The sequence below is a fragment of the Sapajus apella genome, unplaced genomic scaffold (assembly GCF_009761245.1).
Source record: "Sapajus apella isolate SASKATOON/1434 unplaced genomic scaffold, GSC_monkey_1.0 scaffold69, whole genome shotgun sequence".
Taxonomy (NCBI): Eukaryota; Metazoa; Chordata; class Mammalia; order Primates; family Cebidae; genus Sapajus; species Sapajus apella.
This window is the reverse complement of record NW_022437009.1, coordinates 11187327-11253865: the sequence shown is the minus strand read 5'-3', so window position 1 is coordinate 11253865 and position 66539 is coordinate 11187327. Positions and strand designations below refer to the sequence as shown.

Genomic DNA, 66539 nt, shown 5'->3' with positions numbered 1-66539 from the left:
CGGAGGAAGGAAAATCACCGGACCCCGGGGGGGGGGGGGTGGGGGGAGCCGAAACCGCCCCATTCCCCCCCACCCGGGGAAAAAAAAGAAAAACCCCTCCCCAAAAAAAAAAAAAAAAAAAAAAAGCAAAACCCCATCTCTACAAAAAATAAATAAGAATTTCAGTCAAAGCCAATGATAGGTAAACCCTCCTGACCCATGGAGGTGCTAGATTTGTGTGTTAAGCCTTGACCTGCAGCACTGCTTAGTAAGTCTCTGTTATTGAACAATAACTGTTACAGTGCTGAGGATAGGGTAATCTCCAGTTTTGCTCTTCCATGTACCAATGTATAGCACAAAGTAGACAAAGCACTAGGAATGGCCAGTTTCTGAAAAGTTACTGAGCATGCTCAGTGGTGAGGAAGGTTTGAAACACTGTAGCATAGGCAGATTTCAGGTAGATCTTACAGAAATTTTGTTAAATTGCCCCAGGCTACTGTACTTTGCATATTTGAAGGACAACACATTATTTTAAGTGAAGGAAAACTGATTTAACCGCTGGCCTCTGAAAAGTTCTCTTTCCTCTTACCAGGTTCTACGCATATCTTAACACCCAAAAAGCTGTTGGATGATATAAAGATGCTGAATAAACCCAAGGATAAAGTCTCCTTTATTAAGGATGAATAGCTTTTCTTTTTGGAGGGTTTAGAGATTCTTACTAATATGTTGAACTAAAATAGAAAGAAAATGTTGCTGTCATGTAATTTAAACAATGTAAATATTATATGGAATAATTGTTTTTCAAATACATTTCTTAAGGAACTTTATGATTATATATTACTGGATTTGCCATTTTTGATAATTTAAATATTGCTGCTGCCTTGTAGGTGTTGAGAAGAAATGTTAAAATGTTTTCTAAAAGAAAATTTTTTCACCTTTGGAGCAGAATATATTAGAGTTGTGGGTGATTTTTCACAGCCATCTTTGTACATACTAATTACCCACTGGATACTTACATCTGTCTCATGCTGAAGTATAGTTTTTTGGGAAAGAAAGATTTTAAGTAAAGAGCTTGTAAAAGTAAAAACTGTAAATGTGTATGTATGATAGAATTGTTTCCTATAAGTGCAGTTTTTCTTTTAACTAAAATTCAGTTTGTTTTTCGTGTAAAATAATTCAGTCAGTAGAAATGGAGTGATTTCACAGTGTGTACTATCTTGCCACATACTTCTAAAGAACACAGTTTTATGTAATTTTGAAATCATGTATGTTTAAATTAGAAAACCAAAAATAATCATGAACATTCTAAGAGAAAATAAATATAGAATTTTAAAAATTATCCTGGTTTGTTTTTTCTGTAGGGGAGAGGGTAAAGTTTGAAATTTTAAAAGTTCTAAATTAGAGTAACAAAGAAGAAAAAGAATGTACCATAATATTCCCACCAAGATAACTCCTAATGACTTTTTCCAAAATAATGTAATCTCTATATTTTAGATAATATATGTCTGCAGGTGTGTTTTGTTAAACAAAGGGAATGTCTCTGTTTCAGATCCCATCTTTTACTTGACCTCGCAGTGTTCTGTCATACAGCAGACCATAGTTTTATTGATTCAGAGTTTTGCTCTTATAAATAATGCTGCATTGTTTGGGTACTTACCTTTGCAGACTTACACAAACATTTCCATAATGTAAATTCATAGCAGTGGTCAAGAGATTTGTGCATTTAAATATTGATGGATATCCATTTTTAATTTTAATATAGATAAATCCATCACTTTTCCATTTTGCCTTCTGAATTTTATGTACTACTTAGAAATACCTTCCACACTCCAGGATTATAAATTCACACATGGTTTCTTCTAGAACATTTTGACAGATTCACTGTATTTTTTTACAGGTAACTCACCCATCTGGAATTGATTTTAGTGTACGAATGTGTGCTAGATGTTGTCTCTTAGCACTTGGCATGGCATCCCATGCCTCCTTACCCCATACCACAGTGGATGAAAGGCTAAACATGAAGTTTTTCAGACTCTAAGATAAGTAAGGTGTGAACAGTGTACATTCTACCAGTGATGTGCACTTGGTCAAGATTTGAAGGCAGAGGCTATCTACTGTGCCAGTAGACAAGTTCCTGCAGACAGGAATTATTTGTAGCAACCACACTCCACATTTTAGTGTCTCGTCACCTGCTTCATGGGTGTGAGTTAATGCTGTGGCGGCAGCACTAGCTTCCTGTCCTTTGGGTCACAGATGGTAAAATGATCGTGGGTCTCCACTTTCTGCTCCTACTCCTTTTTCAATGATTTTTGTAAGGACCTAATTCTCTGTATTAAATCCCTTTCTGCTTGAAATATCTAGAGAAGTTTATTCCCTGCATGGAACCCTGACTTTAGATAGAGTATTTCATAGTGGTCCAGCTTCACTCCTTTCTAAACAGCCAGATGTTATACCAGATCCTATTGGGTAATCTCTCCTTCCCCAACTAATATGAAATACCACCATTATCATAGACTAAATTTCCATTTGTATTGTGGTCTATTTCTGGATTCTCTTTTAATGACCTACAGTTTGTTTTGCATTTCTTTTTCCCTATTTCAATTCATGGTATGTTTTAATATGTAGTGGGAGAAGTTCCCGTTTCATCCACCTAAATTACTATTATTTTTCAGAAATTTTCTATCAGATTTTTCTAGATGAATTGTAGTATCATTTTGTTGAGTTCTCAAAAAAGTTATTTTGATCTTTACATTGTTTATAGGTTAATTTAGGAAAAATCAATATCTTTATAATGTTGAAACTTGATATTCAGGAATGTGGAATGGCTTTTCGTTTATCTAAATCTTTATAACCTTCAGAATCTTCATTTTCTTTATATAGTTACTGCACATTGTCAAAATACCTTATTTTTGTATCTTCATTGTGGGTTGAATCTTCTATTATTTTCAAATGGGTTTTTTCTATATAGAAAATATACCTACTTTTGATTTTTTTTAATTTATTTAATTTTTTTTTTTTTAAATAGAGACAGGGTTTTGCTATATCACCTAGGCTGGAGTGCAGTTGTGTGATCATAGCTCACTGGAATCTTGAACTCCTGGGCCATAGTGATCCTCTTGCTTCAGCTGCTCAAGTAGCCAGGACTACAGGTGTGTTCTACCATATCTGGCCAATTTTGGGGGGTTTGTCTTTTTGCTTGTTTGTTTTCATATAGACAGAGTCTCACTGTGTTGCCCTGGCTGGTCTCAAACTCCTGGCCTTAAGCAGTCCTGCTGTCTCAGCCTCCCAAAGTGCAGGGATTACAGGTGTGAGCCCCTGTGCCTGGCCAACTTTTGATACGTTATCTTATAACTTCACTAAGTATTGATTTACTAAGTATTGATAATAAAGTAATAATATACAAATGCTTAATTCTTTCTATTATTAACTCATTCAGTCTTCTCATGTATTCCTGTGAGCATAGGTACTGTGATTATCATGTCTATTTTAAAGCTGAGGAAACTGAGACACAAAGAGATACATGTAACTTGGTGTGGATGAGTGCGTGAAAAGGAAGAGCTTGGCACAATAAACAGCCCTCTTTGCAAATTAGGCATGAAAACAATACATCTCCAGTAAGAGGATTAGTTTTTGTTGTCTGCATTTTATCTGAGATCTTTGTATGCCTCAGTGACTCCCTCTCCAGGGTGAGGACATGTACTGGATAAATATTTAGATTAATCCAATAGCCTGGAACAAATGGAACTAAGAGTGTGATGACAGCAAACACTGAACTGTTTATTCATCCCTTAACGTCTTGGTGACCACTTTACCCTGATCACACTGAGATTGGATGCTTTGGGTCCTATATTTCACATATATGTTAAACTTTGAATTGCAGAGACCCTTCGTTTACTAAATCTCTTATGAATTTGAAGGCGTTAAGAGGTCATCTCACATGAATTCCTCGTATAAGCTGATTTTTTTCCCCATAGAATTAGCAATTACAGTCCAAAGCAGAAGGATCACTTGAGCCCAGGAGTTTGAGACCATCCTGTACAACATAGTGAGACCATATCTTTTTTCTTTTTCTTTTTCTCTGTGAAGATTCCAAAAGTAGTGAGACCACATCTCTATAAAAAAAAAAAAAAAAAAAAAAGTTGGCTTTGGTGACACACACCTGTGATCCCAGCTACTACTTAAGAGGCTAAGGCAGGAGGATTGCTTGAACTAAGGAGGTGGAGGCTGCAGTGAACTGTGATCACACGACTGTACTTTAGCCTGGGCAAGAGTGAGTCCCTGTCTCAAAAAAAAAAAAAAAAAAAACTACAGGTTCTGATTTCAAGACCCAGAAAAAGATCTTTTTGTTGTTGCAACCAGCAGAAGCCATTTGTTCACTGTCTCTGAAGCACAGTTTTGCTTCCTGTTGAAATGTGCTTTGTTTATAAAGTACAGTGGATTCACATTCTTCAACCATATTAGTAAAAAATAAGTAAGGATATCTTTATTAATCCTGTTATCTGGTTCCTAGACCCTTAGCCTCGACTGCTCCAGGGTCACAACAGGAGTTTACAAGGTCTCAAAATTCTTGGATTTGAGCCCCAAAGGGCCTGACCCCACATTGTTGTGTAAGATACGGCACCTCCATAACTCAGTTCTTCCCTTGGTATTTTATACCCTTGCTAAGTCCTATTGGGATGCAAACAGATTTCTTCTAAAATCAAAGCAGCAAGGAATGTCTTCCTCCTATAGGAAAATTTTTACTACCAAAACAATGTTTTGTCTATTAAATATATATACATATTCATTTTTAGTACAAATTAGGCCTATTTTATATAATTCATTAACAAGATTACAATAGAAAGGATAAAAAGATGAGATTTCTTTTGCAAAATCTAATAGTTAACTAAAGGGAATGGCTAGAACTTTCTCTTAAAGACAATAAAAGCCCTCTACAGACAGTCCCACTGCATCCTACTGGCGGCTTCAAGCAGCCAGCGCACAGCTAGACCTTGGAGTAAATACTAAGAGGCCTCTGCACCCTGGAGACTCCCAAGTGTTGTGTACAGCACCACTGCTGTCAGGCAATGCTGAGTCCCTTGACCCCCAGTATTAGGGGTACCATTATTTTTACTTCATAAGCTTGTTTTTCTGGTTTATTACTGGCACAGAATTAGAAGAGAAGTCATAAGAACTGACACAAAAGAATTGCATGAGGGAGGAGATGGCCAAGACTACAGAATCAGTAAGTATAAAGTCATCCTTGTAAATCAGAATCTAGTGCCTTCCTAGAACTCCTTAAGGGCATTGCCTGCCCTTTTTTTCTGTTTATTAGATTAGTCATGTTGCAGTGATTGCTCACAATGACTCCTAATCTTCAAGGAAATGGAAAATTACATTTAGAATATGGTTTGATAAAGCAGAAATGGGCCATATTTTTAAATCAAAATTATAATTGCCAATTTCTATAAATGTTAATTTGAGGGATTTAGAAATATTCATTAATGGTAGATGTTTCTAACCAAGGTTTCGTGGATTTGTTTCAGGGTGTCCATGAACTTTTACAAATCTATTTTTTTCTATGAGAGGGCAGAGCAGGGGGAAGGGAGACTCCATAGCTTTCACCAGATTCTCAAAAAAGGATGAGCCCAAAAAAGGTTAAGAACAAATGAATCATATAAGAACACTTCAAGCCAGAGATTATGTGATTTTTAAACTTGGAGATGAGATAGTGACACTTGGCATATAAAACAGGTTAGCAAGTTGTGATTAAATTGAGATACGTGATGAAGCTGGAAGCCTCTTAGAACTGCCAAAAAAACAAAATGTCAGCAAATTGAGTCCAATGACCTAATTGGCCTTTTTTAGCAATTCATGAATTGGGCAGCATTCCATCTATGAAATAGAAAGGCTGAGTGCAGGGAGTAGGTTTTATAGGCAGAAAAAAGGAACAATAGGTATCTTTGTATGGGTTGCAGCAGAGGGGAGCTCCTTATGCCAGCTCAGGTTGATGGGGCCCCTTCTAATGGGATACTGTGAATGTTCTGGGTTCTTGTAAAAAAAAAAAAAAAAAAAACTGGCCTATTTTAAAGTTCAGTTTGATTACATGTCACCTAACATGAGTGACTCCATTCTAGTTTGGTCTGGTCTGTTGGGATCTCATGCAGGAGCTTAGTCCAAAAAAAAAAAATGACCTCCCATAAGTTTTGTTTAATAGAGCATGCACAGTTTAAGCTCTGTTTTTTCTCTTACAACACTACCCATAGTTCCTTGCTATCTTCTTTACAGTGCCACAGCCTAAAGTAAATTTGACCATAAAGTCAGAGGTGTTTTCAGACTGACCCCTGCTTTATCTCTTCCAGGGTACCCTAAACCAATTTATAAGCCCCAAAGTTAAAAACAGCCCACTCTTCAGCCAGCTAGACAAATAGCAACTGCCCACATTGGCACAAAAATCTAAAGTGGGAACAGATTCAGCTCCCTCCTGACCACTGAGCCAAACTTGGGAGTTGAGAAACCATTCATTGAATGTCTGGGGTGAATCAAGATCAGAAGTTTCAGGAAAGGGAAAGAGCCAAACCCTGCTCTGCTGTCACTAAAGAGGTAGTAAATCAGTCTTAAAGAAGCAAATCAAAAGCTTGCGCTGAAAAAATAAAACGCCTGCTCTGGTCTACATGAAACATTACAAATTTACTTAATCTCTGGTATACAGTTTTAATGAATTGTCTTTTCCAAAATATTATTAATCTAAGGCTATTATTTTTGTAAATTTTTTATTTTAAGATATCTCTAAACAAATAATTTTGATTTATAACATAAGTATATTGTAAGAATGTCATATAGTACAGAAAATAAGGTAAAAACCCCTTCTCCCCCAAAACTCCCAGTTTCATTTACTAGAGGTTCACTTAAGATTTTTTAGGTATCTTTCCCAAAAATATGTATACCCTTGAAAAAAAAATACACAAATGAAGAGCCAGGCACAGTGCTTACCTGTAGTCCCAGCCACTCAGGAGGCTAAGGCAGGAGGATTGCTTGAACCCAGGGGTTCAAGTCCAGCCCAGGCAACATAGTAAGACCCCTGTCTCTTTAAAAATATATACAAATGAGGTTAGAAGTACATATATATATGCTTAGGCATCTTGCTTCTTTCACTGACTATTTTGCAAATAATCCAACCTCATTCTTTTTGGTGGCTACAAAGTATTGCCATTTATGAATCATCACAGGAGGTATTTAGATTAGTTCCCCCTTGGGGTTATTACCATCAGTGCTCCAGTGGCCTTCCCTCTACATATATCATGCGACATTGTATGACTTGTATATAAAGGAAATTCCTAGTGGTGGAATTGCTGCTCTGAAGGTACATGATTTAGAATTTGTGGAACTTGGTAGATATTATCAAATAATCTCCCAAAAAGGTTGCATTTCTGCCAACAGCCTGTGAGACTACCAGTTTCCCTCCATCCTCACACAGGGTTCCTTCAAACTTCAATTAAGGAAACTCATTGTTTTGTTTTGATTTCTTTTATTATGAGTTAGGAAGAACATAGATTTATTTTAAAATAAATACCTGTTGGTTAGTTTTGATTTTAAGAATCAGAAGTCCTTTCTTTTTTTCTAGATTTATTAAAAATAAGTACTTGTTTACTGCTTTTGGTTTTAAGAATCAGAAATCCCTTCTTTTTTTTTTCCTTGTAAGTACTTTGTGTTACACATTTCTTATACTTTTTGTGTTTTCTCTAGAAAGTTATTTCCCTAAATTGTGTAGCAAGCAAAATGCATTTTGGGGGAAGATCAAGTTTTCTTTGCATTTTTTTCTTTTGCCTGGCATTGAACTAGTATTTCAGCCGATTCCTCCACCTCTGTGCTTTAGCAAGGTCTTCTGCAATCATTTTAATCATTTGATCTGTAGTTTCTTTCAAAATGGTTGCTGTCCTTAGGGCATGATCCAAAGCCGAGTTTAAATTCTACAGAGAAAAAGTCCACACATTTTAATTACGTAAACTAACTGCTGTTTCTGCTCATTGGGTTCTCTCATTAAACATTACAAGGTGGAATTTTTGGAGTATTCCTATTTTCCACTTGGTCTATTTCTGTTTTTGAGGGTTGGTTTCCTAGGAGACCAGTCTGAGATGGAATATATTTGTTAGGGAAAGGGATTGAAAAAAAGACCAGCACGTGACTGATGGGCATGAATCAGAGGGTGAGGTCAGCCGCCAGCTGGGCTTTTTCCCTGCCGCAGAGAAAGAATAAAAGAACAGCTCTTAGGGGCCATTGATGGGGATTTGGGAGCCATAACCACTGAGAGTGTACTCAGGGATACAGCGCATGCGTGTGTAAACATTTGAAAGTGGCCTGGGGATTCGAGTTAGTGACTTGAAATAGGAAACCACTGGCAGCCCTGATCACAGTGTCACTGGAACAGACCCAGTGCCTTCAACCCTGGGCCAGGGATATCCTGTAGGTGAGGCACCAGCCACAAATCACTTTCTCCAGGAAATTACCCTTGGAACCAATTTAGGAATAATACAGACCATGCAGCTGCTGAGGCTGTATGTCTTTAGCTTAGTACTGAGTACATGTCTTTAGGCAGAGCATTTTCTGAAGCTCTGATACTGTAATAACTTAAGAGCTGTCAGTTCTTCGGTCATCAAGATCAAACTTAAGAGCTGCAAGGATTCTTGAATTATTTTCTAAGTCCTCACCTTAGATTTTGTTTCTTCAGTGCTATCAAAGTCATCTAAGGATTTGCTTCCAGAAATCCTGCAGGAGTATAAATGGGGTGAGGGTGTGGCAAGGTCTGAGCTGTAGGTCCTGAAAGTGTGAAGATTTTTTCTGGAAGACAAAAACACATTGATACTTGTGTAAAGCACTACCCTCTACCACACACTTGTTCACGTCAGCTCCATGGTCGGTAATAGCTCTATGTGTGTGGTTTGGGTGTGGGTGGGTTTGTGCACCCGCTGCCTTAGTAGCTCTCATGCTCCCAAGTGGCTGACCACAGCTGAGCTTCAGAAAAAGGTTGTTGCCATGACCATGAGAGTTTTTCCTCCCAGAATTTATCTGATTTTCCTCTGGTACAGGAAGAGGCAAGACTCCAAAGACATTTTTTATTCTGTTTTTATTCTTTTGGGGCCAACTTTCTACGTTGCGTTTTTATAAAACAAATACACAAAACTACCAATTACAGGTACCTTGGGTTGAGTTCATTCTGGCACCAGTGAGCTTTCACCCCAACGAGGCAGAAGCAGTCAAAAAATAAAAGCCGCTCCTTTTGAAGTAAACAGGCTGCACTTGCCTGCAACACTTCGATAGGTTCTGTGTCTTAGGGATGGGCTGAAGTCTGCTCTAGGTGAATTAGGGGTGCAGGGCCACTGAGCTGTTCAGGTCGTGCAGAGCATGGCTCTGGGGGGTTATTTGCATAGTCTGTGAAGGGCACTGCCTGAAGTTACGCTTTTCTCCAGCATGAGCAGTGGCCCTGAAGGATGCCATGAGAACTTGCCTGTTGACAGGGCTGTCGTAGAGCCACCCTCACATCTTCCCCTAGCTTCAGGTTTCCACTGTTAAGCATTACTTCTTTGGTACCTAAAACACTTGTGAGCAATATCATCTTCAGAAAACATCCCTTCTTCCCTCTCCCCTGCCATATGAACATCATTCAGTTCTGCAAGTTATTTTAACACATTGGATTGATCCTCCAGGCAATAGTAGTCCAGCATCAGGGGCCCGCAACTAATGAAATACTCTGGGTAGGGGATGGCAGAGTGGTGCAGACTCCTCTCTCTCCCCATATCCCATCCGTCTCCACTGACAACAATATAGTAACAGCCATCACTTGCTAAGTACTTATTATGAGCTGGGTACCATTCTAAGTGCTTTGTATGTATGGACTCAGTCCTCAATGAGTTTGGCACTATTATGATTCCCATTTCACATTTGGGGAAATGGAGGCACAGAGATGTCAAGGAAACTCCCCAAGGACACAGAACCAAGACAAACCCAAAAAGTTGGCCTGGTGCGGTGGCTCACACCTGTAACCCTAGCACTTTGGGAGGCCAAGGAAGGTGATCACCTGAGGTCAAGAGTTGGAGACCAGCCTGGCCAACATGGCAAAAGCCCATCTCTACTAAAAATACAAAAATTAGCTGGGTGTGGTGGCCAGTCCCTATAATCACAGCTACTTGGGAGGCTGAGGCAGGAGAATCACTTGAACCCGGGAGGCAGAGGTTGCAGTGAGCCAAGATCTTGCCATTTCACTCTAACCTGGGCAAAAGAGCAAAACTTCATCTCAAAAAAACAAAAAAACAAGAAGTCTCCAAAGGCCACATTCTTAAATTCTTAAACATTCTTAAAATACTGGGCTAGACTATGATAGAAGGTAGCAGGTTCAGACTCAGTGGCTCTCAGTCAGAGCCTGAACTGTTAGCCACTCTGCTGCACTATTGGTTCTGTCTTTTAAATAGCTCTTAAATGAATATACAGACTTTTCTCTTTCCATCTCCACCCTTAGCCAAGCTGCAGCATTCTCACCTGAATTATTGCACTAGCCTCTTATTTGGCCTTTGTCCTCCAATCTTAACTCCTCTAATTCATTTCCACTCCCTCAGTAGCTAGACTGATCCTTTAAAACACTAAAAAACTTTTTAAATTCTCTGATTAAAAAACTTAATTGTGGAGGGGAGGGCCTGCCACAGTGGCTCATGCTTATAATCCCAGTGCTTTGGGTGACTGAGGCAGGAGGATCGCTTGAGAGTAGGAGTTTAAGATCAGCCTGGGAAACATAGTAGGACCCCATCTCTACCAAAAAAAAAAAAAAAAGTAGCTGGCTGTGGTATCACATGCCTCTACTCCCGGCTACTCAAGAAACTGAGGCAGGAAGATCACTTGAGCCTAGGAGGTCAAGTCTGCAGTGAGCCAAGATTGCACTCTAGCCAGGGCAACAGAGCAAGACCCTGCCTCAAAAAACTTTTTTTAAACTTCACTGGGGGAGCCAGATACCTGTAATCCCAGTGCTTTGGGTGACCAAGGTGGGAGGATCACTTGAGGTCAGTCCAAGACTAGCCTGGACAACACAGCAAGACTCTGTCTCTACAATTTTTTTTTTTAATTTGCACTGATAGTCCTAGCTATTCAGGAGGTGAGGTGGGAGGATGCCTTGAGCCCAGGAGTTCAAGGCTGCAGCAAGATATGATCACCACAGCACTCCAGCCTGGGTGACAAAGGGAGACCCTGTCTCTCAAAATAAAAACAAATTAACAACAAAAAAAATAACCACCCTAATTGGCTTCCCCTTGCTCCTAAGATTCTGAAATACTTCCTGGAACTGACAAGCCCCTGTACAGTCTGGCCCTGGCAATTCCATCAGCCTTCGCTCATCAGCCTCATCTTGCCCCACTGCCACTCCCTCTTGTGGGTTCCAGCCACACCATTCCTCAACTTGCCAAGCTCCTCCTCACACCAGGAAGCTTTCTGAGACTGGAATGTTCTTCACTGCCCCCAGATCCCCTTGCTAGCTCATTCATACTTATCCTTTGAAGCACAGCTTCCCTTAACTACCAAATTAGATCAGTAGGACTTTGTGCATCCCTTTCTTGGCACTTACAAAGACTATGTGGCTTCTCTGCCAAAACAGCAAGCTCTGTGACAGCAGGGACCGTGGCTGGCTTTGTCCTGTGTCCTCAGTACCTAGCACAATGACTTGGTTTATTGAATAAACAAACATTTACTCAAACATTTGTTGAATAAACAGATGAAGGATTGAAGTATTAGATAGGTTTAGGTTTGAATCCTGGCTCTACTAATAATCATCTAGGTTATCTTGGGGTAGGTAGTTAATGCACTATCAAGTACACTTTATGTACCCAACCAATGAGAGATGTTTTGTTAGTAATAATGAAATAATACTTACTTTCCTGGTGTAGACTCATGTTCACCTTTAAAGGATTTTGAATTCACTCTCTGAGAACAGATCTGTTTTTGTTTTAAAAAAGCTGAAAAATGTTAGCTATGATTAAATTCAGAGTATCAAAAATGAGCCCCAAATGGTACATATGTATCATTTCTTGAACTTTTTATATGAATGAAATACTTAATTTTAATTTTAATAAATCAGAAAACTGGGAAACATAGACAACAAAGAAGTTTTGCTGGGTATGGTAGCTCATGCCTGTAATCCCAGTGCTTTGGGAGGCTGAGGCGGGAGGATTGTTTGAGGCCAGGAGTTCAAGACCAGTCTTGGCAACATTGTAAGACCCTGTCTCTACCAAAAAAAAAAAAAAATTCATAAACCCCTTCCATACTAACTACAAATTTTTTGTTAAATTAGCTGGGCACGGCGGCATGTACCTAAAGTTTTTCAGCTACTCAGGAGGCTGAGGCAGGAGGTTCGCTAGAGCCCAGAAGTTCATGGAAGCATTGAGCTATGATCATATCACTGCACTCCAGCTTGGGTGACAAGAGTTAGACCCTGTCCCTAAAAATAAAATTTTTTAAAAAGAAATTTCTATGAAGTATTCTGAACTTAGGAAAGGAAATTCAATTTTAAAAGGAGTTTTAGGCTGGGTGCAGTGGCTCACACTTTTAAGTACAGCACTTTGGGAGGCCAAGGTGGGCAGATCACCTGCGGTCAGGAGTTCAAGACCAGCCTTGTTAACATGGTGAAACTCCATCTCTGCTAAAAAATACCAAAATTAGCCAGGCGTGATGGTGGGTGCCTGTAATCCCAGCTACTTGGGAGGCTGAGGCATGAGAATCATTTGAACTTGGGAGGTAGAGGTTGCAGTGAGCTGAGATAGTGCCTCTGCACTCTAGCCTGAGTGAAGACTGTCTCAAAATAATAATAATAATAATAATAATAAGGAGAGTTTTATTAGCAGACAGAAACCAGGAGTTTGGGTTCCCTGGGTGCTTGCTATGTGACCTGTGCATGATATCTGACTTCTCTGGCTTTAACTACCGCATCTGATAAATGGAGGGATAATATCTTCTAAGAGGTTGGACCAAATGGATTCCTGAAATCCTCTTCAATTTTAGGAGTTAAGATTCTAGGAGTAGAAACTAATGATTATGTTACAAAGACAATTCCAGAAAATAGAGACTAAACAGAGAAGAAGAAAAATGTGGAAAAGTCACTATGGAAGACAAGAAGAAAGCCAGGGAAAAGAAAAGAGGTGAGTCAGCGGCCAACAAATCTGCCTTCTCTATCACCGAGACTCCCTTCTTCCCCTCCCTTTCCCTCTTTTTCTGCTTCTCTTCTGTCTTCCCTCGTTCTCCCTCCAGGTCTCCTGTCTTATTCATTGGTGTCAAGTAGCCAGGCTACCCTCACCCTCAGGAGGGTCCCATTGGACAAGGGAAACTGGGAGAGATTGTCCCTCAGAAACGCAAGGCAGGGCAGAAACCAGAAACCCAGATTCAGTCATGTGACCACCAAGACTTGGGGCATGATGAAGAGGCACTGATGAGCTCAATCTTGATTCTTTGGTGGTCTCCAAATGTAATTTTGGATTTTCCTGGAAACTCAGAGTTAGAAAGGACCACAGTGTCACCTGGTCCAGTTCTAGTCCAGTGTACACATCTACAACACCCGGACAAAGTACCTTGCCTCCCAGTCCACCGATGGGCTCACAACCTCCTGCCACAGCCTACTCCATTTTCTGTCAGCTCCAGGTGCTGTAAGGGTCTTTGTACCCTGGAGGAAAAGCTGCCTCCCTGTAACTTCTACCCGCTTAGTCAGCTAATGGAGTTCCAGATCACATTGAGGATGACTCCGTAGCAGTCCTCGTTCGTACACTGGCATGACAAGTGTCACAGGCTGTAGACTGCAAGACCAAGGAGATAGCCAAGAAGCCTGCCCTGTGGCTTCTGCAGTCTTAGTAACTGTCACTTCAAGAGAATACATGCAGTTGGAGGATGGCAGCTGGAGGTGGGGAGGGGAGACACACCTCAGGTCAATCAGGTAAATGACATTCCTAAGTCTTGGGCACTGGCTGTCATGAAAGATAAGAAACATTCTCCCTGGTGCCCTTTCCCGGAGAAGGAGAGAAGAGCTCTGAAGGTATGAGGGCAAAGGATGTGGCGCCTATCAGAGAACCAGGTATAGCTGTTGTTCAGCAGTAAAACAAGGAGTATCGGCCGGGCGCGGTGGCACACGCCTGTAATCCCAGCACTTTGGGAGACTGAGGTGGGCAGATCACCTGAGGTCAGGAGTTTAAGACCAGCCTGACCAACATGGAGACACCCTGTCTCTACTAAAGATACAAAAAAATATTAGCCAGGCATGGTGGTGCATGCCTGTAACCCCAGCAACTCAGGAGGCTGAGGCAGGAGAATCGCTTGAACCCAGGAGGCAGAGGTTGCAGTGAGCCGAGATCGTGCCATTTTACTCCTGGGCAACAAGAGCAAAACTCCATTTCAAAAAAAATGAAACAAAACAAAAAACCTAGGAGTATTTCCTTCCCTCTTTCCTGTTCCCTTGGCACACTTTGCCCTGCTTTTAGAACTTAACCCATATTGCTTTGAACTTTCCTTACTTGGGTGTGAGCAGACATGGGAAGGAGCTTGGGAAGGAGCAGACATGTCATTCATCTTTTTAAATACATGTTTGTGGGATTTTAATTTTTTTTCAAAGACAGCAAATTTTTGCATTGGAATTTAGCAACATGATGTCTATGGAGTATAAAAATAGTCTATTTCTCTACATTCTGACTCTTAGGAGGGATATATCTAAAGCATTAGCCACCTCTGAATAGTAACAATAATAGCGGTGATTATCCACTAAGTCATTTATTTGTTCAGCAGACATTTATGCGTTGTTACCAACTTGCACTGGTATAGCACTTAATAACTTTCAAAGTCCTTGGTCACTGTGATTTCATATTTTCCAGCCCAAGCTCAGCCTCTTGCCGTCCAGGTGTAGGGCTGGATTTGGACTTGTCAGGCGAGTGCATGAGACCTGGGCAGCAGAACGGAGAGGCCAGGGCTTCCCAGATGGAAGCAGTGGCCAATGTCATGTGGGTGTTCTATACCTGGGACATTAGGTTGTTGACATGGATGGGATCATGCAGGAAATGTACTTACAGGGAGAAGAGTTCTTACTTTCATCTAAAGAATGGGGCTGGACAAAGGCACTTCTTTTGCTATGATTTGAGTAATTCTGTCCTAGAGCATTATATCTATAATGAAATTCTGGAAATAAAAAATTAAAAATACAGTTCATTGCCTGGGAACAGTGGCTGTCTCCCTTCTCACCTTTCTGAGGCCCCAGGTGAGTCTTACCTTTAGGTGGTTCTTTCCTGCAGCCTCTTCGGGAGGTAGGAATCCTGCTGCCACAGTCCTGACATTTGTTACTCTGCATTTCAGTGCCAGAATCAGAACAGAAGCTGTGTCCTGTATCAGGATCTGAAAAAGCCCAAGTTGCATGAAAGAAGTATAAGCTTCTTGATTACAGTCATATAATACAGTGTGGAGAGTGGAGCTCTAACAGTGCAGGGTATGCATTCAGCACCAAAGTGCTTAATGTCCCAGCTGTGTCACCAAGGGGAGTTGCCAGCCTGAGGTAACATTTGGGATTCCCTTCTGACAACTGAGAAATGTTTTGATAATTAACATTTCTTGTATGAAAATCTCAAGATGTAGCATACATATTTAGGCTTAGTAAAGGTCTGCTGAATGAACCGATCAGCGACAATTTGGTCCACTGGACTATCAGACAATCTTGCATTTGTATTTGTTTTTCCATAGTTGCCCTGATACATCCACATTCTTTCTCTCAGATCATGCTGTGGCCAAGAGCTTATATTTTGTTATCCAGGCAACTGGATAGACGGTATTCTTCTATGTGACATTCATAAGCCTATAAGGGAACCTGAATCATAACTTTGCTCTCTTAGCCTCAGAGAGGCTAGTAGCAGAGAGCATGTGTATCTTGTACAGGTCTAGAACCTGTCTGGCAGGCTGTGGACAGAGGAGCACTCTAGGTAAGGCCAGAGTGTGAAAGCCTGGGGCCAGGCAGTGAGCATGTCCGCCCTGGATGGCCAAGCAACATCTCGCTGCAGGACAGACGCCACAGCAACAAAGCCTCTTCCAACGCTTCTTGCCTTGCTGAACTCATGGTTACACTCATCTTTAACTTTATCTTTTAAAGCTTGTTAAAGTGAAGTCAAGTGAAGTCATCCCTGGCTGACATCTTGACTTTTAACATATTATACAATAGACAATAACTTCATTGTATAATAATAAATCTATTTCATATTAGCAAATGGAATGAGTTTGAAGGCCCAAAGTTGAAGCCTGGCTCTGCTATCTATTAGTTGTGATGGTCGAAAATATATTCACAAATTCTTTAACATTCTATTTTTATTTGTTTATTTTTGAGCCAAGGTCTCACTCTGTTGCCCAAGCTGAAGTACAGTGGCTCAATCACAAGCCTCGACCTTCTGGGGTTTTTTGTTTTGTTTTGTTTTTGTTTTTAGATATTAGGTCCCTATGTTGTCCAACCTGGTCTGGAACTCCTGAGCTCAGGCAGTCCTGCTTCAGCCTCCCAAAGTGCTGGGATTACAGACATAAGCCACCACACCCAACTGACACTCTCTTTAAAAGGTGCTGCCTAATTTCTCTCTCTTTGAGTATGGGCTAGGTTTCGTGACTCACTTATAACAAATAGAATAAAGCAGCAGCGATGGCATATAACTTCCAAAGCTAGGCCATGAAAGACACCAAAGAGTCCATCTCACCATTTCTCTCTTGGTTCACTTGCTCTGGGGGAAGCAGGCTGCCATGTCCTGATGACACTCAGGCAGCCTGCTGGAGAGACCCACATGTCAGGGAAGTGAGACCACACATCTTCCAGCCCCAGTCAAGCCTTCAGATGACTGCATCCCTGGCTGACATCTTGACCAAGCCTCACGAGAGACCCTGAGCCTGAACCCCTCAGCTAAAGTGCTCCCAATTTCTGACCTACAGAAACTGTAAGATGATAAGTGTTTGTTGTTTTGAGCCTTAAGTTCTGGGATACTTTGCTACACAGCAATAGATAACTAATACACTCACTCTTTGGGCCTGCCAAGTCACTTAATTTCTCTGAGCCTCCAGTTTCTTATCTATAAAATAAAGATAATCATTCCTGAATTGCAGGGATGTTGTGAGATTTATGTTTTATACACTGGCAACAGTTTTCAAACTGTCGATTCTAGAACCCTTTTACAGTCTTAAAATTGACGACCCTTAAAGAGCCTTTGTTTCCGTGGTTTTTATCTACCATAAAATACTAATATATACCATTTTATATATCTGAGGTCAAATCCGCCCCCCCATTGGAGAACAGTTATCATTCAACATTCAGTCCACTGCAGATGGATTGGTAGAGAGCTACTGATTTATAGATTACAAGTCATTTTTTGCTTGTGCAGAATCATTTAGATTACCCAAAACTAAATGAGCAGTTCCAAAGCGCTTTTTTTTTTTACAACTGAGACATTTAAAAGACAATTTTATTTATTATAGCATTTTAAAAATAATAAATCCATTTCATACTAACAAAACAGCATGTTTTAATGAAAATAACTATTTCCAAAAAATTTCAGTGAGAAGAGTGGCATCATTTTAAGATAGTTTCTCTCCTTAAACTGTCTTCGAAGAAAGGATCTTATGAAGAAAAACCAATGAACTGCATGCACTGGTGCTCTCTGGGGCACCTCCCAGCTCCAGCTTTCTTTGCTTCTATGAAATGCATATATCCAAGGCAAGAGCAACATTCACATTGCCAGTAACCTTACCAGGTACAGTTCTGGGTCATGTGGGAAGGATGAGGATGGACAGACTGAAAGACACCTTGTAAGCAAGTCCACAGAGCCCTGCATTTTCAGCTAGAAACAGGTGTTCATGCTTCACTCTACTTAAGCACATCTTATTGAGTTATTCTTTTTTTTTGAGACAAGTTCCTACTCTGTCACCCAGGCTGGAGTGCAGTGGCATGATCATGGCTCACTGCAGCCTTGACCTCCTGAGCTCAAGCAGTCTTCCCATCTTAGCCTCCCAAGCAGCTGGGACTACCGGCGAGAGCCACCACACCTGGCTAATTTTTGCATATTTTTGTACAGATGGGAGTGTCACCATGTCAGCCAGGCTGGTCTTGCACTGCTGAGCTCAAGTAATCCACCCACCTCAGCCTCCCAGAGTGCTGGAATTACAGGTGTGAGCCCCCATGCCCCACCTATTAATTCTTTACATTTTGCAAATAATACAACATGCAACATCCTAGTGTAAGGAAATGCTCTTGGAGTGGCAGATGGCAAGCAAGTACCTGCCGTGAGCAGACCCCATGGGGAGGGACCCTGAAGACTGAGCACCCAGCCCAAGCCCATCAACTTACTGGGAGTCGAATCTGAGTGCAGTGACTTTTCATGGACAATTGAAAATCTTCCACAGTTGATCCTTCTGTGGCCTTTTTTCTCTACTTTTTGCTTCCTAAAAAAGGTGTTTAAGATCCTGTAAACTTTTAGTGCATTTCTAATAGAGATAGGGAAAGTTTTGGTAAAGCTAAAAAGTTAAATTTTGTTATATCAGAGCCTGGAAGAGCGTGGGAGGGGCATGTCATCCTCCACACAGAGCTCTCCTCTGCCTGCCTGAGAGCTTTTCTACAAGAAATGGCACCTTGGCACAATTTGGCCTGATAAGAAAATGTATACAAGACATGAAAAATAAATGTTTTGTTCTTCAGAGGTTAATATCTAATCATCATATACACATATACAAAACACATTTGAAGTATGGAATTATAACATTTGGAGTTTTCCTCAAATGCCTCAAAATCCACTCCAGGCTGGGTGTGGTGGCTCATGCCTGTAATCCCAGCACTTTGGGAGGCCAAGGCAGGCAGATCACCTGAGGTCAGGAGTTCAAGACCAGCCTGACAAACATGGAGAAACCTCTTCTCTACTAAAAATACAATATTAGCCGGGCGTGTGGCACCTGCCTGTGATCCCAGCTACTTAGGAGGCTGAGGTAAGAGAATCACTTGAACCCAGGAGGCGGAGGTTGTGGTGAGCCAAGATTGTGCCATTGCCCTCCAGCCTGGGTAACAGGCTGTTTGTTATTAAGGATAAGAGCAAAACTCATCTAAAAAACAAAAAAAAAAAAAAAAAAAAAAAAAAAAAAACAGAGTTCCTACCAAGGGAAGAAGCTATGCAATATGTCAGTAATGGATCATGTAGCTTTGGCCCTGGAAGTACAAGCTGATCATATACAACTCCAGCAAAGTGGGCTTTGTCGGTGTCTGGCACTAAAGGCTGAGAGCATATGGAGATGATTTTAGTTGCATGTGGCCACCAGGGGGCATCAGAAAGAAGCAACTGCAATGAACATTCTTCAGGAGCCTTCCTGTGGCCCACCTAGTTTCCTCCCTCCTCCTCAGAAATCCCAACTCCTCCAAAGGAATTCGAATTAATAACAGCTCTGAACAAAGCTCTTGCTCAACTCCTGGGATACAGTAATAGCCCCCAGGGATAGTTGTTCATTCTTAGTGTGGAAGGCACCATGCCCAAGACATCCCAGCATGAATGAGGCAGATCGTCCAGGGCTAGGGTTTGAGCCCAAGGTATTGCTGGGCAAACACAGGCTCACAGCGCTGTGCCCTGGCCTGCTGTTGGTGGAGAAGGGATGGGGCTGAGGGTTCGTGAGGCTGGGGCTGAGAAGCCGGGCCCTTTCCCTCCTCTTGGAAAAAGATGCTGTCCTCCTGAGTCACATATTTTCTCACACCTCATTTTCTGTCTCCACCCTCCTCCTCTGGGGCATTTGAACATCTGCTCTCCAAAGTGGGAAACTTGGATCTCACTCAAGTGCGTGCAGTCCAACACAGGACTTTTTCTACTGTTAAACTCCTTTGTGCACCAAAATCTTCTGGCCAAACATAATTCCACTGGAGAAGACAGTTTTTTGTTACACAAGTAGCTAAGTACACCCTTAAATCCAAAGTTTTGCATTAGAAATAACATAAAGGGATAAGCATATTTTACGTTTTACACATATATAACTTATCCACTTATATATAAACAACTTACAAATATCCTGAAAACAGTATTTACATCAGCAAGCTTCATAAAGGCAAAGTCCCATCAAAGAGATTTAATCTTCTAACAGAAAGAGTATATAGCCCTCCCTTCAATCAGTAATTCCTCAGGGATTGTGTAGTTTGCCAAGATTTTAATTCATAAGTCATGTGTATCTCCTGATCCCCCCAGCAGTGGATTCACTGTGAGATCTGATTTTCACTTGGTTGTGCTTGTCTTTCCATCTTGTCCATCATAAAAAAAAGTATATTTATTTAGTCTGGAACATTGGTCCCTGACTTGGTACTTATGTACTTCTGTAGGGTGTAGACCAGGAGTTTCAAAGAGAGAGATTTAGTACCTTGAATGCTTAATAAAAATGTTTTTAAATGTCAAAATGCTTTCATTATACTTTGTAAAACCTTTAAAAATCCAAAATTAGACTTTAATTCAATAAATAAAAATAGTAGGCCTGGGATGACTCTGTGAGTGAGCTTCATGAATGCCTCTTGGATTAAAGGGGAGCTCAAAGCTGATGACTGACATGGTGGTTTCATGACCCGCACAAGATGACACATGACATTTTTAGCACAAGCTTCATGCAGTTTCTTTTTTCAGGTGTGGACACTCAGTAGAACACTTAAGGCAGGTGCCCATTCCCGTGATGGAATGCTTTCTAACAGGAAGCCTCCGTCTTTCGGACCCTGCCACCTGCTTCTATTAGAGTCTATTACGTACATATAACAGGGGTTTCTAAACACCTGCTGCCTCCCTGACTCAACCTTCCAAAGGTCAATGAGCCAAGCTTTGGCCGGAGTCCATGGTGAGCTTGTAAGTAGCATCTCTCGCTACCTGAAAGAAGCTTCAAATAAATGACACTGAAGCGACACAGATTAATAGTTGCACCGATGGGTGTTTCAAAAACAAAGGATTTCTCCTGAGGATTTTACATGATTTACAGCTTGTTAGCTCTGGAAGATTTCTTGCTTAGGAATAGGAAGAAGTCAGTCCTGAGAAGATGGATGAGGCTTGTTCCTGGGACTGGGGGGCTCAGGTGAAACCCAACAGAGGATACTTTTGCTCATCTTAAGGAGAGAGCAGGGATGGTAGGAGCTGTTTGTTATAAAGGATAAGAATCCCCCATGTGGGCAATGTTCAAACAAAGCCTACAGGACTCCCCTCCATGGGCTGTAACCATGATTGTTAACCAAGGGACTTATCTGAATCACCTGGGGAGATTTAAAAGCAATATTCCTAGCAGAGCCCCACCGCTGGCGATGCTGAGAGGGTAGGTGGGGTGGAGGCATGTGCACAATTTTAAAATCTCCCATGCTGATTTTGATGTTCTCCCCAGTTGAGAACCACTGCTAGAGGATCTGTGGGGCGTGAGGGAGGCTGGGATCTGTGCCCAGGCCTGAGATCTGTGACTCTAACTCAGCCAGTGGCCTCGGTTAGTTGCCACCCACTCTCACGGGAGTTACTATGCCAGGACTGACTCCCACCCATCCTGGGAATGCAGCCACAAGAAGCCCTCACCATTCAAGGAGCCTGCGGCAGAAGGTACAGCTCGGACTGGATGCCGTCGTCTCTGCACATTCCCGCCTTCCTGAAGTGCCCTTTGGGTCCTCCTGCACCACAAAGCACACACAGATGGAGGAGTGATGGAGGATATGACTCACGCTGCAGCTGCACGCGCACAGCCCAGCAAGCAGCTCAGGCCCGGCTGAACGTGCCACCTCTGGCTGAGAGAGAGACTCACCAAGCCTCTCCTCCAGACGGGGAAACAGAGCCCCGGGGGGGACAGGAGGAAAAGAAGAAAGAGCCCACCCATATAGTTCTGATGTCTCACTCAGTCGGGCCTGCGCCTCTAACGGCCTGGGCTGAAGAATGACAGTTTCCACCCTGGCTTGCCTCTTTCCTCTAAACAGATTTTAAAATCTGGTGTACAGATGACAGAATACTGTCCCCTTTTTATCTTTCCTTTAGTTTCACATTACTCCAAGCTTCACCCGAGAATGAACAGATTGAGGAACAGAATTTTTAGATTACTAATCTGACCACTGGCTAGTAGAGCTCTAAAAGCCTTTCTAAAGAAGCATATTCAACTGGCCTGGCACCGTGGCTCACACCTGTAATCCCAGCACTTTGGGAGGCCGAGGCGGAAGGATCATTTGATGTCAGGGGTTCGAGACCAGCCTGACCAACATGGAGAAACCCCATCTCTACTAAAAATACAAAATTAGCCGGGCATGGTGGCGCATGCCTGTAATCCCAGCTACTTGGGAGGCTGAGACAAGAGAATCTCTTGAACCCAGGAGGTGGAGGTTGCAGTGAGCCGAAATCTCACCATTGCACTCCAGACTGGGCAACAAAAGTGAAACTCCATCTCAAAAAAAAAAAAAAGAAATATATTCAACTACAAATTAAAACAGGGTTTAGGGACTGTCTGAAGGCCTGAATGATTGGTTATATGTCCCTTTTAAACACAAAACAATTACTCCACTGACCTGTGAGGGCTGACACCACCCACTGTGTATTTTTGGGGCTGACACCACCCACTGTGTATTTTTTACTACAATAAGGTCTTTATGTAAGCAAAAAATAAATGTACTTTTTTTCCATTATTAGGCAGAAGCATCACTGTATACATAGCTTTTTCCACATCTTAAATTACTTCCTGAGGAAATGTTTGGGCCAAAGGTTGCGAACATGTTTGTGTGATGATCCGTATTGCCAAATTGCTTTCCACAAAACTGCAGATTTCACAGCCACCAACAATGCAGACGGCTCAGTTTGACCACATCTTCCTCTGCATCAGGAATTACCACCTGAAAATGTTTCTGTTAATTGAAGGGGGGAGGGGTGTCACCTTGTATTAATTTGCATTTCCTCTGTGACTAAAGGAGATAAGTCTCTTCCCATATGCTGATTCACTGATTGTATTTCCTGCTTGTGATTTTTTAGTTCATGTCCTTTGTCCATTAATTTTCTTTTTTTTTTTCTTTTTTTTTTTTTTTTGAGGCGGAGTTTCGCTCTTGCTACCCAGGCTGGAGTGCAATGGCGCGATCTCGGCTCACCGCAACCTCCGCCTCCCAGGTTCAGGCAATTCTCCTGCCTCAGCCTCCTGAGTCGCTGGGATTACAAGCACGCACCACCATGCCCAGCTAATTTTTTGTATTTTTAGTAGAGACGGGGTTTCACCATGTTGACCAGGATGGTCTCGATCTCTTGACCTCGTGATCCACCCGCCTCGGCCTCCCACAGTGCTGGGATTACAGGCTTGAGCCACCGCGCCTGGCCCTGTCCATTAATTTTCTTGGAGGGTTTCAGTGTTTTCCTGTTACCATTTGTTAGTTTTTCATGATGTGCCAGGTGCTTCTCTTATGGTCTCTTTAATGCGTCCCACCATCCTGGCATGTTGTCTCCATTTTAATGGTGAGTAATCTGAGGCTCAGAGGATTTAAGCAGCTTGGCAAGGTCTCATCATGAGTAAGTGGCAGGGCTGGGATTTGAACTTTTACTCATCTGACTGGTATGCTGTGTTCTTTTTTTTTTTTTTTTTTTGAGATGGAGTTTCTCTGTGTCACCCAGGCTGGAGTACAGTGGCGCAATCTTGGCTCACTGCAACCTCCGCCTCCCTCCCAGGTTCAAGCGATTCTCCCACCTTAGCCTCCCTTCCAAGTAGCTGGGACTACAGGCACGCGCCACCACACCCGGCTAATTTTTGTAGGTCTTAGTAGAGATGGGGTTTCACCATGTTGGTCAGGTTGGTCTCAAACTCCTGACCTCAAGTGATCCACCTGCCCTGGCCTCCCAAAGTGCTGGATTATAGGCGTGAGCCACCGTGCCCGGACAGCATGCTTGCGTTCTTAACCACAGTTCTGCTCACTGGGGAATTTGTCTTGGCATTTGATATAACGAAGTTCTCAACAGTGAACATTATTTGCTCTTAATATTTTCTGTTACCTGTCTACATTTTTTTAATTGACTGTGGTTTCAGTTTGGTAAACAACTTAAAATATCAATGTTGTCAAGGAGGAGGTGGGAGTGGCCAATAAACATGAAAATATTGAATTTCAAAAACAGTCAAACAGATTAAAATAATGAGCTAGCAGTTTTCACTTACGTATTTAGCAAAAGTTGGAAAAAGAAAAAAATGTCTGTGGCAGGATCAAACTGAAGACGTCAACATTCCCACGCACTGCTCTTAGCCAGTAGAGCCCCACTGCCTTCCTAAGGCCAGATGATCAGAATTCCCAGCATGTACCATCTGAACCATTACCTGCAATCCTAGGGTTTTATTCTAAGGAAATAATCAACCACAAAAGTTTGCATGCCAAATGATGTTACTTGAAGCAATGTTTATGATATCAAAGAGCTGGAAAAAAAACTAAATGTCCATCAATAAGAGATTGTCTAAATGTGTCAGAGTAAATGAATATAATGAAATACAATGCAGTCATTAAAAATGAAACGATAGGTTTGTTCTAAGTGATGTGGAGAGATGCCCAAAATATAACATTAAATGAAAAGCATAAAGCAATATATATAGTAAAATCCTATTTCAGCTAAAATGTACATATAGGAGAAAAGAAGACTGGAAGGATATTCACCAAAACATTAGCAATGGGCTGGGTGCAGTGGCTCACGCCTGTAATCTCAGCACTTCGGGAGGCTGAGGTGGGTAGATCAGCTGAGGTCGGGTGTTCTAGACCAGCATGGGCAACATGGTGAAACCCCCTCTCTACTAAAAATACGAACATTAGCTGAGCGTGGTGGCACACGCCTGTTCCCAGCTACTCGGGAGGTAAGGAAGGAGAACCACTTGAACCTGGGAGGCAGAGGTTGCAGTGAGTTAATGGCGACTGCACCATTGCACTCCAGCCTATGCACTAGAGCAAGACTGTCTCAAAAAAAAAAAAAAAAAAGCATGGATTTTCCCCTCAGTGAAAGTTTCTTCTTTATGCTTTTCTTTATTTGCTCATTTCTTTTGTAATAAGCATGTATCCATTTTATAATTTAAAAAAATAAGGGTTTTTTTAATCCCTTTTATTCAGTTTTTTTTTTTTTTAGTTTTTTAATTTGTTGTTGTTTTTTTTAATCACTGCTGAGCTTACAGGGTTACTCCTGCACTTGACATTTAAGGCAGATTTACATTAGCAGAATGCAGGGAGGTCCCCCTGCACCCAAGCTGGAGACCTGGGCTTTCATATCACCTGTCATTTGCCCTGAACAAATCTCACCTTCCTAAACTACTCTTCCTCTGTAAAAAGTCTTTGTAAACTGTAAAGCTCTGAGCCAACTGAATTATTATATCATTGTTTACTGCTTATCATAATATTGCTATCATTTAAGACCCCGGGTTGTTAACCCCAGCATTTTCAGTTCATTTAAAATGAAATAATCTCTAGACCCTTGGAACTTAAAGTGTGGTCCCTAGGCCGGTACCAGCAGCGTTGGCATCACCTGGGGCTTGTTAGCAATGCAGGACTGCAGGCTCGCCCCACTTACTGAATTAGAGCCTGCGTTTTAACAAGATCTGCAGCTGACTCATAGGCTGGGCGAAGCTGGAGAAGCCCTGGTGGAGGTACGCCGGCCGAGTTTCTCAGGAGTGCTGAAAGCGGGAAGCCGTCAGCAGTACCAGCCGTCACCAGCACTGACACCCAGGATGCCATTAGGAAAAGAGGCAAGTGATCTTGATTATGTCAATTTCACAGTCACATTCAGCAACGCTGGTGTTAGTTAAAAAGTCAACAATGAGCAGAACCCAGCCAGGCCCTGGCTGCAGGACATTACCCTGGAGTCAGAAGACAGCCTCGTGGCCACTTGGTCTGGCTGGTTCTGGGCAGCTCCATCTCCATAATGACCATTTAAGTAACTAAATTTAAAAAAAAAAGAATGAACAAAAAGAAAGCAGCTTGAATTTTAAAATCAGTCCTTGAGCTACCTGGGAACTCCACTATTTGGAATCCTATGGCTTCATTCTGGAAAAGTGTCACTGGGAATTTAATTTAGCACCCCTGGGATGGTGGGAGCGAGCAACCTAAGGCAGAGAGTGCCGTGGGCCTCGTGTGGCCACTCGACCTTCCCCTCTCCCCCGCGTCCCTCAGTCCCAGCCGTCCTGCCCCTCAGATCTCTGGCAGAGGCTGACCGGACCCTCTGGTTGCCGCAGGGCAGGTGAGGAGCCAGGCTCGCAGGCTTTGTAACTCATGGTCCAAGACTGCTTTTCCTGTGGGAGCCCCGTGTCCTCCCTAGAGGCTGCATGAGGAAGGGGCCTCTTACTATGTCCTGTGCCTGCTGGAGCTGCGGGATGAGGACTCACATCTGCAGGGGCAGCTCACAGAGCTCCTCGTTGGGGCCCTCCTGCGGTCCTCCCTGGGCCGTTCCTGTTGCCTCACTCCCACCTGAGCCTTGAGGCCCAGGAGGGTGGCCAGGGTGCTCCTTGGGAATCTGAGGGAGCCACACAAAAGGACTTAAATTAGTGCCACAGTCCTACCAGAGGTGACTCAAAATCAGTTCAGCATCCCTACTGCACCCCTAAGGCACCATAACATCCTGCCTGGCATCCCACCCCTGTCACCCCCAGCTCCTTACCTAGCTGCCTCCTCATCCTCCAAGACTCAGTTCAAATCTCACCTTCTCTGAAAAACCTTCTCCCTTAGTAACTCAAACCTTCTGCATTTAATTGCTTTTGGTCATATCCCATTACTTAATAGTCATGATAGCTCACACCCAGGAGGAATGTGCTTACTGTGAGCCAGGCCCTGTTTTCAGTACACCCCTTATATTAACTCATTTAAACATCGTAACAGCCCTGTGAGGCAAGTATTATCCCCATTTTATAGAAGAGAGAACTGAGGCACAGGGACATTGCAAAACTTTAAGATCACAAAGCTAATAAGTGACACAGCCAGTACATGAACCCAGGTAGTCTGGCTTCAGAGTCATGTGGAATGTATTATTATTTTCTGCACTGTACTTTTAACATTTCATAATTATACATTAATTTGTTAAATATATGTGTCTGTCACAGAAATGTGAGCATCTTGAGGGCAGGTGATTTGCCTGTGTTGTTCATGTTGTATCCCCAATACCTAGGAAAGTGCTAGCATGTAGCAATACATACTGCTTAGTGAATGAAGAATGCCAGCAGTAGACTCTTTCCAGGGCCACTTATCACAGAGTTATGTAGAGAGTTCTCATCATTTGATGAGAACAGTCGCTGTAAACTCGGGACCTAGTAAAGAAGGGCAGGTCTCGATCCTGAGGTGGCCTCACCTGTCCTGAGGTGGCCTCACAAGGACTCGCCACTCCTGCAAGTCCAAGACTAGCAGGGCAGCCACTGTGAGCTTGGAGACTGCTTGGATGCCTTGAGATGGGCTGTTACATCCACAGTGGCTCAGGGCTTCCTCTATGAAGCACTCCTGGGCATTCAGGTGAACATTCAGGATTTAAAGATGAGTGCAGAGTCACAGAGACAAATGAGACCCAGTGCTGCGGGGACACAGAGGCAGGCACCAAGAATTCCTCCAGGTGCAGGGGATGGGGGAGCTTGGGGTGAGGAGGATGGCTGGGCACTAGGGGTGCATAAGTGACCTGACACTAGAGCTGGGTCTTGAATGAGTGAGGTTTTGCCAGGCAGGTAAGTGTTTTGAGGAGGCAAACTCTTCTTTGGAAGGGCTAACATTGACATAATCTTTATCACTTTTTCCTTCACTCTGACAAAATCCTCATTCAAGTTTGAATATCAGCCACAGGTTGTGGCTTCAAATACTGGATGAAACTAAAGAGTCAAATTAAGGTATATAGTTAAGGTATCTTTATCTTTAAATATGACTCCCTTTCTCAGAATTTTAATTTTAGTCTGAATGTTCTGATAGTTGAGGCTACAAAAGCAAAAAGTATAGAAAGACAGTGGTGGTTGATTTGAATTCCCAATTTTGCATATTTAGAAATCCAAAAGAATTTTACTTGAGAGAAGGAAAATGCAGAAGTGGATTCATGTGAAATAATTATTTCACTGAGGGTGCTATTCTTTATTTAGAAGAGGGAGCACAAGCTGTGTGCGGTGGCTCACGCCTGTAATCCCAGCACTTTGGGAGGCTGAGGTGGGTGGATCACTTGAGGTCAGAAGTTCAAGGCCAGCCTGGCTAACATGGTGAAACCCCGTCTCTACCAAAAATATAAAAAATTAGCCAGGCAGTGGTAGCGTGCACCTGTAATAGCAGCTACTCAGGAGGCTGAGGCAGGAGAATCCCTTGAGCCCAGGAGGTGGAGATTTCAGTGAGCTGAGATTGTGCCACCGCACTCCAGCTTGGGTGAGTACAAAACTATGAAGAAAAGAAATTATTTTTTCCAGGAATGATCCACAAAAACTTTCTTATTCATTTGGAAGAAATAGCTCTTTTGTGGTTTAATGGATTTAAACAGCATTGTTACATCCTAAACTATAAAGATGTTTTAAAAATTAACACTTGAAGTAGCTTCTAATCTTTAAAAGCTGGTTCCATTTAAAATAATATAATTCATGGGACTTTGGAAAGTTAAATTTTCATGAGATATTAAAATGAAATTCAGTGAATCCATGAATTAGGAGTCTATAAATACATAAACATTTTTCCTGGCACAAAATTAGGCTGTACATTGCTGTATTACCTCATTTGAGAGTGAAGAGGAGGTGGAGCCCAAGTCATCCGGGGTAAATGGAAAACTCACAGGAAGAGGAGGAGCTGAAGTATATTTACTTTCAACCATTTTCTCTTTAACATCTTCAAGCAGCATCTCTAACTTGAAGATTTCACCTTCCATTTTTCTAAGTAAACGTAAACACACAGGCATCTTCTGGGTTATGATTAATAGCAACAGTTCTTGAATACGGAATTGATTTATATTATTAGGGTGGCCTGTCTTCTGACATGAAGGATAATGGGCACTTGCATGACTGTTCATAGCTTCTCTGACAGCCTGGGCTGTGATCATCGCCTGCTGTCCATTAGCTGTGTATCCTTGAGTAAATCACGTAGTATTTCTGAGCCTCCAATGTCTCACTTATAACCTGGGATAGCAATACTGTACCTTGCTTATCCAGATTTGATGATTTTGAGATCCCTTACCAGGGATTCTAAGAACTGGGATTCTATGGAAATACTTGTTATGCTAATTTAAAAAGAGGAAGAATATAAGATAGCTGAATAATTAACAAGTTCTAATCTATATGAACATATGTGTATGTGTATAGAAATATATATTTTACCCAACAAAGAGAATCCATTTTCTTCAAATCATTACATTTATAAAAATGTACCGTGTATTATTCCACAAAGGAAAATTTTAAGAAAATCCAAAATATTAAAAATTATATAATCTACATTCTCTTGTCACTAGAAATTAACAAGAAAAAGATACCCCACCCAAAAACGCCCTATTTAATTAGAAATTTTATACCTAGCTTTGTATTAAGTAGAAAACAAAAATGAATATTAAGGATAACTAACAAGTCGATGGCAAATGAGTGAATAATGTATGAAAACCAATGTAATGCAGTTAAAGCAGTACGCTGAGGAAAACTTATAGTCTTAAAATGCATTATTAGGGGAAAAAATCAATAAACTATTCAAAACAAGAAGATAGAATGGGGAGTATAAAATAAACCTCAGAAAAGAAAAGTATTCATAAAATTACTAGAAATAAATAAGACATAAGAATTTGATTAGCAAGATAAAACATGTTTTTTTCCAAAATATCTATAAAACGAACCACTGGACATCTGACTGAGAAATAAATAACATTAAGACTCAGAAAGGAAAAATTTTAAATCAAAAGGAGTTGAAAACTTCATATCAACACCATTTAAAATTTAGGTGAATTGGGCAAGTTTCTAGGAAAACATAAATTATTAAAATTCACTTTAAAAAGTAGAAAATATCAAAAGACTAATAACCAGAGAAAAATGGAAATTGTCAAAAAATCTCCCCAAAAGACATGAAGAATGAGATAATGGGTGAGTTCTACCAAGCCTTCTAAAAATTTATCAGTGTCTCTAATACATTAATTCTTATGTATTACGTAGTTTAAGGTGTAATTTATTACAGTTTGAAAGTATATATTTCAACATATATTTTTAAAGGAGAGAGTTAAATCAAGTATATGCAGACCCCTGAAGCACTTGTATAGACACTTAAGAGTTCACTAAACATAATTCTACCAAGATTTTTAAGTAATAGATACATCCTTTGTTATTAGACTCTTCCAGAAAATGAAAAGGGAAGATTGCCCAATTCATTCTGTGGTTCAACATCAGGATATTTATTAATATATTCCACTACATTAATAGATTAAAGGAGAAAAACTAGATTTCTAAATTCCATTTGATTAAACATTTTCTTAAATTAAATAACAACAAAAGTCCTAATTCTAGAAAGCTAGGAATAGAAGATAATGCTCTTGATGAAGCTTACTACTTGAATCATACTTGGGAGAATTCTCATTATTTTTAGTAGCATAAGAATGCTGTCTTTCATGGCTCATGCCGGTAATACTAACACTTTGGGAGGCCAAGGCGTGGGAGGATCACTTGAGCCCAGGAGTTCAAGACTAGCCTGGACAACAGAGGGAGACCATCTCTACAGTTTTTTTTTTTTTTTTATTAGCTGGGCATGGTGGCATGCACCTGTAGTCTCTGCTACTTAGAAAGCTGAGGTGGGAGGATCCCAGAATCCAGGAGTTTGAGTTGCAGTGAGCTATGATTGTGCCACTGCATTCTAGCCTGGACAAGAGTGAGCCTTTGTCTGAAATTTTTTTAAAATGCTGTCTTTCACTAGTATTAATTATCCAATATTGTTCTGGAAAATCTAGCAAATGAAATAAAGAGAAAAAAATGAGATACTTAAGAATTGGAGAGAAAAGAAATAAAGCACAATAAAAATATTCTAGAGTAAGAAGCTTATTAATATTTTTAGATATTATGGATTGTCATACCTAAAAATGAAGACAATCAACTAAAAATGAACAAAACACTAAGAACAGAATTGCATAAGGTAGCCCAGTACAAGTTAAATATATAATATATAAATATTTCCTATAATATAAATTAGATAAAACATCTGCCAACAATACTCAGAAAAACCACAGAATAGCTAGTAGTAAACTTAACAAAATATGTGTAAAATCTGCATGAAGAAAACATGCTCCTAGATGAGAATACTCACTGCAAAGATTTCAGTTCTTCCCAATTTAACCTACAAATTCAATACAATCCTAAGCAAAATCCTCATGAAATTTTATTAAGAAACTTGATGAGCGGATTGTAAAGTTTATTAGTAAGAGGAATGTGTAAGAATGGCTAAAAGAAAATTTTAAAAAGAAGAAACATTTCTAAATATACACTAACCTATAATAATTCTAAACTGTGGATAATGTAGAAATATAAACATAGATCAATGGATGGACTAGAAACAGTTCTATGCACACATGGAGGTTTTGTATCTGATATAAAGGGCCTTTTCAATTGGTGGGGAAAGGCTGCCCTATTCAATAAGTGGTGGGACAAAGATCGAAGCATGAAAAAAAAGCGATAATTGACTAAAATATAGAAAAATATATTGTGATCTTGCTGGCAGAGGAGAATGAAGCAGGGGACAAGGAGAGACTGAAAGTTTAAAAGGGGGTGGGAGCAGTGGCTCACATCTGTAATCCCAGCACTTTGGGAAGCCAAAGCGGGCAGTTCACAAGGTCAAGAGTTCAAGACCAGCATGGCCAACATGGTGAAACCCTGTCTCCACTAAAAATAGAAAAAAAAAAAAAAAAAAGCCAGGCATGGTGGTACATGCACCTGTAATCCCAGCTACTTGGGAGGCTGAGGCAGGAGGATCACTTGAACCCAGGAGGCGGTGGTTGCAGCGAGCCAAGATCGTGCCACTGCACTCCAGCTTGGGTAACAGAGTGAGACTCCGTCTCAAAAACAGAAAGAAAGAAAGAAAGTTTAAAAGAAATAAGGCTTGGGAAGTGGCTCATACCTGTAATCCCAGGACTTTGGAAAGCCAACGTAGGCAGATTACTTGGAGTCAGGAGTTCAAGACCAGCCTGGCGAACCTGATGAAACCCTGTTTTCTACTAAAAATACAAAAAAATTAGTCAGGCATGGTGGCATGTGCCTTTAACCCCAGCTACTCTGGAGACTGAGGCAGGAGAATCACTTGAACTCAGGAGGTGGAGGTTGCAGTGAGCCGAGATCGTGCCACTGCACTCCAGCCTGGGCAATGGAGCAAGACTCTGTCTCAAATAATAACAATAATAATAATAATATACAGCAAGTTGGTGCTGACCAAGAAAAAAATAGAAATAATAATAAAATAAATGAAATGATGGAGCAAGACCTCAAGGTAGTGGAAAGAGATGGGTTCAAGGACCATGGTTAGAGAGGTTAGAGAGCAAATTAAGGAAGGGAGAGGAGGTGACAACATGGGGATTTGGAGATGGAGGAGACATTTTTGAGGAAGCTGTGATCTTTTCTATAAAGCAGAAGATAAGATTTTATGCTGAAACTCTCAGGGAGAAGTGGTTGATGAAGGTAGAACCCCATTTCTTGAATTCTTTGCTTCTGCTGTTACTTTGTGAAAGAATCAAGTTAGTATTGGACTACATTCTGATAAGCAAGATGCATGAAACCCAAGCAAATATTTTTACGTATTACCTTGTAAAGGTAATTCTGAGAAGGCTTTAACGAGAGCACAGCAGGTGATGTAAACAAGGGACTAGTCAATGAATTTGCAGAATTCTTGCCCCTCCAGAAAGCCATCTGCATTGGCCTTTGGACTCAACACTCAGAAGGTTCTCAACATACCAAGAGCCCAAGGATTGTATAGGATTCTGTTCCTTGTCACGTTATGCCCATTTGAGAACAAGTGAACCAATCTGGGGCTGATCAGTCTTTGCCTGTCCCAAGGTGGCTTTAGCTGAGATTTGGGGAAGGCCGGGTCCCTGCCTCACCCCTGTGTTGAAAGCTTCTCCCGTATATGGAATGTAATTGCAGTTGAAGCTCTTTTTATTTATACTTGTGCCAGGCACCTTGTGGTTGTAACTAGGATATAAATAAGACATTGAATAACTTTGGTCTTAATGTGCACAGAAGCCTGTCTTTAAAACGACTGCCCAAACAGGACATTTCTTGGAAAATAAATACCCTTACTCTATTGATTTTAAATAGTGGAAGTATGTGGAGTTCTTTCTACCCCTAGCCCCCAAGAAAAGCCTTTAGGAAAAATCAATACTAAAACCCCATGCTTGCTGTCTAATTACTCAGTATTGAAATAAAGGTAAACAGAGGTTTCATTCATTTTGAAAAAAGTAAAACCATACCTTGGGGGAAAAAAATACCACAGAATGCTAGGACTGAAATGTAAACCATTAAAAATTTTGGCAACAACAATTCCATTTTAAAACGCTATGAATAGAAAGGGCTGAACTTACAAATATTAAGCCTACTAAATAGTCTGTTTTAATTTATACCAGGAAATTATAGGGAAAGAATCCTCTCCTTGAGTCCTGGAATACAGCTTACAATTGTTTGGAATGAAGAGAGGTGAATACAGTGCCCTAAAAACCACCAGTTAGAAACTTCAGTTTGGAGTGAGTGTCCAAGATTCTAAAGAGAATTAACTCAGAAATCATTTAACTTTAAGCTTTAACACTTTTCCTTTATCAGGATTTGTAGGTCCCTCACCCCAGCACCAATCAGCCTTACAATGACCCCCTCCTGCCCAGTGCCTCTTGGAATTATCAGTGAATGGAAAAGAAAAGGGGAAAGAGGCCGGGCGCAGTGGCTCACACCTGTAATCCCAGCGCTTTGGGAGGCCGAGGCAGGTGGATCACAAGGTCAGGAGTTCAAGACCAGCCTGGCCAACAGAGTGAAACCCTGTCTCTGCTAAAAAAAAAAAATACAAAAATTAGCCAGGCATGGTGGCGCATGCCTGTGGTCCCAGCTACTCAGGAGGCTGAGGCAGGAGAATCGCTTGAACCTGGGAGGTGGAGGTGGTGGTGATGCAAGATAGTGCCACTGCACTCCAGCCTGGGCAACAGAGCAAGACTCTGTCTTAAAAAAAAAGAAAAAAGAAAAAGAAAAGGGGAGCCAGGCGCGGTGGCTCAAGCCTGTAATCCCAGCACTTTGGGAGGCCGAGGCAGGTGGATCACGAGGTCAAGAGATCGAGACCATCCTGGTCAACGTGGTGAAACCCCGTCTCTACTAAAAATACAAAAAATTAGCTGGGCATGGTGGTGCGTGCCTGTAATCCCAGCTACTCAGGAGGCTGAGACAGGAGAATTGCCTGAACCCAGGAGGCGGAGGTTGCGGTGAGCCGAGATCGCGCCATTGCACTCCAGCCTGGGTAACAAGAGCGAAACTCCATCTCAAAAAAAAAAAGAAAAGGGGAAAGAGAGGGACAGAAGAGAGAACAGGCAAAGACAATGAAGGCAGGTGTGAGGAGAGATCAGAGAGGGCGAGGGGAGAGCTGGAGGAGAGGGCCCTCTGTAGTTATCATGTGAGCCTTTCCAGGGTTCTCTTACACTCCTCTGGGTCTCCAAACGAATTATAATGACATCCAACAGATCGCAAAATTTTGGCACAATGCCTTTGTTCCAGGAGACAATCATTCGTTCTGGGTGCTCCATCTGATCAGTATCCAGCACAGTACCTTATACTCAGCAGATCCTCCATGCTGTCTGTGGCATGAGGTGACACTTTGTTCATTGGTGACACAGTTTTTGCTGACCCTAAACCGGTGGCTCTCCAAGCAATAGGCCAGCAGCCACACCAGAATCCCACCTGAAGGAGGTTACCTTTGACCCCTCCACCTTACACAATTGATTTAAACCTGACCTTTCCGGATCAAAGTCACCAACAATTGTTGACTCGTGCTTGTGGACTTGCTGCTGCAAAGTCAGATGCTTGTCCTTGGTGGCCAGAAAGTTCTGCTCCAGCAGTTCAAGACGTCCCTGCAGTTTCTCCAGGACCTGCAGCAGTGAAGTCACTGGAATCATTCACATGCAAGCCTGTGTGTGTAATCGTTTTCCCAAAAATACAATGCAGGATACTCTACAGCCATGTCAAAATAGAGCTGCTGTCGTTCTCCCAGCAGTATCAGTTGCCTTGTCTCAGAGTCTGACATCTAAAGTACACACAACCCAAGGATCATCTCAACATTCACAAGCCCTCACAGCACAAAGCTCAAAAGTATAGTTACTTCTGATTTCTCTCTCAGAACCCGCTCAGAGGCCTCTGGCCTTCCTTCGTGGGACATTCATAATCCCATATATTTGCAGAATGGTTTTTAGCTTACAAAGCATTTTCCCATTTCTCATTTAACCCACACATCAATGTTGTAAATGTGGTAAAGTATATGTTATTATCCCAGTTTTACAAAGGAGGAAATTGGAGCTCTAGCAATATGTCTGAAGCCACGCAGATCTTAAAAAGGAACTGTAGTTACAGGGCCTGGGTTTCAGTCTGTGGGGAATTGGAGGATGAGATGGGGAAGGAACAGCAGGAAGATTTAGCCAAAGCTGTGAATGACTCTTCCAGACGTCACTACACGCAGCCTTGGGCAGATAAATGTTTAAACTGTGCAGGGTAGGGGCATGTTGAAGGCGTATGGAGGCTTCAGTCTCACATCCCCTGTCACTGAACGTTCCCCGAGCACTGCCTATGTCTGCCCCTGGACCAGAAGTGTGAGATTACAAAATTATGTTAGGCACAGTCCCTGGTCTTAGAGATGTTATTCCATTGAGATAAGAGACTGTGGCTTAGAGTACTTTGCCAAAGGCCAGAAATGGTGGCTCATGCCTATAATCCTAGCACTTTGAAAGGCTGAGGCGGGCAGATCAGTAGTTCAAGACTGGCCTGGCCAAAATGGTGAAACCTGAAAACCCCAACTCTATTAAAAATACAAAAATTATCTGGACATGATGGTGCATGCCTGTAATCCCAGCTACCCAGGAGGTTAAGGCAGGAAAATCACTTGAGCCCAGGAGGCAGAGGTTGCAGTGAGCTGAGATCATGCCATTGCACTCCAGCCTGGGCGACAGAGCGAGACTCCCTCTATCTATATCTATAGATGTAGATATGAGCTCAACAGCTCTGGCTTGGGGATAGATAGACACTCAACCTGGGAGCTCCCCAGGGTCCTTCCAGGAGATGCTCTTCCATCCCTCATTGGTTTCCCTTAGCCTTGCCCACACTGTTGTAAAACAATGCCTTTGTTCAGCTCTCCTCAGGCACCCCATTTGAGTAACCATCTGGTCCCTGCCAGAACCCTGAATGACACTGTAAATCTCATAGAGAATGCTTGAGTGCCTATCTATCTATAGATAGATAGACACTCATAGACAGACAGATAGATAGACAGACAGACAGACAGACAGACAGATAGATAGATAGCTACCTTTGCCAAGGCCCAGTGGATGGAATGCAAATTATGTCAGGCTTAAAGGATGCTCTGGAGGGCCTGGACCAGGAGAGAAATTTACCCAGGGCAGAAACATACCTCGGTGAGCTTACGGGATCAGGCACAACTGGGTTCAAGTTCACACTCTGTCACTTACTCACTGTATGATTTTAGTAAACTTGAACTCTCTAAGCTTTAGTTTCTACATCTGTAAAATTAAGATAATCCTCCTTGCCTCATATTTAAAAAGCTAAATGAGATAATGCATTGTGCCAGGAGTATAGTGCATACTCAACAGATTAGTAATTCTTATTAATTTTTTTATTTGAGACGAAGTCTCTCGCTCTGTCACCCAAGCTGGAGTGCGGTGGTGCGATCTCGGCTCACTGTAACATCCGCCTGCCAAGTTCAAGCAATTCTCCTGCCTCAGTCACTCAAGTAGCTGGGATTACAGGCGTGCACCACCACTCCAGGCTAATTTTTGTATTTTTAGTAGAGACAGCGTTTCACCATGTTGGCCAGGCTGGTCTCAAACTCCTGACCTCAGGTAATCTGCCTGCCTTGGCCCCCCAAAGTACTGGGGTTACAGGTGGGAGCCGCCACTCCCAGCCAATTCTTATTCATATTAAAACAAATAAGAGTTTGGGAACATATTGGCTAAAGTGTATATAAAAAATGCCAAGTGTGGCAGATGCTTTTCATTTCTCCCAGGTTCATCCTCCATCTTTCTCTGTGCTGACTTTTAAGGAGCTGCACCACAGGCTCCCCAATGGAAGGCAACAGCAGGAGAGAGGTGTTAGAGGATGAGATGGGTGTCTTTTTTTTCCTCCCTGTGCCATCATGGAGTTGACTCCGTCTCTCCATCAAAAGCCACAGGGCTTGTCAGCTACCCCCACAGTGACAGCTCTCTAGGCTCCAGGACCTGCTTTTCCTCTGCTCCTTCAGGACAAAGGGGAGCTCCCCAGGGTCCTTCCAGGAGATGCTTTTCCATCCCTCACTGGTTTCCGTTATCCTTGACCACACTGTTGTAAAACAATGCCTTTGTTCAGCTCTCCTCAGGTGCCCCATTTGAGTAACCATCTGGTCCCTACCAGAACCCTGAATGACACTGTAAATCTCAAAGAGAATGCTTGAGTGTCTAAGCTTGGGAAGTGAGACGAATGTGGTAGACCTGACTAAACAGAAATTTGGAAACACTAACAGGCTCGAAGATATCAGTGTTGGATAAGGTCGAGTTTGCAGTGAGGGTGGGGTGCCCAAGGTGAACATAGACACAAACATTTGTGCCATGGATGAGAAGTCAGGCCAAGAAATTAAGGAACTGGAAGCCTGAAAATGGCAGGTGAAGCCATGAGGGGGAATTAGGTGTTCAAGGGAGAAAAGAGAAAAAAGCAGCCAGGCACGGTGGCTCACGCCTGTAATCCCAGCACTTTGGGAGACCGAAGTGGGTGGATCACAAGGTCAAGAGATCAAGACCATCCTGGCCAACATGATGAAACCCTGTCTCTACTGAAAAATACAAAAATTAGCTGGGCGTGCTGGTGCGCACCTGTAGTCCCAGCTACTTAGGAAGCTGAGGCAGGAGAATTGCTTGAACCCAGGAGGAGGAGGTTGCAGTGAGCCAAGATCGTGCCACTGCACTCCAGCCTGGCGCCTGGCAACAGAGTGAGACTCTGTCTCAAAAAAAAAAAAACAAAAAAAAGGCCAGGCATGGTGGCTCACACCTGTAATCCCAGCACCCTGGGAGGCCGAGGTGGGTGGATCACCTGAGGTCGAGAGTTCAAGACCAGCCTGACCAACAAGGTGAAACCCTGTCTTTAAAAAAAAAAAAAAAAAGAAAGAAAAGAAAAGAGAAAAAAGCTAATTATGAACTATAATTCAGGATCTTGGAATTTAAATTGTGTTATGCTGCAGAAGATAGGGCACAGTTTTCTAGGCAGAAATGTGCATCACTGAATTCTCATAACAACTCTGAGAGGGAAGACGTGCTGCAACATGTCTACAGCCGTGTAACCAGTAAGTGGAAGTGGGACATCTGCTCCAAAATCCAAATCCTTTCCGCTGTGTGGCGCTGCTCGGGCTGAGGCGGTTGCTTGTAGTCCTGTCTGGCTTCTTTCAGTTCTGAGCCACCTAGGCCCAGATGTCCCAGACCACTGGCTAATACTGTCAGGAGCCACCTTTACTCTGCTCTGAGTCAGCAGGGATCTCCACAGACCTGATAACATCAGGAAGCAGCTTCCCACATCGAGGCTTCTGAAGGCTCATGCCTGAACCAGTTTTCTCTGTTTTGCTTGGCTCTTTAAAATTCTGTGTTCTCCCAATTTCTGAAATCCTAGCTATCTGGAGATCTTGTTTATGTATTGTTTACTCCACAATCCCTGCAATCTGGCTTCCAGGTTTACCACTTCATTCAAAACCAGGCTTGCCAAGGACCCTTATAACCTGTTGATTGCCAAATCCAATGCACTTCTTGTTTGGGTCCACTCCCCTCTCCTTCAAGCCCTCTTTTCTCTTGGCTTCTCCGCCTCTGCTCCTCCCCAGCTGCCATTTCTCTCGAGTCTCTCCTGGACCCTCTTCACTTCTTACTCTGCATATTTTGCCTGGTCAGTCTCATCCACTCCAGAGCATCAACCCATAACTATGCCCAAATCTACATTTCTCACCCAAACAGCTCTGCAGGCCACTGCAGAGGTCCACTGGTCTAAGTGCCGACTGGACCTCTCCACTTAGATGTCCCAAAGGCAATCAAACTCAAAATACCCCTAACTGAACTTGACATCTTGCCTCCTGCCTGCCTTCCATACCCATTCTCAACGGGATCCTCTGCTTTTATTCCTGACCTTGATTACCCAAGTCAGAAATCTGGAGCTCATCCAAGCCTCTTTCCTTCCTCTAGTCAGCCCTTTCCATCTGCCACCATCTCCCTAAATCCCCAGATTTGTCCTGTCTCCATCCTTATTGCCAGCATTGATTCAGGCACTCATGACTTGTTACCTGGACTCTGGCTTCCTAACCAATCTCTCTGCCTTCAGCCTTGCCCCCACAGTGCTTCCCATTTGTCAGCTTGAAAACCTTCAATGAGGCCTGGTGTGGTGGCTCACGCCTGTAATCCCAACACTTTGGGAGGTTGAAGCAGGCGGATCACCCTGAAATCAGGAGTTTGAGACCAGCCCGGCCAACGTGGTGAAACCCAGTCTCCACTAAAAATATAAAATTTAACCAGGTGTGGTGGTGCACACCTGTAATCCCAGCTACTCTAGAGGCTGAGGCAGGAGAATCGCTTGAACCCAGGGAGCAGAGGGTGCAGTGAGCTGAGATCATGCTATTGCACTCCAGCCTGGGTGACAGAATGAGACCCGGTCTCGGAAAAAATAATAAAAAAGACCTTTCAGTGCTGCCCAATTTGTCAGCTCAGGATGAAATCTAAGCTCCTTGGCATGGCGTAAGGGCCTTCATTGTGTACCCCTGTCCACCTCTCCCGTCTCCTCCCCAACGCCCGTGTCACTGCATGCTCCCAAGCACAGTATGGTAAATGACAGTGCCCACAGCCCCTCACGCTGACAGCACTTCCCCACCCCTGTGCCATTGTACCTGCTGTGTCCTTTTTCTAGAATATCCCTTGGTCCAGTTCTGCCAAGCTCATCCCTATTCCTCCAACACCCAGCTCAGAAGTGACTTCCATGAAGCCTTTCAAATGTCCCCTCACTGGCAAGGGTGAGCCTCTTCTAGGCTGCCATCAGCATTCTCTGTAACATTTCTCTCCCTGCATTTTAGTTACCTGTTTACCAGTCCCTTGTTCCTAAGAGACTACAAGCCACTTGGAAAAGGACTGTTTCTTCATCTTCAATCCCTAGTGCCTGGTACAGGGTCCAGGACATAGGAATTGCCTGATAAAGATTTGCTGAATGAATGATTTAATTAATATGATGAATGAATGAATAATCAACTGTGTCTTTTACCATGTGGGCCCCCCAGTTTTTGTCCATGCTGCTGGGTTTCTGAAGCACAGCCTGCCCTAAACCTTGCTTGTTTCTGTGTCAGAACTTTTGACCTCCTGCCTTGTTGATGAGCCAACAGCCTCAAGTACATCTTTGACGTCAGCATATTTCTGGTTCTGCGAGCCTCAGCCTTCATCCCATTGCTCCACCCCACTTCCCATGACCCTGGCACTGACAGCAAGGCTGCTGTGGTGATGACATAAATTAATGGTTTGATTAAATGCAGCAGCTAGCAACGATGTGAAAGTAAAATAATTTGACCTGAAAAACATTGCTTTGAGGTTGATTTTATGAGTATTCAAAATCATATTTAATTTTCAGATAATGGAGATTTTTATAACCTCAATCCACCAGAACTCATCAACCATGACAGGCCCACCCTTTATAACTGATTCTGGGTTCTTCTCTTGAACCTACCGTAGTGTCAGATTAATTATGAGTAACTGGCAAGGAGTAATAGCCATGAGTAATAGATCCCCTGAGGAGGAAAGAGGGCTCAATAGATACAAAAACAGAATTCTATGCACTTTTAGCCCGCATAAACAAAGATGGTTTAATCTTCAGCAAAACATTTCCACTCCCACCACTGTCGAGAAAACATGGCACTACAAAGTCATTTGTCTTTATCCAAGCCAAATTCTCTAATCAAGATTTTAAAACAGGATAAAATGTATTACCAGCTTCTTGTCTTGCAAATGATAAGGAGAATCCCGTTTTATTCTTTTGGAAAATTCTTGTACCTGCAGTGAAAAAAATTCCAGTCTCTCATTAATAGCATGATGTCTCACGTATGAATTTGGTTATTTATATTGTTTGTAACAAGCTTTAAAAGTATTACTTTAGTCTTCAGTTGATCCGTCTGTTCTTTCAACTTCTGACACATCTGTTTCCCTTGGGATAACTTTTGAAATATGTAAGAAGAACTTGAGGAAGTGCCTTTCTGAGAGGTTGGTGACAACTTAGAGAGACTTGCCTCAGATTCTATTCCTATACAAGAAGGAACACATTTGGGCGACCATTCATCTCAACTTATCACAGTTTTACTAAGTACCGAAAACAGAAAGCTGCTGCAGTCACCACCACTTGCTATTTTTTAGAAGAAATATTTTTTTCAAAATATATATCTAGGCCAGGCACAGTGGCTCACACCTGTAATCCCAGCACTTTGGGAGGCCAAGGAGTTCAAGACCAGCCTCAGCAACAAAGTGAGACCCCACTTCTACAAAAAAAAAAAACAAAAATTATCTAGGTGTGGTGGCATGCATCTGTAATCCCAACTACTTGGGAGGATGAGGTAGGAGGATCACTTGAGCCCAGGAGGTCGAGGCTACAGTGAGCTGAGATTGTGCTACTGCACTTTAGCCTGGGTGACAGAGTGAGACCCTGTCTCAAAAAGACAAAACCAAAACATTAAAATATTAGTACCTTTGAGAAGTTCTTGGTGGATTTGTACTGTAGGGTCCATCTGCACAATCAAAGGGTAAGAAAACATTACTGTTGATATTGATCAATGACACCACTATTCAGAACGACTCAACATGTTCAGTCATCATAGACGCAGCCAGTGTTGTAGTCAAGAGCCAGGGCCACGATGCCAAGGCTGAGTTCCACTCTGACACTTACTTGCTGGGTGACCCAAGCAATTGCCTCATCCGCTTATAAGACTCCAATTCCTTGGCAGGAAAATGGGAATAGGAAGTGAACCTACCTCAGGGAGTTATTATGAGCATCTCAACTATACGATGGATGTAAAACTTGCTGGGTCCAATTCTCCAATCTGAATTGACAGGACTAGAAAAAAAATCAGATACCTGACCTCAAACCCCCATACCAGAGGAAGATGAGTCTGATATCCATCTGCTCCTGCTAACCACGGGGAACTGAGAACTGAACACAACGAGGATGTTCTCCTGCAACCAAGACAAGGAATCCCAACTTTTCCCAATACCACGGGAGTGTAGGTCTCTCTCAGACTTAGAGAGCATCCCCGTCGCGGCCAGGTGGGCTGTTGGCTCAGGTTTGGATGTAGGGGGTTTTGCTCAAACTCCCCAGAGCATTCAGCTGAAAGAGAGGGGAGCTAAGGAATGAGAATGGAACTGGAAATTTTAAGAAAGAAAAGAGAAAAATTACTTCCAAGGTTAGGTTACAGAAAAGAAGAGAAAGAGAATAGAAATGGAGACAGGCAGTGTCATTCAGTCCGGAACGCCTTCAAACAAGGCTCAAAAGGAAGACCATGCAGTCTAGGCAAAGTGTCAAATAACTAAAATGTTTATTTTGATTATTAATATGGATTTACCTGACTATTGGGCCTCAATAATCCCTGGGGTCCTGAGGCTCAGCACGTTGGGGAGTTGGTAGGGGGCCGTGAGAAGATGGGGTAAGGGAAAGGGGGAAATAGCACAAATTAACCATTAACAAAGTTTTATACCAAATGATTACCAAGATAACAAGCTTGAAATCCATTATTAAAGATCTTAATTCCATTCAACACAGCATTAATAACTAAGGGCGTAAGGTACATAAGACACAAGGCTAGGCCTCTGGAGGAAGTTAGGCAATGCAAAGGCGAAGATACGGTTGCTGCCCTCCAGAGCCTGAGAATCTAGTGGAGGAAGAAGATGCCTCTGTTCTTATGATCCGAAGCAGGTGAGGTACACATGCTGATGAAAGGACTACACAGACAAGTGTGGGAAAGCTCGTGACTTGGGAGACCCAAAAAGTTACGTGGCCCAAGGGGGAATTGAAGGAGGCCGTGAAAACGAGCAGGTCTTTGGTAAGTCGAGATGGGATTGCCATGCAAGGCAGGAACTCAGAGAGCTCAGGGCCTGAGAAGAGGTTCGGGACCAGCCAGGGAACTGGGGATGACTCCTGAGGAAAGGTGGCTAAGTTTAAGTGAGGAGAGCCAAATTCCGGCTTGTGGAATATGGATTTTATTCTCTCATATGTTTTTGTCAGCATCGCCCCTAATGCTTCTCATGAGGACATCGAGAGTCTGAGCGGCCATGTCACTCACCCAGGGTGACCCAGGGTGCTGAATAAAACCTTGGAACTAGAACCAAGCTCTATTCACCCTCCAAAACCCACACTGAAAGAGATGAGCAGGGGTCCCAATTAGAGTATTTACAGGAGAGCATTTCATCTACCTGGATTTGTTGTGAAGGTTCAGTGATTTCCCTTTTCTGCTCTTGATGGTGTTTTTCAGCACAGGGTGACTCACACGTGGTTTCTAAAATGTCTTGCACAAGAGCAGGTTTATCTCTCAACTTGGAAAAAAAGCTGGCTTGTTTAGCTATTGCAAGTGGTTTATCAACTATTTCACTTTTAGGAATTTTCACTTTGGGAGCAATCTTAGAGAAATCAGCGAGCTGGTAATGAATTTGACCTTGGCCATATTTGAACCTGTTGCCCAAACTTGCTGTTTCAGTCTGCTGTTTCTGGGGAGCCTGCCCTTGACAACTGTTTTGTTTATCACCTGGACCCTTGATTTTAGTTAAAACATTTACATTTTCTTGATGGCTGCTATCTCCAGCAGCCACTGGCTCATCTAATTCAGAGATATTTTCTTCTGCCGTGGTGGGGAAACTGGGCTCATGGCTGTTTTCACCATCCCTTTGGGGGCCGAGTTGGTCAGTGAGTTCTGGGGTTTGTTCTTTTGGCCAAGAATTCTTACTATGACGTGAAATCATATTTTTAATAATAGCTTCCTCTTCAAAACTGTCAGCATTTGAGATCTCTGGGAGGGTTTCACAATCAATGCATTGACCTCTTAAGAACGGCTCTTTGGAAAGATGATGGAGTAAAATATCTGAAATGCTTGACTCCGAGGCGTCTCCTTCCTTAGCTGGAGTATGAGGAGTTGCAGTGCATTGTTTCTCTTCCTCACTTTTTTCATTGGCAGCATTTTCAGCCATTTTGCCCAGGGGCATGGTCATAGCTGTATTTCCACAAGTCTCATTATGCATAGCCTTCTCTTGACGGTCATCTGCTATGAAAATAATTTGATTTGAAACTTCAAGGGCATCCTTTTTTGAGGTAAAATTGTAACCATTGCATATCTTAACCTGGGAGAGGTCCCCATCATAAGGCAAATCCTCCTGCTTATAAGTCGTGTCTTGTGAAAAATCGGTCTCGTCCATGTGGGTGCAGCCCGCTCTCTCTCGTCGTCCTCTGCCGCCTGAGCTGGCCGCTGTCAATTTTCACTGACAGTAGCTCCGGTTCTCACTGACCGTCTTCACTGTGTGCTGTTCGGTGTGAAATGAGAACAGCCTCATTGTTAAAAATATTGGAATAATGTATACAACTATGCCAGAACAAAGGGGATGTTTTTTAATTGGAAAAATTCAGTTACAGACAGGAAGGCAGAAAGCTCATCCACAAGCTGACCCATCCTCAATCCACACTATGTTAACACAACCAGTAGGATAAAAGCAAGGAACAGGAAAAAAAGGAGAGTGTTAGATTTTTCGTTTTTCATTTATACATTTTGAGGGAGACATTGGTCTATAATTAATGGTCAAATATTTATCAACCTCCCTTAGGAGATACTATTTGGAGTTTATTCTCCCAAAATAGGAGCTTGGGATGCAAGTAATAAGTTGATTTTTTTTTTTAACTACCAGAGCCACTCCTTGTCCACACATCACTGACCATCTTTTAAGCTGCGTGGCGCTGGAAGCCAGCCTCGCTCACACGTAACGCCCACCCTCTCCATTCTGGTACTTTTTTGCCTGTTCCTTTAAACCTCCTTCTCACCTTCTCCTGACTTTCCCTTGCATGTCTGAGAGGGGCAGAGAAGGACTTGCAGAAATATGACCAAGGGGCCGGGTGTGGTGGCTCACACCTGTAATCCCAGCACTTTGGGGGATTGAGGCAAGCAGATCACCTGAGGTCAGGAGTTCAAGACCAGCCTGGCCTACATGGCGAAACCCCATCTCTACTAAAAATACAAAAAGTTAGCCGGGTGTGGTGGCACACGCCTATAATCCCAGCTACAGGGGAGGCTAAGGCAGGAGAATCGCTTGAACTTGGGAGGCAGAGATTGCAGTGAGCCGAGATTACACCCCTGCACTTCAGCCTGGGTGACACAGTGAGACTCTGTCTCCAAAAAAGATAAAGAAATGTGACCATGGGACAAACAGGCTTTCAAACACCCAGAGGCCCGTCTGCAGCCAAATGGCCCTCTCCTCATTCACACTCGGGCAGGGACCTAGTCAGAGAGGCTGCCTTCCCTGAGCAACCCCTGCCAGCCACCACGTTCCAGGTGGCAGGCTAGTGGCACCAGAGTCTTTGGGGATGTTCCTGAAAACGGCTGGAGTAAAATCAGCTGCCATTTGGTCTGAGTCCTATTTTCTCAATATTTAAAGCACCCATTCAGATATCTCTTCCTGATTTGCGAATTTTTGGGATGATGTAAAATTATCTCAAGTTTTAGGTAAGTGAGGTTCCCTCATCCCTGGAGCATAGCCCAGGGTGACCACAGCTGCCGGCAGCCTCCCTTTCCCATACAATGATGAGGTTGGGTGAGCAGGTCTCTGAAGTTCTCTCTCCAACCAAATTTTTATGAGTCTATAAATCGGTGATTTATTAGGTAACCTCAAAAGCTAAAATTGCATGTTTGACCCCAAAAAATTTTTTTTGAACTAAGTCATCCAAGAAAAAAAGGAGTACAAACTAAATGTGGTAAAAACATCTGTGAAATGTTGTACAAAAATCTTAATTTATAGTCGCATGCCAATATTAGAGACCCAAATTAAAAAGATTCTCTGTTTAGAGAGGGTGGAGAGAAAGGAGAATATCACTGCAGGATGATTTTACGTCGTTCATAGAGGGTAATATTTTGTAGAAAATGAGGCACATTTTCGTGAGTAGACTTATAGGCTACTCTAACCCAAGTCGAAGAACAAGGGAAAAGCCTTCCCAAGAAAGTGGAAGGCACAGTGGCAAAGCAGAGTGGAGAGACATGGACCTGAATTCTGAAAAACCAGTTTCAGTATTGGGATACTGAAGGATACCAGGACCAGAGATGAGGCACTCCTTATCCACAGGGTTATTTAAAGGATAAAGGAAGGAACTGCATATGTAAAAGATAATCTCTATAAGAACTTTAAGACAATTTTAAAACTCAACCTGTAAATAAATATATTTGAAGGTAAAAAAAAAAAAAAAAATCAGGCCAGGTGCCGTGGCTCCTATAATCCCACTCCTGTAATCCAAGCACTTTGGGAGGCCAAGGCAGATGGATCACTTGAGCCCAGAAGTTCAAGACCAGCCTGGCCAACATGCTGAAACCCAATTCTACTAAAAGTACAAAAATTATCCCGGCCCTGTGTCCCAGCTACTTGGGAGACTGGGCAGGAGAATCACTTGAACCCAGGAGGCAGAGGTTGCAGTGAGCCGAGATAGCGCCACCGCGCTAGCCTGAGCAACAGAGCAAAGCCCTGTCTCAAAAACAAACAAAAAAACAAAAAATCTCTGAAGAATTTAAAACAAAATATTGTCTAATTTTTTAGAACAAAAAAAGAGAGTATCTTTTTTTTTTTTTTTGACAAGGTCTCAGTCTATCACCCAGGCTGGACTGTAGTGACACCACCATGCTCACTGCAGCCTCAACCTCCCGGGCTCAATTGATCCTCTTCCCTTAGCCTCCTGAGTAGCTGGGACTTCAGGCACACACCACCACACCTGACTAATTTTTTTTTGTAGAGATGGGGTTTCACCATGTTGCCCAGGCTGGTCTCGAATTCCTGGGCTCAAGTAATCCGCCTCCCTCAGCCTCCCAAAGTTCTGGGATTACAGGCATGAGCCATTGTGCCCAGCCTGAGAGTGTATTTAAATACCTACAGAGAGAAGGGTAGAAGAAGAAAACATTCTGGTTTTGCAAGACTTTTAATGACCCAAGCAACAGCCCCAAGGTTATCCTCATGCTTTATGTTTTTAGGAGCTGATCACCAAACTCCATGCCTTCTTGTTTAGGAAGGAAAGATACTTTGTTGGCCAAATTCCCACTTTTAAAATATAATTCTATTAAAACTGATAAAATTTGAATTTTGCTCTGACTCTTAAGAAAAAGAAAAAGGCCATGCACAGTGGCTCCTGCCTATAATCTCAGCCCTTTGGGAGGCTGAGACAGGAGGATTGCTAGAGGACAGGAATTTGAGAACAGCTTGGGTGACAAAGCAAGACCCTGTCTCTACAAAAAAAAATGTTTAAATTAGCCAGGAGTGGTAGTAAGTGTCTGTGGTCCCAGCAACTTGGGAGGCTGAGATGGAGGATCAATTGAGCCCAGGAGGTCAAGGCTGCAGTGAGCAGAGATCACGCCACTCCACTGCAGCCTGGGTGACAGAGCAAGACCCTGTTTCTTTCTCTCTCTCTCTCTCTGTCTCTCTCTCTCTGTCTCTCTCTCTCTCTCTCTCTCACACACACACACACACACACACACACACACACACACAGAGAGAGAGAGAGAGAGAGAGAGAGAGAGAAAGGAAAAGAAAAAAAAGAGTGAGATACCATTAAGATAAGCCAGAAGCCTGAGGATCTCTCTCATTACATACAGGAAGACAGCTTCTGTTGTTATTATTATTATTTGTGTGTGTGCATGCGAAACATCAAGAGGATTTTTCTGGAAAAGGACAATCCATACCCTTAGCATTATAATGGGCTCCTTTCAGATAGCTGGAGGAACTGGAACATCTTCCTGCGTCAACACTCAGCTCCATCTTGAAATCCAAAGGCACATCCAAAGAGGTTCCAGTCAGAATCTGACAGAACCTTTCCGTAGAATCCCAATTTGATTTTCTGAAGCCAGGTGACTACATCTGGGGCCACGCCTGCTTATGCAGCTCTCCTGACCATTATGTGCTCAGCAATAGCTCACAAGTCACTCTGAGATGAACACTGAGCAAACAGGCCCAGGGCATCACAGCGACCCCGCCCGTGAAAACACTGCAGGCCGGGCCCTGGGTAGGATGAACAAGGTGGTCACCATGCTGACAGGTCTTCCCTGTGTGATTTACTTTATCATGAAGTCTAGCTTTGACGCTAAAGTGCTAGCCTAAGCGCACTGACCTGCCAACTTAGAGAAGAAGGTAACCATGGCTAGGATGACTGGGAATCTGATGGACTCAATTAAGAATTTTACAGATGGGAAAGCCAAAACTCCTTAGTGGCAAGAGGCCAAAGATGGTCAGTGAATCATTGTTTCTGGCTGGTAGGTGAATTTCTTCTTTTCACTAAGCCCATTTTTTGATAATACAGTTTTCCATGTTGAGAGGATTGTTTTCATCACCAAAGGAAAACCATGGGGCCGTGTTCCCAGGACAATCTCTCTACCTCATTCCCAGTACCTCTGTTCTGTGTTTAAACCTCTACCAACCAGACAAACTGAGGGAGATGTGTAGGACCCAGCCACGGAGGAGAAAGCAGGTATTGTTTCTTCTCACCCTCCTCTGCCCTTCCGCTAAAGCACCAACCAGGTAGCACAGCCACATAACACTCGCAAGTCCTCCACCCTGCACTTCTAAGATCAGCCCTACTGACTTTCCCACGGTAAGAGTTGGCTGTTGGAGGCAATGATTCAACAACCCAAATTCTGATTATTCCTTTGGTATCTGTCATTTAGAATGTGAATAGTGTACAGCTAAAAGCTTTCAGTGCGTGATCCATTAATAATTTGTACTGCACAAAGCAATATGCTGCTCTGTCTTCAACCAACACAGTGCTGCATTCAACACGAAGAGGCAAAACCACGGCAGTATGGCAGTTACAATAGAAACTCACCAACATCCTGAAGTCTCTGGATATCATGGGGTGAGCAAGTTGAAGGGCCTTGCGACACAGACATGCAATCCTTTAAATCATCTTTTTTTCAACAGTTGGAAGATGACTGCAGTTGAATAATAGAACAAAAACGGAGCTTCAAAATCATGGCGTGCCTGCTTCTCCCGGGTTCCTTTAACTGCAAGAAATCAGCTCTGAAGACCACATAGGGAACTTCTGATGTGATTCAAACTTTTGTCTTTTTTGTTTTTTTTTATCTTTTAAGAGCATTCAAAAACACTTGGTCTGGCTGTTTTAATTTTCTCATTCTCTCCTTCTATTCCTAGCTCAAGGATTCTATTTACACATGAAAGAAAATAGGAGATGGCTCAGAATAATATGTCAAACGCCACGCCCAGGGGTCAGGGATTCATGAATTTTGTATCCAGCGTATGGTATTTCTAGATTAAAATATTTTCAAAGGTAATGTGATATAGGCTCCCGCTGTAACGACTGCATTTGATCACGCTCTGGTAATTCTATCAGCTAACTTTATCTCAGAAATGTGGGGAGCCACAATGCAGTGCCTCTAACTGTAACTGTATACCATTCAGTGAGGCCGTCTGGCTTCACCCTGTCATTGTGGGGTGGCAGAAGGGAGACACTGTGATGGGCAACAAGCCAATCCAATACTCCTACGAGAGCCAGATGGATGGATTATTTATAGTCAGTCTTAGGGATGGAGTCCTTTTGGGAGCGTACATGAATTTGATGACCAGCTGTTACAAATTTGTTTTCCTGAAACTATTTTAAAAGTTAGGGGGAGAAAAAAGCCTTTTGAAAGTATGAGTCAAGCAGTATTTGGAGAAACTTCCTGCCTGTGTTTTACCAGCAATCTTCGCTGGTTTTCCTTGCTCTTTGGTGAGGTTAGCACTGTCTATTTATCCAGTTTTCCCATTGACGCAGGCTAGTTTGTGCTGTAAACCGTGGACCTTTGCTGTGCTTTTGGAACATTTAGAAAACTCTTACCAATTGATTTTCTGAAAATAATTCCAGTGATAAACTTTAAAACACACTGACTTAAAGAAGTATATATTTTTTATTTTTGAGACAGAGTCCCGCTCTGTCGCCAGGCTGGAGTGCAGTGGTGCTGTCTCGGCTCACTGCAACCTCTACCTCCTGGGTTCAGGCAATTCTCCTGCCTCAGCCTCCCAAGTAGCTGAGACTACAGGTGTGCACCAGCACGCCCAGCTAATTTTTCTATTTTTAATAGAGACGGGGTTTCACCATGTTGGCCAGGATGGTCTCGATCTCTTGACCTCGTGATCCACCCATCTTGGCCTCCCAAAGTGCTGGGATTATTGATGTGAGACACCACGCCCAGCCAAAGCATAATTTTCAAATTTTATTTTATTTTTAAAGATAGAGTCTTGCTGTCTCACCCAGGCCGGAGTGCAGTGGCATGATTATGGCTTACCGCAGCCTCTACCTCCTGGGCTCAAGCAATCCTCCTGCCTCAGCCTCCCAAGTAGCTGGTACCACAGGCATATACCACCACACCTGGCTAAGATTTTTGTTTTTTGAAGACAGGATCATGCTATGTGGCCCAGGCTCATCTCGAACTTCTGGGTTCAAGCGACCCTCCTCCTTGGCTCCCAAAGTGATGTGATTACAGGCATGAGCCACCATACCCAACCTCGAATAAGTATAATTTTTTTTTAATCTCATCCCTGAAACTCCTCTGCCCGTGCCTAAACGTTTGAACTTAAGTTTTGCAACCTCATCCTGGACATAAGAGCCAGGATATTTTAGAAAAATCCCCTTCCTCCCTTAACCAAAGACTTATCCTTCTCTCCTCTGCCCTCCTCCCCCTGCCTAAAGGAAGAACATTGACTTGTAATTATAATTTTTTTAAAATAATGAATACAAAGTTAAACATATTGCACATTGATACCTAATCTACGCTCCTCAAAATGATTTCTAAAAGTTATGATTTTGATTAAAAGTCTCTTTTTATATTAGAATAAATATCTAGAGAATGAATCTCAAAATCTCTATGTGGTAGGATTACAGGTAACTTTTATTTTCTCATTAGAACTGTTCATTTATTAAACAAATATTTATTGAGTGTACCTATTAGGCACACTGTACCATGCTAGGTCCTGAAATCAAAAGGAAATGTAGAGAGCAGTTAGGCATGTGGACTTTGGTGCCAGACTGAGCTATACTGTCTTAGAGAAGTTGCTTAACTTTTCTGTTCCTTAGTTTGTTCATCTGTAAAACGGGGGTATTAATAGCAATACCACACAGGGTTGTTGTAAAGACTATGTGAGTTGGTGTTTAAATCAACACTTATGTAGCACAACGTGCCTGATGCTATTCTAAACACTTTCCAAATATTCATCAACTGAATGCAAAGGATTTAGAATATTGTATATATTATACATGGCGATAAGTGCCATGAATGATAAGAAGAGACTGCTGGAAGAAAGAATATAAGAAAGAAAGGGAAAACTTTCTTGAGACTGGATAGTCAGCGAAGGGCTCTCCAAGGCCACATGTTTCAATCTGGAGCCTGAAGGATGCAAACCAACCATGAAGAGTCAGGGCAGAGCACTCTGGGCTGAGAGGACATGTATGCAAAGACCTGGCAATGGAAAAGAACGTTGTTTATTGGGAAAGCTGAAAGGAACTAGCATAATGGTGGCAGAGATTAAACAAATTGATGTGTTCAAGACATAAGACGTTTTTGAGTAACAACAAAACCGGGCAACGTGTTTGTGAAGGCAGGGGAGAATTTAATTAGGACCCCTTGTCATGCTTTCTTGTATTTTTCCAAGTATTAGAATAAAAATCACTCAGCTGGGTGCGGTGGCTCATGCCTGTCATTTGAGAGGCCAAGACGGGTGGATCACGAGGTCAAGAGATTGAGACCGTCCTGGCCAACATGGTGAAACCCCATCTCTACTAAAAATACAAAATATTAGCTGGGTGTGGTGGTGAGTGCCTATAGTCCCAGCTACTCAAGAGGCTGAGGTAGGAGAATCACTTGAACCTGGGAGGTGGAGGTTGCAGTGAGCCAAGATGGCATCACTGCACTCCAGCCTGGTGACAGAGCAAGACTCTGTCTCAAAAAAAAAAAAAAAAAAGGAATAAAGATCACTCAAATCAATAAGAAAATGACCCCAGGCGGGGCGCGGTGGCTCAAACCTGTAATCCCAGCACTTTGGGAGGCCGAGGCGGGTGGATCACGAGGTCAAGAGATCGAGACCATCCTGGTCAACATGGTGAAACCCCGTCTCTACTAAAAATACAAAACATTAGCTGGGCATGGTGGTGCGTGCCTGTAATCCCAGCTACTCAGGAGGCTGAGGCAGAATTGCCTGAACCCAGGAGGCGGAGGTTGCGGTGAGCCGAGATCGCTCCATTGCACTCCAGGCTGGGTAACACGAGTGAAACTCCGTCTCAAAAAAAAAAAAGAAAGAAAAAAGAAAATGACCCCAAAGAACAAAGAACATTAATTAAGAGAAAAAAGATATACAAATACAGATGGCATTTAAACATATGAAAAGATGATCACTTTTGTTAGAGAATGTTCTGTGTTTTAAACATATTTGTAGGCCGGGCATGGTGGCTCACGCCTGTAATCTCAACACTTTGGAAAGCCGAGTTGGGCAGATCCTTTGAGGCCGGGAATTTAAGACCAGCTTGCTCAACATGATGAAACCCCGTCTTTACTAAAAATGCAAAAACTAGCCGGGCATGGTGGTGCATGCCTGTAATCCCAACTATTCAGGAGGCTGCGGCACAAGAACCACTTGAACCTATTTGTTTATTTGTTTGTTTTTGAGACAGGATCTTCCTCTGTTGCCCAGGCTGGAGTGCAGTGCCACAATCATAGCTCACTGCAGCTTCAACCTCCGGTGCTCAAGTGACCCTCCTGCCTCAGCCTCCCACGTAGCTGGGACTACAGGTTCCTGCCACAGCACCCAGCTAGTTTTTTTTTTCTTAATTTTTCATAGAGGTGGGGTCTCACTTTAAACCAGACTGATCTTGAGCCCCTGCGCTCAAGCAGTCCTCCTGCCTTGGCCTCCCAAAGTGCTGGCATTCCAGGCATGAGCCACCACGCAGAGCCTGATGCCTACTTTAGCCTTAATGCATGTATAAGGTTTTAGAACAGCACCTGGCACACCTTGATACATGCTAGCTTTAAAAACTTATTAACTGTTAGGTAAAATACCTCTCTCAGTATTTCACAATTTTAGCTTTTTTAGTCAGTTTGTATGGTTTTAAGTGAGATAAGAATTTGAAATGTAAATGTGTTATAAGTTATTCCATGGTAGAAAAATAATAGCTATCAATACTTCCCTAACTCCTTTCTTGTAAAAAGCACAAAGCTCTTTGCATCATCATAAGTTAGCACCCCCAACACGATTATGAAGTAAATATTACCTGATCCAATGCTGCAATGCCAATTTTTGAGATGGAGTTTCGCTCTTGTTACCCAGGCTGGAGTGCAATGGCGCGATCTCGGCTCACCGCAACCTCCGCCTCCTGGTTCAGGCAATTCTCCTGCCCCAGCCTCCTGAGTCGCTGGGATTACAGGCACGCGCCACCATGCCCAGCTAATTTTTTGTAGTTTTAGTAGAGACGGGGTTTCACCATGTTGACCAGAATGGTCTCGATCTCTTGACCTCGTGATCCACCCGCCTCGGCCTCCCACAGTGCTGGGATTACAGACTTTGCAATGCCAATTTTTACTGGACGGTGTTAAAATACCGGAAGTGACAACCATATGAAAGGTAAATAATCAACGTTTAGGCTTTTATGATAGGTTTGCATAGGCATCATAAGCGTTAATTAATAAAACTCACAACACCTAGGTAAGGTATTTCTTTACCCTCTCAAGCAGTGTCATCATCTCAGAGAATGAAACTCAGTACAAGGTTAACAACTTAGGACAGGAAACAATTATCTTCTCAAAAATAACAGCACTTTGCCTCTAAATAATACTTTTCAATCAACAGTATCCAGTCACATTGCAAACCCTAATTAAATACTCTCAGGAACTTAAGGATCTCCCTTTAACCTTGTGGAACAGATTGAAGGGGAGGAAGTGGTTTAGCTAAAATTACACAGCAGGCCACTAGCAGCCAGGATTTAATCCCTTCAAATCCAGTATGAGGTGCGAATTAAAAGCCTACTGTGTGGTATGTGCTTTGTGTATGTCTCCTGGGTCCTTTCCACAGCCCCTAGGGTAAATATCATTGCTTCTTTAAGATGAGAACTGAGGATCAGTGGCTCATGGCTGTAATTCCGGCTCCTTTGGGAGGACAAGGGGGGCAGATCACTTGAGGACAAAAGTTTGAGACCAGACTAGCCAACATGGTGAAACCCTGTCTCTACTAAAAATATTAAAAAAAAAAAAAAAAAAAAAAAAAAAAGCCGGGGATAAAGGGAAGCACTGTGGTCCCAGGTGCTTGGGAGGCTGAGCCACAAGAATCACTTGAGCCTGGGAGGCAGAGGTTGCAGTGAGCTGAGATCATGCCACTGTACTCCAGCCCTGGGTAACAGAGTGAGACCCTGTCTCAAAAAAAAAAAACAAAAGAAACAAAACAAAACAAAACAAAACAAAAAACTGAGCTCAGAGGAACAGAGCTAGGAAAGGTCATCCAAAGCCAACATGCTTCTACTATAAGACCACCTGTCACAAACAGGAAGAAGAAATAGAAGCAGTTAGACTCATCAGCGTTTTTTTTTTTTTTAATAAGATTGGTTATTGTTTTAATTTCCTATTGCTTCTATAACAAATTGTTAAGGAACAAAATTTCAACATACTGATTTCAAAGATCTAATTGGCTTTTATTAGCACTTCATGAATCAGGCCGCATCCCCTCTATGAAACAGAAAGGCTCTTCAATGAGCTGAACAGAGAGGCTGGGCTTCATAGGCAGAAAAGACTGATGCAAGCAGAAATAAGGAACAAGGAACAAAGAGCGGATTCGTTGTTTCAAAGTGTCTTCAAGCAGAGGGGACTTCCTTATCTGCCTGATCAAGTTGACTGGGCCCCATTAGATGGGTTGCTGTGAATTTCCTGCTTTTTGGAAAACGGACTCCTTTCTAAGTTCAGTTTGGTTATGTGGTCCCTAGCACAGGTCATCCATTCTGGTTTGATCTGCTCTGTTGGGGCCTAGTGCAGGAGCTCCGTCAACCAGTGACCTCTCATAAATTTTATTTCACAAAATTATCACAAATGTAGTGTAAAACTACACAAATTGATTAAGTTCTAGAGGTCAACGTCTGCAAATAATTTCACTAGATTGAAATAAAGGTGTAGGCAAGGCTGCATTCCTTCTGGAGGCTTGACAGGACAATCAAGTTTCTTGCCTTTTCCAGCTTCTAGAGACCATTTGCATTCCTTGGCCCACGGCCCCTTCCTTCACCTTCAAAAGCAACATCACAACACCTTCAAATTTTCCCGATTCTGACACTCCTGCCTCAGTCTTTCATTTACAGGGACCCTTGTGATCACATTGGGCTCACCCAGATAATCTAGGGTAATCATCTCAAGACCCTTAATTTAATTGCACCTGCAAAATTCCTTTGACATGTAAGGTAACACATTCATAGATTCCAGAGATTAATACTTAGACAACTTTTGGGGCCACCATTTTGCTTACCACAGTACTCTTTTGGATGATTCTTAGAAAAATAGGATCTATGTCTCATCATTTCATCCCCAAGCAGCATTTATTTTATCTCCAGGGCGTACTACCCCAAAACTCCTCTCGATGTGAAGCTTTTTGATCCCATAGAACAATTGTAATTTATTGAGATACAGCAGGAGGGCATACCTCAAAATTGGAAAGGTTTTTTTTTGTTTTTGTTTTTTTTTTTTTTTGAGACGGGTTTCCCTGTTGTTGCCCAGACTGGAGTGCAAGGGTGCGATCTCGGCTCACCGCAACCTCCGCCTCCTGGGTTCAGGCAATTCTCCTGCCTCAGCCTCCCGAGTAGCTGGGACTACAGGCACGCACCATCATGCCCAGCTAATTTTTGTATTTTTTTTTTTTAGTAGAGACGAGGTTTCACCATGTTGACCAGGATGGTCTCGATCTCTTGACCTCGTGATCCACCCGCCTCGGCCTCCCAAAGTGCTAGGATTATAGGCATGAGCCACCACGCCCGGCCTGGAAAGTTTTAAAAAATTAAAAATGATAGACATTGATACATGCAACTGTAATACATGGATGAATCTCAAAATATAGTTATTTATCACTTAACACCAGGGATACATTCTGAGAAATGCATCATAGAGTGTGCGTACACCTGCTACACACCTAGGCTGTATTGTACAGCCTCTTGCTTTTAGGCTACAAACCTAATTTAGCATGTTACCATACTAAATTATGTAGACAATTGCAACTCAATAGTATTTGTGTACCTAAACATAGAAAAGGTTCAGTAAAAATATGGTAATATAATCTTACAGCACCACTGTCATATATGTAGTCTGTCACTGACCAAAATGCTATTATGTGGTACATGACTGTAATTTAGCTATTTGAAAGAAGCCAGGTTCCCCTCTCTCTCTCTCTCTCTCTCTTTCTCTCTGTCTCTCTCTCTCTCTCGCCCCCCCTCAGACACACACACGCAGAGTATAGTATCATTCCATTTGTATAAAACTGTGAAAAATGCCAAGTGATATATAATAATAGAAAGTAGATCAGTGGTTGCCTGAGTTGGGCGGAGGTTGAGAAGGCAGATGACCAAGAGGCATGAGGAAATTTTTAGGAGTGATGGAGATGTCGATTGTGGTGATTTTTTTTCAGAACTTAACAAATTGTGTCCTTTAAATATGTGCTGTTGATTGTATGTCAGCTATAGCTCAAGAAAGCTGTTAAAAATAATACATGATCCCTGCATTTTGGGACACCAAGGTAGACGGATCACTTGAGGTCAGGAGTTTGAGATCAGCCTGGCCAACATGGTGAAACCCCGACTCTACTAAAAATACAAAAGTTAGCTGGGCTTGGTGGTGCACACCTATAGTCCCAGCTACTTGGGAGGCTGAGGTGGGAGGATCACTTGAATCCAGGAGGCAGAGGTTGCAGTGAGCTGAGATCATGCCACTGCACTACCACCTGGGCGACAGAGGCAGATCCTGTCTCAAAATAATAATAATATTAATACATGAGCAGGCCCTGGTGGCTCACACCTATAATCCCGGCACTTTGGGAGTCCAAGGCTGAAGGATCACTGGAAGCTAGGAGTTTAAAACCAGCCTGGGCAACACAGCAAGACCCTATCTTTAAAACACACACAGACACACAGACACACACACACACACACACACACACCAGCTGGCATACTGACAGAAGCTCACAAGTTTGTAGTCCTAGCTACTCGAAAGGCTGAGGCAGAGGGGACTGCTTGGGCCTGGGAGTTGGAGGTTGCAGTGAGCTATGATCACACCACTGCACTCTAGCTTGGGTAACAGAGGGAAGGAGACCCTGTCTCAAAAACATAATATTAATCCGTGAAAAGAAACTTTAAAATCCTCCAAGGCACACAGGCAACTTCATAAAATGAGATTATAGAGCCAGGGAGAAACTTGTATCAGACAGCAGTAACCTTATCTATAAAGCTCTACAGAACATTTTTAGTGACCTCATTCAGATGTTATCATTTTACGATAATTGCAGGTTTGCAAGTGTAACACATTTGGGAGTTCATTTTGCATGCTGTCTAAGCTCCATGTGGCCTTTGAGGCCCTTTGTGAACTGCAGCAGCCTACCTCTCCAACCAGTCTTCCTACCACACCCTGCCTTGAAATTCATGTTTCAACAATCCCAAGCTATTTATAGCTCCCCAAGCTCACCTGGTGTTTTATGTCCCCAAGTCTTTGAACAATCCATGCCTGGAATGCCCTTCCTCTCTGGCCTTCTTGGCCAAGAGAGGTCATCCCTTTGTCCTTTGCCAATTCATGCCCTGTACAAGGTTCCTCGGTTACACTTTCCCCGCTATCTTGTAATTAATTGCTTCATACCTGTCCTGTCACTAGCCTATCTGTACTCTCAACCTGGGCATATGGCAGGGATGGCAGGGATCGACATTTATATCATGGAGCTGGAAATGCTCCCAGTGTGTCACGGTGGTATACATGGGAACCATTGGGATGTCTACAGGGAGGAAGATCCACCAAAAGAGGAGTTTGGGTGTTGTTGGATGCGGGGATAAAGCATGGTCCTGAAGTTGGTGGCAGTGACGCTCCTGCAGCCTGAACTACAGCAGCTGGTTCTCAATAGGATGGCAGGACCACCCAGAGGCTTTTGGAAATGGAGGGGGAGTGCAGCTTGTATTTGGTACTCAGGGGTCATGGTGGAAGCAAGATACGGAACAGTCCTGTGCAAAGAACGCTCTTGTCCAAAATGTCAGTAGGGCCCCCAGTAAGAAACGCTACTCAAGGATAAAATGTGTTTTTTTCTGTCAAGGCTGCAAATAATCCTCTTCCTTCATGCTTCATGTGAGTGTGATGTGCAGCTAGTGATGAGGACTGGGATCTTCTCTCTGGAGTGCTCATTCTCTGCATTTACTCTTTGGCCCCTGGGACTCCCCTGTCCCCTGAACTTCTTTTGTTTCTCAAATACACTGCCTCCTGCCCACCTCAGACCTTCCCCTCATCTGTTCTGGGGGCCTGAAGTGTCCACCCCACCTTCCTCCTGCCTTTCTACCTGGTTACTTCTTACTCAACTCTTAGCACGCTGCTTCCTCCAGAACCTTCTCTCATTCTTACAGTAGGCCAGGGTCCCCGATGTAAGCCTCCAGAGTACTCCGTGTATCTCCTCAGTAGCATTTATCACAATAATAAAATACTGGTGGAAGGAGGGAGGGGAGAGAGTGAGAAATGGGAAGGCAGATAGGGAGGAGGGAAAGAAGGGAGGAAGACCTGTTTGGCTGCTGGAAGAGAGTAGAAAAGCACAAGTTGTTTAAAAACTGAGTTTCAGCCAGGCACAGTGGCTCATGCCTGTCATCCCAGGGAGGCTGAGCCAGGCAGATCACAAGGTCAGGAGATCGAGACCATCCTGACAAACATAGTGAAACCCCATCTCTACTAAAAACAAAAATTAACTGAGCATGGTGGCATGTGCCTGTAATCCGAGCTGCTCGGGAGGCTGAGGCAGGAAACAGCTTGAACCAGGGAGTTGGAAGTTGCAGTGAGCCGAGATTGCGCCACTGAACTCCAGCCTGGCAACAGAGAGAGACTCCATCCAAAAAAAAAAAAAAACCCTAAATTTGATCCTTAACTCTGCTCCTTAGTAATCAAGGACCTTGGATAAGTTAGTTCTCACATCCACAAAATGGGGATAAAGGGTGCTCATGGCAATTAAATTAGCTAAGTATATGGAAGCGCCTTGCTCAGTATCTGACACATGGTGGGTGCTCAAAAACTGTCAAATCCTTTTACCTTCTCTCCTTCTTCCTCTTCCCCAAATGGAAGCGCAAGTAAGGGCAAAAATTTAACTGAGAAAGGTGGACTGGAAAAGCCTTTGTACCTAGGTTGCTAGAGAGAACATTTATAATCCCCCTAAATGAATTTGAGAGGCTCTGTGAACACAAAAATGTCTTAAAGGAAGCCTGTGGTCAGGGGATGAACAGTCATAATTGGTGAGAGTGTGGGCAATGGGTAGAATTCATAGACATTGACATGGTCGTGTTGCTCAAATATTCATAAAAGATCTACTCTTTTCTTTTCTTTCTTTTTTTTTCTTTTTTTTTTTTGAGAAGGAGTTTCACTCTTGTTACCCAGGCTGGAGTGCAATGGCGCGATCTCGGCTCACTGCAACCTCCACCTCCTGGGTTCAAGCAATTAATTCTCCTGCCTCAGCCTCCCGAGTAGCTGGGACTACAGGCGCGTGCCACCATGCCCAGCTAATTTTTGTATTTTTAGTAGAGACCAGGATTTCACCATGTTGACCAGGATGGTCTCGATCTCTTGACCTCGTGATCCATCCGCCTCGGCCTCCCAAAGTGCTGGGATTATAGGCGTGAGCCACCGCGCAAGGCCAGATCTACCCTTTTCTGCACAATCCTTCCAACATGCTAACAAGTATCCATAGGATGACTACACCTGGTTTCTTGGAGAGAATGTGACCCAGTGGGGAAGTGAGACACCACTAAAAATTTACTTAGTTCTTATGCCTAATGCTCCATTATTGGAATGCTAAGCATGTGGGATTTATTTATATCCTACTGCACAAGGTCATCGTGAAGGTCTGATTGCAAAAATTCAAAAAAATTGCAACCTCAGGCATAAATGGGTTAATGTCTCTGAGACCAGAGCCCTACCAAGGTTCTACTAATGCAAAACACAATGGTTTGGGAAGGGTCAGTGACAACTATCTGAGGTGGAGTCTAGCCACTAAAGTAGAAAGAATTCCAAATGATGACAATTTGGATTGGTATGATTTGCCTAAACCTCTGGGCACATTTGCAATCCCATTATTAAGACTGATAATAGCATCATAAAACAGTGGCATTATCTTCAGAGGACAGTATATGAGCAAGCGTATTACCCTAAAGGCAAACAAACTCTTAGAAGTTAGGTACATGGAAGGCTTCTAGGGTCATCATAATCGTCCTGGTTCCTTTCTAAGCAAGCCACCCTACTGAGTTTTTGAACAATGTGATAGTAATGAAGTTTCACCAGACAGCTTCTTTGCAACTTCCTTTACATCTGACACCGTGTGAATTAAGAGCACTTGATTGCTTTGTTGGCAAAGCAAAGGCAGCCTCTAGATCTGCTGTTAACCGGTGATGCGCCCACCTCAACCCCAAAGGGTTGAAGGTGAACGCCAAAAGATATCAATATATCTTCACCAACTCTGTAAAAGAAGAGAGATGTCTCCTGGTTAAAGCCCTAAGCTACTTACTTGCTTCTCTTTCTCAGGCTTCTTAAACCTACCTTCTTTGGTCTACAAGTCCTAAGGGGTTTCCATGATCTTTCCATGATCAGTTGCCTTTGCCAACTGCTCAAGGTTTTAAAATTGAAAGTCCCTCATCCTGGGACCCTCTCAGTCTTGGGGTGACTGGTCACACCAACTCTCCACCCCACCCAACCACTAGCATCTGTATTATCCCCCTCACACAAGCACTTTAGTCTCTTTTCATATTTTTTTTAATTGAAAGACACCAGAAGGAAATGATAGAGAGAGGCACGTGTGGGAAATATGTAGAAATCTATAGTGATTTTTCTTAGTTTTTAACTTCTTTTTTTTTTTTGAGATAGGGTCTCACTCTGTCACCCAGACTGGAGTGCAGTAAGGCGATCCCAGCTCACTGCACTCCCTGCCTCCCAGGCTCAAGTGATCCTCCCACCTCAGACCCCCAAGTAGCTGAAATTACAGGCGTGTGCCACCACGCCCAGCTAATTTTTGTATTTCTAGTAGAGTCGAGGTTTTGCCATGTTGGCCAGACTGGCCTCCAACTCTTGGACTCGGGTGATCCGCCTGCCCTGCGCTCCCAAAGTGCTGGGATTAGAAGCATAAGCCACCGCGCCCAGCCAGTTTTTAACTTTTTTATATTGTTTTATATTTATCAGCTTATTGTAGAAAATGTGAAAAATAGAGAAAAGTATAGAGAGACAATGCTTTAGCATAATTGTTTCTAGTGTTTTGAGGTCATAATATATAAAAAATTTTATACTATGCTTTTTTTTCACTTAATGTCAACATTTCCCCATGTTATTAAAAACTTTGAAATGAATACTTGTTTTTTTTTTCCATTTATTTATTTTATTGCATTTTAAGTTTTGGGGTACATGTGAGGAACATGCAAGACTGTTGCATAGGTACAGACGTGGCAGTGTGATTTGCTGCCTTCCTCCCCATCACCTACATCTGGCATCTCTCCCCCTGCTATCTCTCCCCAACTCCCCACCTGCCACCTTTTTTTTTTTTTTTTTTTTGAGAAGGAATTTCACTCTTGTTACCTAGGCTGGAGTGCAATGGCACCATCTCGGCTCGCCGCAACCTCCGCCTCCTGAGTTCAAGCAATTCTCCTGCCTCAGCCTCCCGAGTAGCTGGGACTACAGGCGTGCACCACCATGCCCAGCTAATTTTTGTATTTTTAGTAGAGACGGAGTTTCACCATGTTGACCAGGATGGTCTCGATCTCTTGACCTCATGATCCACCCGCCTCAGCCTCCCAAAGTGCTGGGATTATAGGCATGAGCCACCACGCCCGGCCGAATACTTGTTTTTAATAGTTATATCCACTATATGGCTATGTTATAATCATTTCCCTAAGGACAGACATTTAGGGTATATCCAAGTTTTCCACATTTTCTTTTTTTTGTTTTTGAGATAGGATCTTGCTCTGTCACCCAGGCTGGAGTGCAGCGGCATAATTACAGCTCAAGCTGTCCTCTCACCTCAGCCTCCCGAATAGCTAGAACCACAGGTGTGTGCCACTACACCCAGCTAATTTTTAAATTATTCGGTAGAGATGGAGTCTTACTGAGTTGCCCAGGCTGGTCTCAAACTCCTGGAGTCAAGCGATCCTCCTACCTCAGCCTCTCAAAGTGCTGTGATTACAGAAGTGAGCTACTGTAACTGGCCTCAGTATTCTAAAATAACACAACAATAAAACATCTTTGCCTGTATTTCTAATTATTTCTTTAGGATAGATTCTTAGATGGGAAAGTATTAGGACAGAGCATAAGTATTTTAATCTCTTAATATAAAAACAAAATTGACTGCAAGCACATACTCATCAACATTGTGGGAATAATATGCTGGTATGCTCTCTGCAACACTAAATTGTACTATTTTTTAAAACCTTTGTTAATTAGAAAAGGTATTTTAGTGTTTTAATTTGTAATACTTTGATAATTCATGAAGCTGGATATTTTTCATGTTTATTGTCCATTTTTATTTCTTCATTTGTGAATTATCTCTGTCCTTTGCACATTTAGCTATTATCTACAATATGACTGTTTTTTAATTACAAGTAATATATGTTCATTGTAAAACATACTAGAAAACATTAATACTTATAGTGCTTTATAACCTGCTCCTAAAGGAAACTGAATCCAATACATTGTGAATACCTTTCCATGTCAACCAATATGTATCTTAGCTAGCAAATAAATTCAATTGCTGCCGGGTACAGTGGCTTATGCCTGTAATCCCAGCACTTTGGGAGGCCGAGGTGGATGGATCACAAGGTCAGGAGTTCGAGACTAGCCTGACCAACATGGTGAAATCCCATCTCTACTAAAAATACGAAAATTAGCCGGGTGTGGTGGCATGCGCCTGTAATGCCAGCTACTCTGGAGGCTGAGGCAGGAGAATCACTTGAACCCAGGAGGCGGAGGTTGCAGTGAGCCAAGATGGCATCATTGCCATTGCACTCCTACCTGGGTAACAGAGCGAGGCTTTGTCTAAAAAAAAAAAAGATTCAATTGCTGCACAATATTTCTCTGTATAGATGACCGAGAACTGTTTTCACCAATCTTTTGAACATGTAACTGGTTTCAAATGTTCGAATATTTAAAACGATTGTGTGATAAGCATCCTGGTGCATTTATTTTGCACACTTGCTGATTGTTTATGTAGGTAAAGTCCTAAAGAATGGATTTGTTTGATCAAGAGGTTCTGAGGCTTTTGACACATATTACGAAATCTTCCTCCAAAATGGTTATACTAATTTGCAACTCCAACAATAGCTTATGACAGGACTCAATTCATCACATCCTCACCAACAGCGGGTAACATAATTTTTTAAAATCTGAAGTCTGATGGGCAAAAATAGGAGTCCCATTGTTGTTCTAGTTTGCATTTATTTAAATAATGATGAAGCTGAAGTTCATATGTGAGCTCATTATGGTCACTTAAGTGCTGGTCCTTGTCCCTTGCAATTGTGCTGTTGTCTTTTTTTCTTTTGGATTATTTCATCATAAGAGGTTAGGCTGTAAGGTTATTTCATGTAAATACTGAGTAATTAGTATTAACTCTGTCAGCAACACAGGTCTCCATTTGTCCTTTTCCTTTTGAATTTTTAAAAGTCAGTATATATAGAGAGAGTAAAAGCATGGCTCCTGAGACAGATTGGTTCCGCCATTTATTAGCCTTGGTGGATGCTGCATTAGGTGCCCTGTTTAAATATGTTTTACTGACCAGAACACCTGTCTCTCTGCTGTTGTGAGGCTGGCCGCAAGAGCTCACAGGTGCTCCTTTCTCTGGAGAGTTTACACTAGGGGGCACAGCCACACCTGGGGGGATTACGCCCCACTTTATCCTGATACAAAGGTACAAACAGCCAGCACCTCTGTCTAAGATGGCGGCTAATTCTGCAGTATGGTTTATGCTCTAGATTCTAAAGCCCTCCCTCAATGGAGCAGACCAAGACTAGGATATCCTAAGATCCATTCTTGCTTGGATCTTTCCCCTTCCCTATCCTGTTTTGCTCTCTCCCTAATGGGCTCCTCCTGAAGAGCCCCCCCTCAATAAATCATAGGGATCTAAGTCCCATCTTAGGATTGGCTTCTAGGGAAACCTACCTAAGGCACTGTGAAAAATGGGGGTGATGTTAGTACCTAATTCATAGGGTTGCTGTGGAGATTAAATAATAGTTACAATAAAAATACTAGCAAAATTTAGCACTTATATATGCTAGGCCCTGTTCTAAACACTTTACATGTATTAATTCATTTAGTCCTTAGTCAGTGTCCAGGTATAATCCTCAAACATGAAAGATGTTTAGAATGGTGCTTGGTATATATTTAGCACCAATAAATCTTAGCTATTATTATTTATTGATTTACTCTAGACTTCACATGAGAGATTAAGCATGGTAGCAGGCTGTTTCCCTGCATTTTGAAGTCTCTTTCCTATTCCCTTTTTCTTAGTTATTCCTTTGGCAAGCTCCTACTCACCCACTCCACACCCTCATATTTTCCTTCTTTTATTCTATTTTTATTTTATATATATACACATACACCTATATATGTACATACATACACATGTACTTATGTACATATGTGCATACATATAGGTGCATACATATGTAGGTATGTGTATATGTACACACAGATACAAATGTACACACATATATATTTTTTGAGATAGGGCCTTGCTCTGTTGCCCAGGCTGGAGTACAGTAGCACAATCATGGCTCACTGCAGCAATGACCTATTGGGCTAAAGTGATCCTCCCACCTCAGCCTCCCAAGCATCTGGGACCACAGGTGCATGACACCACACTAGGCTAATTTTTTATTTTTTTTGTAAAGACAGGGTATCACTACGTTGCCGAGGCTGGCCTCCAACTCCTGGGCTCATGCAATCCTCCCACCTCAGCCTCCCAAAGTGCTGGGATTAAAGGCATCAGCCACCGCACCTGATCTCCTTTTATTCTAGAAGGTGGAGTTATCAACTCCACCTTCTGGCTGAGGAAACTACACACCCAAGCATCTCTAACTTTCTGTTGGTTAAGGGAGCACTGTTACCCTGATAGATTTTGTTGGGGAGAGAAGCAACAAATGTTATTGGTTATTCAAGTTTGCCGTGATTCAGCATGGTCATTTATAATTCAGGGAAGTCTGGCCACCCTGGTTTCATCTTAAAGCAAAGCTTGGCCTGTCCTAGCAACCCCACATGTTGTAAGGCTATGTACATTCTCAGTGCTCCCCCGCATTCCAACACGCTGGAAAAATGGTCAAGAAAGCCTGTCAGCAGTGTGAGCACTGGGGCTTTCATCTAGTCCTGTGGAAGTGGTGCGGTCAAAACTTCACTGCTGTGTTCCCAACATCCAGCAAAGTGCCTGGCATGAAATAGGCATTTAAACATAAACGTTATTGAGCAGATCACAATGTGTTTTTAAACAGATCCCTTTCTTGCTCTCTCTCTCTCTCTCTCTGATCCAGGATCCCCAACAAGACTAATGTGCCTTTTTTAGTTTGTTTTTCATGACATTGACTTTTATGAAGAGTCTGGGCTAGTTGTAGAATGTCTTAAATTCTGGATTTGTTCCAGAGTGATTTTTAAAAAATATAAATCAGGCAGGCATGGTGGCTCTTTGGGAGAGAACTTTGGAAGGCCGAGGCAGGTGGATCACCTGAGGTCAGAAATTCAAGACCAGACTGACCAACATGGTGAAACCTTGTCTACTAAAAATACAAAATTAGCCAGGCGTGGGGGCACATGCCTGTAGTCCCAGCTTCCCGGATGGCTGAGGCAGGAGGATTGCTTGAACCTGGGAGGTGGAGGCTGCAGTTAGCTGAGATTGCACCACTGCACTTCAGCCTGGGCAACAAAAGCAAAACTCCATCTCAAAAAAAAAAAAAGA

The 66539-nt window shown here is 42.7% G+C and overlaps 2 protein-coding genes across 3 annotated transcripts in view; one reads left to right on the top strand and one right to left on the bottom strand.

Moving 5' to 3' along the window:
- STXBP3 (syntaxin binding protein 3) overlaps positions 1-1309 on the top strand; it is a 70614-nt gene extending 69305 nt beyond the window's left edge. For both annotated transcript variants that reach the window (XM_032249906.1, XM_032249905.1), the window contains one exon: positions 572-1309. In XM_032249906.1, the coding sequence (XP_032105797.1) occupies positions 572-666 (95 nt within the window). In that variant the 3' untranslated portion in view covers positions 667-1309. The remainder of the gene's footprint in view (positions 1-571) is intronic.
- Positions 1310-7333: 6024 nt separating this feature from the next.
- On the bottom strand, positions 7334-44856 carry AKNAD1 (AKNA domain containing 1). The gene is made up of 15 exons (XM_032249912.1): positions 43581-44856; positions 41863-41902; positions 41276-41424; positions 41115-41177; positions 34876-35009; positions 28659-28815; positions 26326-26453; positions 25800-25881; positions 21540-21631; positions 18329-18423; positions 15235-15357; positions 15037-15144; positions 11870-11951; positions 8667-8796; positions 7334-7928 (listed from the first exon to the last, which is right to left on the bottom strand). The coding sequence occupies exons 1-15, from the start codon at positions 44571-44573 to the stop codon at positions 7797-7799; spliced, it is 2508 nt and encodes an 835-aa protein (XP_032105803.1). The 5' UTR covers positions 44574-44856; the 3' UTR covers positions 7334-7796.
- Between the last annotated feature and the right edge of the window lie 21683 nt (positions 44857-66539).

Coding starts and splice junctions, on each gene's coding strand:
- AKNAD1 (XM_032249912.1), bottom strand. CDS start 44,573: ATGGACGAGACCGATTTTTCACAAGACACGACTTATAAGCAGGAGGAT. Junction 15,358..18,328: donor GCACTCAGATTCGACTCCCA/GTAAGTTGATGG, acceptor GGGCTTTTTCAG/ATCCTGATACAGGACACAGC. Junction 8,797..11,869: donor CATGAGTCTACACCAGGAAA/GTAAGTATTATT, acceptor TTTGTCTTCCAG/AAAAAATCTTCACACTTTCA.